The sequence below is a fragment of the Panthera leo genome, chromosome C1 (genome assembly GCF_018350215.1).
Source record: "Panthera leo isolate Ple1 chromosome C1, P.leo_Ple1_pat1.1, whole genome shotgun sequence".
Classification (NCBI taxonomy): domain Eukaryota; kingdom Metazoa; phylum Chordata; class Mammalia; order Carnivora; family Felidae; genus Panthera; species Panthera leo.
In genome coordinates, this window is record NC_056686.1 from 47,370,348 (window position 1) to 47,436,383 (window position 66,036).

General features: G+C 38.9%; 1 protein-coding gene across 2 annotated transcripts; it reads right to left on the reverse strand.

The window, feature by feature from the left end:
• Positions 1-16,525: 16,525 nt before the first annotated feature.
• MYSM1 (Myb like, SWIRM and MPN domains 1) lies at positions 16,526-51,022 on the reverse strand. Of its 2 annotated transcripts, XM_042951806.1 has the most exons (21): positions 50,918-51,022; positions 46,498-46,573; positions 44,710-44,780; positions 42,819-42,896; positions 42,703-42,726; positions 41,767-41,844; positions 41,521-41,599; positions 38,276-38,374; positions 35,717-36,489; positions 31,539-31,669; positions 30,331-30,434; positions 28,816-28,893; positions 27,043-27,128; positions 24,014-24,068; positions 23,620-23,670; positions 22,853-22,927; positions 22,036-22,224; positions 20,962-21,094; positions 19,189-19,294; positions 18,953-19,010; positions 16,526-17,686 (listed from the first exon to the last, which is right to left on the reverse strand). In XM_042951806.1, the coding sequence occupies exons 1-21, from the start codon at positions 50,998-51,000 to the stop codon at positions 17,519-17,521; spliced, it is 2,595 nt and encodes an 864-aa protein (XP_042807740.1). In that variant the 5' UTR covers positions 51,001-51,022; the 3' UTR covers positions 16,526-17,518. The 2 variants fall into 2 exon arrangements, with proteins under 2 accessions (XP_042807740.1, XP_042807742.1); XM_042951808.1 differs by lacking the exon at positions 41,767-41,844.
• Positions 51,023-66,036: the final 15,014 nt, after the last annotated feature.

Here is a 66,036-nt window from a genome sequence, read left to right on the forward strand (position 1 = left end):
GGGTGCAAATGTTTGAGCACCGCCCTCCCCCAGCGCGCACGGATAAAAACATTCAGGACGCAGAGCGGTAAAACCACAAAAGCCTTACGATGATCCAGCTCGCGTCGCACTTTTGATTGGAACGCGCAGTTATGTTATAGTGTTACCCTCTCGCCTGCTTTTGTGTTTTTGAGAAAACTGCAGGAGCACACCCCTTCTGGAGCAGGCTGCCCTCGCTCACCAGCTGATTCATATTCAGAAGATCTCGCTGCGCTTAGGCTAAGGAAGATCTGCTGCTTCTCAGAAACTCTCCTCTCTGGTCCTGACTCCGGGGCTTGTTTTTCAGAACAGAGAGTCCGGCTTCAGTTCTCTCCTCCTTTTGGTAGGAAACAAGAAAATCTGGCCTCTGAGTGTAATAGAATTGATTCCCCCCCACCCCCACAAAGGAACTGTTGTCTGTTCTTTTTGTTTTCTTTCTTACGTTCAATGGTTTCTTCATTCATCAAACCGGCATTAAATGCCTTCTTAATCTGTGCTAGGTATTATATTAGGCACTGGGGATATACCGTTTAAAAAGGCAGGATCCAAGCTATTCAGAAGCTCACAGTCCAGTGAAGGCAGCAGAAAAGGAGAGAGACCAGGAAAAGCCACTGTGACTGGGGCCATGACAGAAGGCTCAGCAGGAGGGATCTCACCCAGTCTGGAGTGAAAAATCAAGGCAGGCTTCTAGGTGGAAGGGATGTTTGAAGTTAGAAGGTCACACAGAAGTAAGACAAGGTTGGAACCTTGTTCCATGGGAAAGGGGAGATGTGTATAGGCCTGCTGGGCGGGGCTACACATGTTGGGATTCACCAAATAGTTCAGTGTGATTAGGGCAAAAAGTGCATGTGTGTGTGTGTGTGTGTGTGTGTGTGTGTGTGTGTGTGTGTGTCGGAAGGGGAGAAAAGAAGCCAAGATAAGAGAGTCTAGAAAGGGACAGGAGCACATCATAAGGGTCTTCTAAGCATCCATGCTGGACCTGGTGCAGAAAGCTTGGCGAGCCTTTGGAGAACTTTAAGCAGAGGACTTACATGCTAAGATTTGTGCTTCATAAAACAAATAAAACAAAACAAAACACACCCGTCTGGCTGCAGTATAGAGGATGGAGGGAGACCTACTGGAAGCAGAGAGACTACTTTTGAGAATGTAAGGTGTTCTTTTAGAATTCACTTTTCCCAGGCCTGGCCATGATGGAGAAGGCAGACAACCATCTTGAAGCAACATTTCTGTAAGGTCCATTTCTTCTGTCTGGATAACAAGATTAATAATCCCATAGCTTCATCTACGGGGTTACGTTGGGGTACAGTGTGGTGCAGAATCTATGAGCACAGGATTTCTTGGTTGCCCGGAGAAGGCAAGGATTCCCGTGAGCTGTGGTCCAGGAGCACTGGCAATGGGAAGATTGTGATCTCTCAATCTGGCCTTGACTGGGTCTGCAATGTGGACGCATCACTTCTCACCTCTGGGTATCGGTTCTCCCGGCCAAAAATGATGAAGTGATATTACATGGCTCCTTAGGTTCTTTCCAGCTCTGAACCCCCTAACATGGACAGCTTGGTGAGCTGATTTTAGAATCCTGTGGATCTCAGTCTGAATGCTACGTCTGTCACTTCTGGCTGCATGACCCTGGATAAGTTACTTCAACACTCTAAGCCTAAGGTTAAAATGGGGATAATAAGACTTCTTGCAGGGTCTTTGTGGGGATTAAATGTGGTACTAACATAAAGTATTTAGCACTGTATCTATCCAGACACGGAGGGATGCCGTTATTAGAAAATACCTTCACACAGAAAAAAATGGCTAACCCGGAGAGGCCATGAAACAAGGAAACTCAGCCCTAGATCACAAATTGTCAAGGAACTAGACAACTGAATGTTGCACAATGTTTACAAATTCAGCTCTCTCAGATGTTTTCTGACCGCGATGCCGGCAACGTTACAGGTCTGAGATCATCGTGCTCATCCACTGTGACAGAGCGCCATCTGGTGGTCTCAGAGTTAACATTTTCATTAAGATGATCGAAGAACAAATGTAGCTTTGTGGATTTATAAAGCAAACAGCAAGGGTTTGGGGGTTCGTTAATCTTAGATAAAGTTAATATAGCTAATCTTAGATAAAGCTAGTAAAGTACCATTAATTATATCCCTTCTACTGGCAATTCTTTAGTCAACTTTTCCATAAAAGTCATGTTCCAGGCATTTATTAGATCTTGCAGTTCGAAAAGACAAAATTACATTTTAAATTAAAACATAAATTATATTGGACATTTGAATTGCACATAAAATCTTCCCAGTAGTTCTTTATGCCATGAAATTGAAAATAATTTGGCATCACTCAAAAGGATGCCAACTCAAAACTGGGGTTTTCTAGGGGTGGCCTTGCTACAAAATTGGCTGGGAGACTTTGGGCAAGGTGCTTTATTTCTGTGGACCTGTTGCCTCGTATTAGAATATAAGACTCTATACCCGAACATTTCCAGGTCCTTTCCAGCTTGCAGATTCTTTGATTTGCGGGGGATACATTTTCCGTTTTCTTTTAATATTAGGGCTCTGGCTTCAAAGAAACTTGATGTCAACTTTTCTTTACGAATTGGAGGCCTCAGACAGTAGTTTAAGGCCCATCTTAAGATGCGTTTGTAACATTTTGTAAAATCAGCTCTAGCTATCTGTAGCAGAAATGGCTGGGCATTAATAAAGATTCATGTTCTCCTTCCGTAGGGTAGGATTTTGTGCAGAAGCCTATTTGGCAGTCCTTATTAAATTTTTTTTTTTTAATTTTAGAGAAAGAGGGAGCATGAGTGAGAAAGAGGGGCAGAGGGAGAGAGAAAGAGAGAGGAAATCTTCAGCAGATGGCATGGGGCTCGATCCCACAACCCTGGGGTCATGACCTGAGCTGAAATCAAGATCTGGATGCTCAACTGACTGAGGCACCCACGTGCCCCTAGCAGTCCCTCTTTGCATCCAGGTGGGACCGTATGACTAGTTTTTGATAAAGAAATAAGAGTGAAAAAGATGTGTGTCCTCCAAGCCAAGGTAGTTAAATACCAAGTGTGCGTTCCCCCATTCTTTCTCATTCCCCTTGTCCTCAAATAGATGACACTTGAGCCACGTGGAGTCATGAGAAACAGAGCCACCTGGGAAAGTACCTGGGTGCCTGAATTACCTGTTGGAGATGGGCTGCCCCAGAGAGCCACCCAATCAGAACACCTACAATGGACTTTGTGTGAGTGAGAAATAAACTTTTACTATGTTAAGACACTGAAAATTAGGGGTGGTTTGGTATAGCAGCTAGCGTTCATTATCTGAACTTACTCTCCAACTGCATGATGCTGAAATCTAATTGGGAGCATTGTATCAAAGCAAACTGGTTTCATCAAAGCAAGTTCTCTCTCTCTCTCTCTCTCTCTCTCTCTCTCTCTCTCGGGTGGAGGAGGGGTTAGGAGAGGGAGAGAGAATTAGTTTACTCAATGTTTGTTTCCTGATTGGGAAAATGGTTCTATTCTCAAAAAGGTCTTATCAAGATTTCCTTCGAACTTTGTTACACAAAATGAGTGCGAAGTAGACGATCTCTGGTTGTTCGGGTTGTGGATGGGTATAGACGCTACCATTACCTGCTGAGTCATACCTGTCAGGTGTTTTGGAACAAAACAAAGTTCACCAACTGCTGATCTGGATAAAATAAACTAAGCAGTTAAAGAGCCTTCTGAAACTTTCCAATTCGTCTGCATTTGGAAGTGACCTTGTTAACGGGGGAAGGTGGGAAAGGAATTATAGCCAGTAACGGGTATCAGAGTTATTAATCATAAGTCTCGTTTTGATAGTGAGAAAAACATGGACAAAAACAGGGTTTTTACTCAGCTGTATCTCTCTGCAAACACTGACAATATTTTATTTAAGCTAGCATCCTATGGGAAGATAATTGAGAATCAGTGATGTAGAAACACATCAGCAACAGTAGGAAAAACCATTACGGTACAAATAGGATTGTGGCACGACGCTGGTCTGGAACTATCCGCTGAGCGTGATGATGCTGGTCACAATCCGAAAATTACAGCAAATGTTTAATTAGCAAGCCTCCAGAACAGCTGTAGAGAGGAATGAACTTCCAGTGAAATAAATGTCTTGTGGAAGTAAAACTCTTAGGGTTTTATTGTACTTTGCCACCTAAATTATATCATTTAGGAGCCTGGAGTTTAAATTGGTTCTGTAAACAAGATGATAAATGTGGCTGTATTACTATGAGGAAAATTAGCTTATAGAAATTGAAGATTTTTCTTCAGATAGTAACAACATTGAAAGGGTACATAGATCTTGATCTGGCAGCTAAGCTTCTAGGAATCTAGTCAGAGAAATATTAAGTGTGCAAGAAAAATTATTTTTCGTAGGAAACTGGAAACCACCTAAAGTTCATCAATTAAAAACCTGATTGAATAAACTGTGGCAAATCTGTACCATAGAATGCTAGGTACCTCTTGCAAAGAATGAATAGGTATTTATATGCTGGTGGAGGAAGGAGTCCTCAGTGCAAGGATAGAAATTGAGGCTATATTATACGATCCTGTTGGTCCTTGTTGTTTTTCAAACTGATAGTGTAACTGAGGCCAAGGGTGCAAGATCATCTGGTTCCGGGGACCCCAAACAGACCAGGCTCGGCCACTCCCTGCTGACAAAATCCAAAGGCAGAGAGAGAGTGATGGCAAAACAAGAAAGGAATTTATTTCTCTGGGTCCAACACCGGGAAGACAGTGGACCGAAGTCACAGAGATCGTCTCCAAAGTGCTGAAAATACTTCCAGGTTTATATTAGGAAAATGTGGGACAATGGTGGGTGGGTGGGTGCACACAGGTGGGCAGTAAAGATCAAGCCAGTCACTGTCTCCGGGTAAGTCATGAGGGCTCTTGCTGGTGTCAGGACGGTATCTATTATTTGAGGTGGTAGGTTGCCTGCCGGGTCTTTTGCCTGAGTTAAGAGATAAGCTGCAAGAAGAACTTCATCAAGTAGAAAGCACAGACTGAGGTCAAAATGGAGAGAGTCGAAGTCCTCTTTCGAATCCCCACTGTCAAAACACTGTTTCATTTCTACGGAAGGGAAACGGACGATAGCCATGCCTTCTGTGAGCTACTTCCCGCTGCCCGGGATGATGTAGGGATTGTGGAACGGAAGACTTTGACAAGTAGGAGAACCTCATTTCTTGCGTCGCTCCTGAAATAGACACTAGGGCATCTCCAAGCTTTTGTGAATAGCGCAGGCTGTCATTTGACAAATGCAAAGACCAAAACAACAACCGAAAAGAAAAAGAGTAAGAAATATAGCGGGGTATATTTCCATCTGGAAAAAAAATCTAATGTCGCCAACTGCTACAAGGATCTAGGGCTAGGACGTTTGTAGCAGTGATGTGTTTGTTTAAATCTTTCATGGCTTTATTACATTTTTGGAGTAATTTTGAATATATACGCAACATTCTGTTTTAACGAGGGCACAGGCCCCTCTTTGGGCTACAGTCAAGACATCGAAGACCATTTGGTTTTGAAGGACTTGTTTTCAAATTTGTGTGGCTTCTTCATTTTGGAGGGTGAGTGTGTGCTGGGCAGCCGCTGTATGTGTGGCTAAAGCCTCTACTTGTAATGCTACATCAGTAGAGGGGGCTCCCTGGACAAACAGGGCTAAGGGAGAAGACCGTCAAGAAGGCTTCCTTGCCTGGTGTGTAGCTTTTAACAATATCGCAGTTATGAATCACTGGCAAGTGGGAGGTGACTCATCTCGGGAGATATGTGCCTCCCCAAGTACACCATCCAATCCAGTCATCCGTCCACTATTTTCACGAGTCCGCAGGTAACCCCATAAAGTGGGGATATGCTCTGGCTTTTAAGGAGTGAATCTGCCATCCCAGGCACATAGAATCTGTCAAGGTGACAGGTGAGTTACACAGTTGTTGGGAGAGTCCATCCCATTGTCCAGCTGTTGAAATAATCCTAAACCCATGGAGGCCTTTTATTATACCCACAGAGTAACAGGCATGGAGACTATCTACACATGGGCTTTTGTGGCAATTTCTCTGAAGAAATTACCCCAAGTTGTCTACCTTAGGCAAACAACAGTCAAAGACAATTAGAACTAGAATCTAATTCCACAAAGGTGTGTGTTATTGAAACATAATTTTTCTCTCTAAAATCACCCCCATTTCCCTCAAAGATAGCCAAATTATGACTGATTTGTTTGTAAAAACAAGTCCAGTTTTAACAAATGTGGCCTAATTATTTACTTAAGCTCAGCAAGAATTGTGATTGACCATGTATGTTCTTTTAAAATCTGCTTTGCTGGAACTTTTCATAAGGAATTTCTGATCGGACTTTTTTTTTTTAATTTTTTTTTTTAACATTTATTTATTTTTGAGACAGAGAGAGACAGAGCATGAGCAGGGGAGGGTCAGAGAGAGAGGGGGACACAGAATCTGAAACGGGCTCCAGGCTCTGGGCTGTCAGCACAGAGCCCGACGCGGGGCTTGAACCCACGGACCATGAGATCATGACCTGAGCCAAAGTCGGCCGCCCAACCGACTGAGCCACCCAGGCGCCCCATGATCGGACTTTTAATAGGCTCTCAAGGCCAGAAGCCACGCCAAATACTTGCCATCAGATTTGCCTGCAATGCCTGTAGATTTGCGTGAATTCCTCTCCTCGAAATATGCTGAGGTCCCCCAAATATCCTGCGGTCCCTGCACCTGCTGGGAAGTGACATTTTTATTCACCTGGTAACGCTGCTGGGAACTCTGTAAGCAAGGTATTAGGCTGACATTTCCAGAGGCTCTGTTGGCTCCATAAAGTCCACCTTAGTTCCTTAAAGCTGTCTGGTCATGGCTGTCTGTGCATGCCTCTCTCAAATATGCCTTTCCAGTCAAAGCCTTGGTAATATAACCAGTGGTTATATTTCCAATGATATCCTGTTACAAGATTCTTATTGAACTTATGGAAAGAATTATAACGGCCAGGAAAGAAAGAATACTCACTAAGAGTTTCTGAATTCTAGAGGACTCAGGTAGGGAGAAAAGTTAAGTATTTCATTTTGTTTACAAAGGGATATTTTATCATATTGATGTAAATCATAGATATCTTAAAATAATAATTTTCCCTAAAGCTGGACTCTGGGAGAGCAAAACTGGAGAACCAGCAATGTTTCAAACACAAGTCACAAAAACTACAATCATCTTTCTCAATCTATTCAGTCCCATGTTACTAATTCCTGTTCTGTTTGAATGCGGCTTTCCCGTTAGTTCTGGAAATTCTTACTCAGCTGAGTTTTACCATCTTAAAGATATCAGCAGCCTGTATTTGTCAAAAGCCCTTTTCGTGAATCTCCCTGAAGATGAAACATGTTTTGCAAGAGCCTCAGAACAAGAACTAGAAATGACAAGAGACTTAAAAACGGGCCCGGTTAAAGATGTGATGAGAGTTCACTGTAACACACTTGACAGGGAAATCCACTTATTTTTGTGACACACAACGTGTCAATAATTAGAGCGCCAAGTGACCTTAGATCTGGACATAGTGAAACCTTAGGGATTTCATATAATTTCTAGAACAGTTATAGCATTCGCCCATACAATATAACCCAGCTGGGTTTATCATCATTTAACAATGCTTCCATGTAACTTAACATACAAAATAAAGAAGCCTGATTTGTCAAAAAGACTCCATTTACAATTTGAATCTTGGGAACTTTGTTAAAAACCTCAGAAAGCTTTAAGCACATGCTTAAATAGGATTACAGATCATTACAAAACTCAATATTTAACTAAAGTGGCAATAAGAGATTCTTTTTTTTTGTTTAACATTTATTTATTTTTGAGACAGAGAGACAGAGCATGAACAGGGGAGGGGCAGAGAGAGAGGGAGACACAGAATGGGAAGCAGGCTCCAGGCTCTGAGCCATCAGCCCAGAGCCCGACGAGGGGCTCGAACTCACAGACCGCGAGATCGTGACCTGAGCTGAAGTTGGACGCTCAACGGACTGAGGCACCCAGGCACCCCAATAAGAGATTCTAAAGACAAATACAGAACATTACACAGTTGTTAGCAGAACTTTGCTCTTTTAATACGGAGAAGTTTTAACTTTTTAAAGTAATCAACAACATGATAAAGGCAACATAGAAACTTTGTTTTTTTGAGGGGGGCGCCTGGGTGGCTTAGTTGGTTAAGCGTCTGACTCTTGATTTTGGCTCAGGTCATGATCTCACGGTTCATGGGTTTGAGCTCCACATTGGGCTTGCACTAACAGTGTGGACCCTGCTTGGGATTCTCTCTTTCCCTCCCTCTCTCTCTCCTTCTCTCTCTCCCTCTCTTTCTGCCCCTTCCCCACTCTTGCATACACTCGCATTCTCTCTCTCTCTCAAAATTAAATAAAACATAAAAACTTAAAAAAAGAGAAAATTTGGTTTTCTGGGCAGATAAAGAAAAAAATTTTGTTTACAATTTCTTATCAAGAGTAGACCAATAATCTTTTTAACAAAGAGAAAAAGCAAATCCCAATCTTCAGTATATTTTAAAAAATCCATTCATATCAATCTTAGTCCTGACCATGTATAGAATTCTTTCCCAAAGATTCCCCTTACAGACCTTCTACAATTTCCTTTTTCATTCATATTTTCTCCTAAGCTTTCTCTCTTCAAATAAACCAGTCTCATTTTAGGACAAAATTACTTTCTTTTCCACAAAAATGTATTCCCATTCCTCACGCCTTTCTTATCAAGAACGTGTCTTACTTTTCTTGCATACAAAGTTGCTCTATCATTTTCTAGCAGTCTTAATTACATTTATCAAAATTCCCACTCTTAGAAACCTTAGTTTCCAATGAAAACTAAGTAGTAGCCAACTGTAAACTGTCCATTACACCAGAATTCTTTAGATCAGAAGCTTACAAATACATTTCATAATTTCTAGAAACATGTGCTTTTCCATAATAGAATCTTTCAATTAAAGCATAAAGCAGACCCCAGTATCTGTGGCTTCTCTATAGTAAGAAGCCAATAGTAGATAAGTCTATATTTAGTAATTAATGTTTCAGTATTTGATCTTATTTGGCAAAGATTTAGATATCCAATGAGTTCAAACCAATTTATTACTTAACCTGGCAAAACTTCAAAGATTTAGGTTACCAAAGAAGTCGAAAGCTATAAACCTTGTCATTCAACCTACTTGCTCTTAACAATTACCCATGAAAGCTTTATGAAACAGACAACATTAACTGTCCTTTTAAGTCCAACTGCAACAGATAACACATGAATTTAACTAATTCAGGTGGAAGTTGATTCTCTGAACTGTATTTGATGTTGCTAACTCCACAAGACATGCCCATCTTAATTAAACCACCAAATTAGCTTTAATACCGATAGGTTACACCTGTGTCCAAAGTCAATCAACCTGTTTCCCTACTGTCAATTTCACCTGGGCCTCCTGTGGGGAAATCTGAAATAGGCAGTCTGAGGCCCTGGGCCCCTTCACGATGACTTGGGAGGCACTCTAGTTTGAACCTCATAAGGAGGTGGCGACAGCTTGGGGTGCTCTCGCTCCTCAATAGCGAGGGCAGGAAGAGCAGGAGTGATGGCACGGGAGGCACGGAGGACGGTAAAGGAGCTGGCTGCGTGAGAGGCACAGGCAGTGGTGCAGACACAGGAGGAGGTGGATTCAAAGTGTGCACTAACACTCCTTGATCTCTGTCTCCTGTCTCTCCTCCTGCTTTTTCTCTGGTTGCTTTTCAGCCCTTTGCACCATTTATTCAACATACGTTCTAATCACCGTTTTGGGGGAGCAGAAGGCGTATTCCCCCATCTTCCTAGGTCAAAATTCAGAAAGGACACAAGATTCAGAAAAAAAAAAGCTGTGACTGAATGAAGCCCAGAGTGCCTACATTTGCATTCGTTCTTCCCCAAAAGTCAGCTTCGCCCACTGAACCAAATGGCTTCCCAGACAAACTAAGAGAGCCAAAAGGAACCCCGTATTTGGAGGCAACCAAATGAGAGGAAGGAATCCCAGAGAGCTATTCAGTGGCCATCTTTCCTCTGAGCTTAACATATATGGGCCACGCAGAATTAGAATAAAAAGCCATCCTCTTAGGGGTGCCTGGGTGGCTCAGCTGGTTGAGTGTTGGACTCCCGATTTCAGCCCAGGTCATGATCTCACAGTTCCTGAGTTTGAGCCCTTCGTCAGGCTCTTCACTGACATTGTAGCACCTGCTTGGGATTCTCTCTCTCCCCCTCTCTGCCCCTCTCCCGTCGTGCATGTGCCCTATCAAAACAAATAAACTTAAAACGAAACAAAAACAAGCATCTTCTTAGTTTTATAACTAAAAGTAGACCAGTCAGCTAGTACTCTGCCTGGGGGTGGGGGAGGTGGGGTGGGGGTTGGGAGGGGATAGTTAGCATTCCCTATCTTGAACACACACAATTTCCAACAGAGATCTTCCCAAATGCATACCCTGGATTCCCGTTTACCTCACGATACCTTCACAAATTACAACACCCCCTGCCACAACTCCAGCTATCTGAACAAATGGGTTATGAAACAAACCTGAACAAATGGGTTATGAAAACCTGAAACAAATGGTTCAAAAGAACCCAACAGCAGGGTAACAAGGAAGGATGGTTTCCAGGGCGCGCACCTATGGGGGCGAACTTACCAGGAGCCAAATTTCTAGCACCTGCTTACTCTGCAACTTGTCAGTTTCTCTGCTTCCCCAAATGCAGTTAAGGCAGTGGACTGATGCAGTTCAGGGCAAGTCCTCAAAACATCATAAGGTGTCAGCAGCTGCACAGGACTTCCTGGTTCTCCCCATCCATCCGGGGCAAACTAACCACGAGTTGCTGACCCTGACCTATCATAGCCACGGGCTCAGTAAAGGAATGGCTGAGCCCAGGTGCACTGCCAGGCCCAAATGCAACCATCAGGGGTCTCTAGAGTGGGGGCTGGACAAACTGAAAGTACAGCTTCTGGCTAGCTTGCCAAGAATTGCAACTGGGGCGCGGGGTGCAAGGGCACCTGGTTCTGGGGGTCCCCAACAGACCAGGCTTGGCCCCTCGCCACTGACAAAATCCAAAGGCAGAGAGACGAATGGTGGTAAAACAAGAAAATTTATTTCAGTGAGGCAACACCAGAACCCAGTGGACTGAAGTCACAAAGATGGTCTCCAAAGTGCTGAAAATACTTAAGGCTTATATTGGGAAAATGTGGGACAATGGTGGGTGGATACATTCAGGTGGGGAGTAAAGGTCAAGTCCATCATTTCCTCCTGTTAAGTCACGTAGGGTTTTGCTGCTGTCAGGGCAGTCCCTTTTATCTGAGGGGGTAGTTTCAACCCCCATCAGGGGATGCTTTGCCTGCAGGGTCTTTTGCCTGAGTTAACAGTTAAGCTGGAGAGAACTTCATCAAGGAGAAAGTAAATAAATGGAGAGAACTTCATCAAGGAGAATGTAAATAAACATTAAAAAAAAATCTTAAAAATGGAAGTCCTCTTTCAATAGTTTGTTTATGCTAGAAAAAAAGACTGGAAAGTTAAAGACCGTTCATGAATGAATTCTGGTTTCAAGATGAGATTTTTCTCACTTTATACCTTCTGTGTCCTTAGTTGTCTCCATGTGAATTACCTAACATCTTCACTTACCCTACCTTCTGGCCAAAGACTCACCATTCTCTAAATATTTCCCACTTCTTGTCTCCATACCTTTGCTAAGGTCACTTCTCTCTGGAACATCCTTCCCCAAACATCATTTAACCAAATCCTGCCAGGATGTTTAAAGGTGATTTCTTCCAAGAAATCAATGTCACCACTCACACTCTAGAGTATTATTTCTTATTGCCTAAACACCTATTACCCTTGAAGTCTTTTACAGGCATTTATAATCAATTCCAGTTTGTATCCTCGCTGTTCATGTTGGTTTTATGTGTTTCCCATGTACTAGGTAATAAATTGGCTTCTTATGGGGGAAAAAAAAATCAAAATTTACTCATCTTTGTGTCCCCTAGAATGTTCAACATAATAGAAAATCAATGTTTGAATTAATGGGGTATAGTTTGCAATTCAATGTATATGATGTTAAAAATTGAGAAATACCAAATGATTCACCAGGTTTTTTTTTCAAAATTTTATTTATATAGAATCTTCAGAAGGTTTCCCTTTAATTTTTACCAGAAGCTAAAATTTCAAAGCTTAAAATCAGATATTTTATAATATGTCATTGTTAAGTACAGGGAGAAGAGTTCAACCATTTCGAGGAAAAGCTTTCTTAACTGTATAAACGTTAATATTTACAATATTCTTTAATACAGATTTAGACAGCATGGCATATTTAAATGTACAAAATAGTTTAAGTCATTATCTTTCATTACAGAACATTCCAAAATTCAAAGTAATAAAAGAAATCCATAAACACTAATAACATTTGGGGAAAACAACAGCAACAGGTTTATCAATAGAGTAAACTTATACATAATACACAATTTGCACATCAAATCCGCAAATTTAAAGATCTCTGATCAGTCTATTTAAATCATGCTGGAATCTAAATACTATTATATAGTTCATAGCTTAAACAAATGTTCTGTGATAACCTATGAAACAGGAGTACAAACTATGAAATCACATTTAACGTTCTTCTTAAATCCTCAAAGACTACTCTAGAAAACCTCAAAGACAGCACACAAGGCATTTTTCCCTGAAATTAAAGTTCTTATGAATATATTCATAAATATAGTCGAAGGAAGGAAATACAAACAACCCAGATATCCTAGGTTAATTTTACCTTCTCAGATTTAGTTTGGTATAGAGCAACCATCTGGTATAATCATGGCTTCTCTGGGAAACTTTGACTTTCTCCTCATATTTAGGGAGCTAACATATTTATTCTCTGCCTTGTTCCAGAAGGAATTTAAGGCCGCTTAAAAGACTGAGCAAAGGCCAGAAAGCACAAATTACAGGGTAAATGGAAAAAACAAAACAAAACAGAGAAAATAGAGTTTGGGGGGAAAAGCACATATAAAACCATTTAAGGAAAGGTCAGGAATTAAAGTATATTATTCTCCACAGTGATTTTCTGGAAATATTGCAAAGTAGGGTATTAATTTGTAAGAAAACTAACTGCTGGTAAACTGGGGATATTGATCAAATTTATTAAATTTTGTATTAATCCTGATAGAGATGATGATAAAAATGTGCTTTTTCCTCTGTGCTTGGATAAAGTAAGTTTTCCTAAATGCCATCATGTAGGACTCTGGACTTAAGTATCTGGCTACTGGTAGAGGAGAATGTAGGTTAAAAGAGAAAAAAACAAAACAAAATTTAGTTGCCCTTCCTTAATTTCTACTGAAAAACCCAACAACTGGGGTGGAATGCCTGTTGATGACGTGGGGATAGGCAGCCATAGGTCAGGGGGTCAGGTGTCCATAGGTCTCTGTGTCCACAGGCAAAGCCTCAATCCTGGGGTGGCCTGCCCACATCACTTCCCGCAGGCCCAACAGCTCCCCTTGTCGGGACCCAGAGAGACCAACGGAAGCAGGCAAACTGCACGGCAGGAGGCCTGCTCAGGTGGGCTTGCTGAGCCTGCAGTCTCCCTGCTGCCCACACTGCTGCCGAAGCTCTGACCTGCTTCCAGTCTGCACATCGCAGACCTCACCCCACTCCCGTGGGGCAGCAAAGTTGTGGAGGGAAGGCGGGGGCAGCATGAGCTTCCACAAAACACGAACGGGTCTGTTTAGCTCTGCTCTTCAGGCCCGGTTTCAACAAATGCTAAACGAACCACCTTGTACCTATGAGCTGAGAGGTAAGAAGTAGAGGGGGTGGGGATGAAGAGAAGGGCTTGAGGGAAATGAAGAAATGAAAGGTGGTAGGATACGTGGCATGAGGTTCAAAACTATAGATTCAGGATCAGAACAAAAATATCTACGTGACAGCTAAAACTAATCACCGCCTCCTATCTTTTTTTTTTGAAAGGATGATTGTTCCTAATCAACATTCCTAAGTTTTGGTCAGGTGAGTGAAGAATGAAGTGCAAATCTACAGATCTAAAGCCCCAGGAACTGCAGTGTTCTTGGCTGGGGTGAAGAAGCTGCCCCAGGGTCGGTGAGACAGGCTTTCCAGGGAGAGGGCAATGACTACCGTCTTCCCAAGGATACTCTTCAGAATACAGGCAGGACCACCTTACTATCTATTAGGCACCATGCCTCCAGCCCACAATACCTTTAAGGCCCATAAAATGTTTTAATTTCTTTTCAATTTAGAAGGAAAAAAATCAATCCTTTAGATTGAGGACATGTTTATATACAATATCAGATTCATTTTATACAAATGCAATTATAATGAATTTATTTTTAATTTTTTATGGAAGAAGACATCCAAAGGCGGCAAAAGTGTCTAAGTCCTAATGTGGCTTTGAACATAGTTCAAGGATAAAATAATGGAGGAGGAAGGAGACTCTGATCTTGTCGATCTTATTCCACTGATTTTTCTTTTTTGAAAGCTACTTTGAGATTAGATTTTAAAGAGAACTAAGTCTAATACTGGCAAAGTACTACTGTCAATTTCCGCTAGCCAAGCAGGAAAAAGAAAAAAAAAAGTTCATTATTTTACTGTCATTGGGCAACTGTAAGAATCAAATCAGGATGAAGAGATCTGGATGTTTTCAGGTCCGGTCTCCACTCCTGTAAACATTACCAGAGGGAGGTTTTCCTTTGGGTCTCTGCCTCCTGAATTTCCTATATTACACTGCCCCTCAACAGACTTCCTCTGTGCTTCTCCAAGGCCCTGGCTCTGACTGCCCTCAGTAGCCCAAGTCGGCAGTGAATGTGGGCACCTGCAGTTGAAAAATGTTTTAAGAATATGATAAGAGCAAAAGGAAACAGGGAGAATGAACGAAGGAGGAGGGAGAGGAAAAAACTACAGATTTTAATGTTCCAAAATTACATGGTCCAAGAAAAAAAAGGGGGGGAAGAATATATACTAAAATGTTACCTGTGGTTTTCTAGATAACAGGATTTATGTATTTTTGTTTTATGCATTTTGTTTTTAAAAAATATTTTATGATAAAACACACTCTATCATCAGAAAAAAAACACTCAGTAAATATTATTTAAAAAATTGTGTTCTCCAACTCTAAACTCTGAAGATTACCATCTTTGACTTCCTCACAGTATGGCTTAGGTTGGTAAATATGGTTAACTTGACATGCAGAGGAACCGGATTTGAGAAAAGAATTGTTAACAATTTCGATTATTTTCCATCACCTGAATTCATCAATTTATACAGAAATATCAATCAAGAGCTAATTAATACCACTTTCTAGGATCTGTTCCCAATGTACAATGGGAAAAATATGTCAAAAGGAAGAGTACAAAGGAAGCAATTACTATGTTTTACAGAATCGTAGACTTTGTGTGCTTGGAAGGATAAACTAAGTCATAAAACTCAGACCCGTGGATTATAGGTGAAGGGCCTGAGGTCCAGACAGATTATGTGATTTTATCACTGTCACAGAGCAAAGCTGATAATAGAATTAGGATAAGTACTCAGGTTTCCTGATTTTTGGTCTATAGCTCTTATAAACCTCAGTCCCAAAAGTAATTGCCTTATACATTGTTTCATTGTTTATCCTAACTACCTATAGAGGAATACATTTAGACCTGCAGGGCTGTTAGGAAGGTCATTTAGACCTCAGTTACACAAGAATTCAGGCCCAGAGAAGGTCAACTGTATCCATCTCTCCACCCCCCACCTCCAAGTCACAAGGTTGAGCCAAGACCCAGGCCATCTAAAACTGGCTCGCTGTTCTCTCAAATACTGCCATATTCTTCTGTAGCTAATGATTACAACCAAAAGAGATAAAAATACAGAATCACATCCAGATAAGACGTAATAAAACTATAATTAATAAGGATGTTTGGAGAATGGGTGTAAATCAGTTCTATAGCTAATAGAAATAAACTCAAATCTATTTGAGTAAACAGGCAGCATGATTGCTAATTTTACTTGAAAATGTACTTAAATGTAAATCACAACTTTAAGTTTTGTTGGAAGAACAAAGATGATGGAAGATGATGTAAATAAGGGCTTTCAGGTTCTCAGATTCATGCATCTGAAAATAAATTACGAATGTTTTTAATTCTTTAGAGCAGGGGTTGGACGATAATGGCCAGCAACTCGTTTTCTGTGAGGCTCATGAGGTAATACGAATGGTTTTACATTTTTAAAGGATTGTAAAAAAATATAAAGAGGAACGTCTGATAGAGACAGTATGTGGCCTACAAACCTAAGTTATTGTCTAAATGCCCCTTTACATAAAAAGTTTGCTGACTTAAGGGGCACCTGGGTGACTTGGTTGGTCAAGCGTCCAACTTCAGCTCGGGTCATGATCTCACGGTTTGTGGGTTCCAGCCCCGCATCAGGCTCTGTGCTGACAACTCAAGGGCCTGGAGCCTGCTTTAGATTGTGTGTCTCCTCTCTCTGCCCCTCCCCAACTTGTGCTCTGTCTCTGTCTTTCAAAAATAAATAAATGTAAAAAAAAATAAAAAAATAAAAAAAAATTAAAAAAAGAAAGTTTACTAACTTATGTTCTACATTTAGAAAGTATATGAAACTGGGTTAGATATGTAATATACCCTGGAAGGCTTTTTTGTTTTTAAAATTAAATCTCTGATTTAATATTTAAGCAGTATTATAATTTGCCTCTTCTGAGAACAGGTAGTAGAAAAAAATCTAGTTTGAGGGTGAAGATTACTCATCTTCCAATTAAATGAGGTTTTATCACACACACTAATAGAAGTGGACATACAGTTGAAGCTAATTATTTCATGTATCTGAAATCCATACAAAATGTTTCAGATAGCTGAGAAAATGCCATATCCTGTAGTATTACTGCTATAAAATAAAACGGAAACAAATACCTATAATGGGAAAACTGGCAAGCTGATTCTCTCCTTTGGGTCTCTTATGCCTGCCCTGGCCTCCTATAGCATGTTGCTAGATTCATTAGACCACTAGTTGTCAACCATGTTATTAACTACCTCAGTGACCATCCATCCATGTCTCGTTTGCAACCATAAGCAAATCTCACCAAAACACATGGAAAAAATGGAAGTGCTCCTAAGGAGACACAGACATGAAGTACCAAAAATGGAATGACTAGTTGGGGAAGAAATAAATATGACAGGTACGTGCCATTTATCGACCTGAATACAACAGTACAGCAGACAGCCCTTCAGAGTCTACTGCACTGCTTACTGGCCATGGTCGGACTGGAGCACCGCAGCAGACCCTGGTTCACACAACACTCTGATAATCACTGCAGGAAAACAAGTCCATATCTCTTTGTCACATGATTTATGTGACCGACTTGGATTCTGTGAACTAGAGACAAAATATTAAAGGTGTGCCACTATTAGCTAAATTAGAACAATTTCGAGGTTATTACTTTGAGAGTAGGATCTATTGTGTCCAGATTAGAATGCCTTACTTTAAAATAATTACATTAACAATTCCTTTGGACCCACAGCACAGTTCTCTTCAGCCACTCCATTCTCTGGCTTGCTTTTGTAATTGGAAAGGAATAAATTTTCTATTTGAGTCAAGAATTCTTCGGCAATGAAGCAATTAGTCACGTTGCTCAGAGTTTTCCTCAGACATTCCAAGAGCTATTGGAGAGAAAAGTTTTATATTTAAAAAGGGTAAGAAGAGGGTTTGCAGTTTTAAATATTTAAAAAGGGTAAGAAGAGGGTTTGCACTACTATCGTTATTGTATCCCTTTCCAAATCTTTTTCTAATAAGCAAAAGAGAAACAGTCTCCTTAAATGTGGCTGAAGACAGTTTTGTGATCAATAATCACGTACCTAGAGTGTAGGAAGTCACTGTTGAGAAAGGCTTGGGCTTATTCCTTTATGACTTTATATGAGGAGACACACGAGATTTTAACTGTGATTTTTTTACTTTGGACAAATTTGTGACTTTGCTTCTTTTTTTAGTAGTTACATTTACAAAGCAAAATAATCCTGTAGAACGAAAATCTATGTACATACAAGGACGCTACATCAGGGTGGTAGATAGAGCTGTTTCCTGAGAAACACGCACATTAATCTTCCAACAGAACAAAAAGAAAGTTTTTTTTTTTTTTTTTTTTATTTTTGGGACAGAGAGAGACAGAGCATGAACGGGGGAGGGGCAGAGAGAGAGGGAGACACAGAATCGGAAACAGGCTCCAGGCTCCGAGCCATCAGCCCAGAGCCTGACGCGGGGCTCGAACTCACGGACCGCGAGATCGTGACCTGGCTGAAGTCGGACGCTTAACCGACCACGCCACCCAGGCGCCCCGAGAAAGTTTTAATACAAGGGGGTAAAAATATTAAAAAGAAACTCAGTATGTTTCAGTTTTCTCTTCTTAAATTGCTACCAAAAAAAAAAAAAAAAAAAGACAGATGTTACCAGCCTATGGGTCTTTAACTCTTTATACTCATAGAAGCAAAACAAGAAGTAAAATAAAAATATTCAGGACTCTTTATTTCCGACCAGAAAGTTAAATAAAATGACACTTAAACTTATTTATTAGATTTATACTACCAATCTTAAAAACAAACAATTATTAAGGCTAAATGGAAACATGAGACTTTTGAATTTAATAAAATGAGAAAAATGTTCTCCATTGTATATAATAATAATCTGCTAGGAAATTTATCAGCCAACACTGACAAATTTATTCTAAACTAGTATTACTTCTATATGCAAGTGTGGGCAACAAAATACGTTACTAATTTTCTCCTAGAAATTAATTTTAGATAGCAAACGGCAATAACAAAAATACACAGAAAATGTATCCACAAAGCATTAGGCATCATGGGAAACCACATCGAGATGAATAGCTTTAGAATCTGTGAACAATAGAACCAATTAAAATCAAGGCAGCTTACTTTCTGCAAACAAGTCAGGTCAGAATCCCGGCGGAAGATTTTATCCATAGGGACACTGCTGTTGGAAGAAATATGAAGACAAACTGATGAAACAAATACCACAAACGAATCTGTTTTCTAATAAACTGTCACTGACGCCATACATCATAATTTTATATTTAACTTGGGTTTTCTCTAAAACATCATTTAATGAGACGCGCTGCAGATGTGCGGCCACCTCAAACCACAGCACATACCTATGGGACAGTCGGTATTTTTCTATTATCCATCTTGCCTTTTCAAACACTAATCCCCACTGAGGTTCTTCTAGCATCTGCTGTACTTCAAATTTGTAAGGTAAACCTAGAAAAGCATAATGAAGCAGACTGTCATCAACTATCGCTTCAATCCCCAATCTCCTTTTAATTACCAAGAATCCTCACAACCACAACCTGGCAGACCAGCTGAACAGCACTTTAAACATAGTGGGCATTCATTAAATATTTACTGCCTGGCTGAACCTGGCCCATCGAGCATATTAATGCTCAGCAATTAATAACAATAAAGAAGAGTACATGTACCATTTGCATGACAATTCTGTGTAAGGAACGGAGAAGCAGGATGATCACATAACTTATATCCAAATCAAGAGACTTTTTGAGTGAAAGGGGGCACTGTTAAAAACGGTGCCAGAACTACGGCTTAAACAGACACCGAGGTAGGCAAACGAAGACAATTCCATCCTAGTGATTTTTATTTTCACACGGGTCATTGAGCTTACAGCAATGCTATAAGGCAGGTGCATTATTCCTACGTTAAAGATAAGGAAACGAAGGCCGAGACACGTGGAACAACCTGCTTAGACTGGTGAAGTGGAAGAGCCTGGATTTTAAGCCCCAGCAGGTCTGCCTGGCTTCTGGGCCCACACTCACTTGACCTGCCTACAGGTGCTAACCTAACCAGTCAGGGAATAGGATGAACTCTGGAAGGGCAGCAACTGCACTCCTGTCAAAATGGTCATGCTCAGTTCCAGAGACAGGAGCCCAAGGGGTGGATGCCATGTACATAGCCAGAAAGGCAAAAGACCAAAGGATGAGCCTACTTAGAAATTTTTCACATGGCCTTCAAGATCCCCCTGTAATTATATTTGCAGTGTATTAAAAGAAAAGCTGAGTTGATTTGTTAGCAGAGGGCAACACCGTAAAATTAACTGTAGAACTTATACAATGCTTACTACATGGAATGCCACTTAAATGCACTAGCTGCCAGTACTGTCCTTTATTTATTTATTTTTGGATGAGGACACAGAGCCACAGAGAGGTTAAATAACCTGTTCATCAGCATACACATAATTACTAAGTAGAGCCAGGATCTGAACCCAGGCAGTCTGGCTCCAGTTTATGTTATTAACTTTACATTATACTGCCTCTCAACTGTGTTTTTGCCAATATTAAGACTTTTCAGGTAAATAAAATGCCAGCAAATCGAAAGGCATGAAAAAAAATGAAGGAAAACATTATGATTGTCCTTCCTTACAATATAAGCATACTTTGTCAATATGCTCTAAAATGGTCTTTTTTCCCCATTTTTTCCCAGGTGGATTTTTTTTTTTTTTTTTCATTTCTTAGTTCTCCTCTATTTCATTTCTTCCCTCCAAAAACTTAAGAATAAAGCATTTGACTAGTTTTATTGCGATATTTGCTTTATTGTGGTGGTCTGGAACCAAACCTGCAGTATCTCCATGGTACGCCTGCCTGGAACTAACATGCACGCTGCCTGGCTCTAACTTTTCTGCACAATATAACCCTTGTGCCCAGAGGCCATGGTAACACAGTGGGGACTTGAATCTAGAAGGATATCACTAAAGGAAAGAGGGAGGCCGCACTACATGGTATGTAGACAGCAATTCTCTAGTTGAGGGTGCAAAGCTTTCCATCACATAGTTTCACATAGTTGTAAATTCGTTGCTATGAAAGATTCAAAGAAATGTGGGCAGAAATAGGATGAGGTTGTTTTTGTTGAAAACTTACGGTAAGAGCCATCTGAGCTAATTTCATCACTTATAACTAGGCAGGTAATCTGGGAATAAGGTAAAGGATTGTTCTGATTATAAGGACTAACAATCATTCCAATGAACTTGGCACCGCCTCTGGAGAAGTAACTCTACAATTCAAAGAAAAGTAAAATTAGTCTTGACTACATAAATTTAAAAATCAGTATTTACCCATAGCAACATCTTAAATAACGAATGGAGAAAAAGGAACACCAAAGTGTGTTAAAAACTTCACATCCAAACAGCAACTAAATGAAATACACTATATATCATTCCACACTCTAAATTTTTCAGGTCAAAATGTACCCAACCCAACCAGAAATGATCCTTAAAAATATGACCTGGCCTGAAAATCTGTATTTACCATGAATATGTCTACAAATTATTTTCACTACCCTTCAGCTATAATCTTTATCAATATGGTAATAATAGCTGCCTATAGCAAAAACATACACCTATCAAACATAAAATGTTGGAACAAAACAAAAGTTTGTTTTTTCCAGAGATGCAAAACAGACTGCTTCTGGTTATTTCACTTGTACCCAGTCCCTGTACTAGTTGTTCCCATCAATTTTTAGAGGCTCTGGGAGTAATTATCACTGTCACTTAGATGGCTTGTCTGTACTAAACAAAATAGCTGATTTTCCATATGTTTAAATAAACATATATTACCCCTGTAGTCAGAAAAAATGCAAAGTTATTTCAAAACTCCAGATGTAAATAATATTAGAAATTCAATACTTTGCTAGAAATGTTAGAAGTATATTTATAGAGGGTGCTTGGGTGGCCCAGTCGGTTAAGCGTCAGACTTCAGCTCAGGTCATGATCTCACAGTCTGTGAGTTCAAGCCCCGCGTTGGGCTCTGTGCTGACAGCTCGGAGCCTGGAGCCTGCTTTGAATTCTGTGTCTCCCTCTCTCTCTGGCCCTCCCCTGCTCATGCTCTGCCTCTCAAAAATGAATAAACATTAAAAAAAAAAGTATATTTATATAATAGAATAGAAAGCAACGAGAGGAGAGAAAACGTGCATACATGCAAGACCTAGAGGCACACCTGGTATTTGGCTTGAGTGTCAATATCTCGTAAAGAAGGATTTGGATCAAAGGCAGGATGAGAATGATACCATCCAATTACACGATAGCCTCTCACAGCCAAGGTTTCTGAGGCCTGTGTTTGTGACACAGGATCCATCTCACACTGCAGTCCTGTACTCAGACTGTTACATGGTTCTGCTGCACAGACCTATAAAAGATTAATCCTTACATGGTTACACTGAATCCTGTTAATTCTATCACTTTAATGTTTTAGTTCTTTCATACATAGATACAGAGGCTTTTTTTAGGCCACGTCTTTTATCCGACAGTATCACAGGCAGCCTTTAGCCTGCAAATGAATTACACTTCAAAAGTGTGATTCGATGTAGGAACTCAGAATCCACTTTTCCACTCAGACAAGGCCATAATAATTGTTAGTTTTCCAGACCAGCCCATATAATACCTGCACATACAAAGTCTTTCAATGAGTCCTATTATTTATGATAATAATTTCAACAAAGTGATGCATGCCGAGTTTCAACTATAAGATTGCTGCATGGTTCCTGGCCTCTTAAGAGTAGTTGTAGCATTTTACTGGTGAAGGCAATGAGGAGGCGAGGCCTGGCTGTGCTCCCTCTTTCTTGATGGTAAAAGGAAACAGGTACTCAATATATGGGATGTTAATTTACTCCTGGGAATATCCAGCCCACACTGGCATATTCTCATGTATATCACAGGTAATTCTATTTTAATTATATCCACTGAAATCTATAAAAATATTTGGTATGGCAGCAGGACTAAATGATTTTAAAAAATATTTAAGAGCAAGAACTTACTTCAACTATCTTATCAACTTCTGAGTATCTTCCTCCTAATAGACCAATCACTTCTGCCATAGAAACATGAGCATGCTAAAAAGAAATACAAAATAGACTTAGCCCAAACATACAAATCCATCTGACAAAAAATCAGAATAAAGCTCACTTATACATAGGAGAATCATTTGTAAGTATGGTAACCGGGCATAGCAGAGGAATCAGACACTAGGCTCACTACACAAAGACTTGGGATTTCAATCTATCTGCGCTGCCAGCTAAGAAGCTTTGAACCAAACACTCAAAGATGTCATTATTTAATTTACAAAATGAAGACACCATTTGCTTTCCTCACTCAGGACCCTAAAGATAAAAAGTAAAAGTCACTCCTGGTAGTCCTACAAAAAACATCCTCTAGAAAAACATCCAAAACCAACACAGCTACTGGAGGTCTCAGGAACTTAGTGCAAACAAGGAACCTCCAAGTGGTAGGAGTTGTGCTTTGCTGCAGTTATCTAGAAGGCAGCAGACAAAGGATGCCAGGAAATTAAAACAGGGTTAATGATGATAAACAGTCTGCAAAAACTCACATTAATTTATTTTCTCTAAAATATGGAAACATGCAATTGTTTGGCTTTTCTCCAAAAGAAAAGACTTATTTTTAGACTCCTTGTAAAAGAGGATAGTTAAGATCCAAAATACACGTCTTCCATACTCTCTCTTAAGCCTGCAATAAAAATACACAAGAATAGAAATCAGAGTAAGTAAACACAATAGATTATCCTTACCAAATCCATTATTAAAAGTGCTTCTGAAGCCACTTTCACCTGAAATGGCTCCTGAAATATAAAAAAAAAAAAAAAATGGGGGAGCATAAAAATAGAGATTTTATTCCTCCTCACTGGAATGTCCACCCTTTTCTTCTTTACCTATCACACCAAGTTCTCATCACCAACCAAGGCTCAGCACAAATCAGAGATTTTTACAAATATTATCATTCAAAATCCTAGCATGGAGAAATTCTCTTTCATTTCCCATCTGCATCACTCATCTGACCCATAGTGTACCTTGCCTCGTCCAATCTTTCACATACATATACGCCTTGCACACAAAGGAAAAGAAATACTTCCTGTCTGACAGAAGGTCATGGTTTATGGCCATTTAGTGATGCATAAATAGTACCTGCTTTTCTTCATTGAAAGAATGACAAGGTATCAGTTGGAAGGGATCAAATGAGCTGAAAAAGAAAAAAAAAATCATTTCTAATATAATCTCAATGACAAGATCAGGAAAACAACATTCACTTAAATTTGAAAATGTGTATCAATAATCTAAATCTAGATTCTCAGAAAAATACTAAGCGAGGGGAATTTCTTAGGACATCCCATATAACTCTGCTGAGTTTTGGACTTGATAAAAAAAATGGGAAATCACAAGGCCTTTGGGAGAAAAGTAGTTGTTGCCTTAGTTTCTTTTAACACCCAAAGAGAAGAACGTTGTACCCACACATGTGTCCTAAACTGAAAGGTTTCAAAAAGTTTGAAGAAAATGTAAACAACTCCCTGACATGACATGGTAAAAAAAGTTTCAAGAAGAAAGTTCTCAAAAACACTTGTCAGTACGGTATCAGCACAGGGTAGGGACTCAAATATTTATTGAATGAATGGCAATGGTTCTACTAAAGAAATTAATGTATATGAAAAGTTCAATGATAAACTTGTATTTTAAAATAAAAAAGTTAGGGGCAGGTGACTGTCTCAGTAGGTTAAGTGTCTGACTTTGGCTCAGGTCATAATCTCATGGCTCGTGGTCTGGGCCCTGTATCAGGCTCTGTGCTGACAGTTCAGAGCCTGGAGCCTGGTTCAGATTCTGTGTCTCCCTCTCTCTCTGCACCTCCCTCATTTGCACTGTCTCTCTCTCTCAAAAAGAAACATTAAAAAAAAATGAAAAAAAAAATGAGAAAGTTAAAAAAAAAAGACAAAAAAAAAGAGGGGCACGTAAGCAAGGGTAGATAAAAAAGCATGTATTAATCTGAGAGCAATATTAGAAAGGCTTTAAGCAGTAAAGAACTGAAGTCTGAGGAAGATATCAAGAATAAGGTTTCTTTAGGCTATGGTCAGAGAAAGAAAAAAACAAGGAATATATGTTCATGTTAACACAACCAGAAAAGAGCAGGACTATTTAGCTCCTATTCTACCAGAGACTGTTAGTGTCAGCAATTCAGACACTTTGTACTCCAAGTGCCTAGCACAGTGCCTGACACACAGTAAGCATTTTTTCAGAAATATAAGATGAATGAAGAGGAAAGATCTTCAAGTAAAAAAGTGCTTCATCAACACGAAAAAAAAGAACACAAAGACAGCATATGCATCCCAGAGCAATGAAGAACCATGATGTGAAACCCGCTGACCTTTTTGGAGGAACTGTTCAGAATGGAAAAATTATTGGAGGGCTACAAATAGGCAATTTTGGGCTTTATTTTCTTAAAAAAAGCAGACTTTGGGAGCAGAGGAATTAAATGTGAATATTGAGAAAATTCTGGAAAAGATTATTCAACAGCTGATTTTGAGCCTTTAGCAAGTGAAGAGAGGACTACTAAGGGTGATAATGGATTCATGAAAATATATGTCATGATAAGTAAATCTAAATTTCATTTTTGATAGAACTGATCTGCTAGAAACTAGCAGACTCATAAAGATTCAAATATATTTTGTCTGAATGTAAGCAAGACATCTACTATGATTTTTCTTCTGCACAAGATGAAAAATCATGAGTCAACTGTGGCAATGTACGGCTGATGGAACAATGATGTCTGAGGCTTTCCCTTATTCCAGTTAAACATTTTAAGCAGTGATCAATGGCAGAAGAGGTAAGCTTACTGAAATGTTGACTCAAATCTATGAAGGCTAGTATAAGAAAAGTGGAGCTGGATTCAGATTGTGACAAACTGGAACAATGACTTGGAAATCACAATAAATATGTCTCATGCTGAGATTCAGAAAAGCAAATGTCTGGATACTAGATAAGGAGTCCTAGCTTATGGATGACGATATTTTTTTTACATAGTTTATCTTATTTTACTCTCACAACAACTGTAGGTTTTAATTTTTCTTTTAGAGAGGGGATATATAATGTAATGTTAGCAGTATGGATTCTTAAGTCTAACTGCCTGGATTAAATCACAGCTCCATCACTAACAAGCATGAGCAAGTTTGTTTCCTCATGAATGATATTAACTACTGCACAGGGTGGTTATGGGGATTAAATGAGTTAATATATACAAAGTGCTTAAAGCATAGTCAACAGTCTTAGCTATTATAGTTATTATTTTATGAATGAGCACTGAAGGCTTAAGGCTTTACATAACTTACCCAGGGACTTACACTTGGTTAAACATCAGGGCTCTTTCACTGAAAATGACCTGGGGACATTCCTAGATATCTTATTTTAAAAGGGACACTGGTGAAACCATAATCTATTTCTGCATCTACAGAAAGTGAGGGTCCAGAAAACCAAGACATTTAACTTATTTGGTGACTCTTAAGTGTTATGTTACAAATAACAGATTATTAAAAAAAAACAACAACAAAACCACACACACACACACACACACACACACACACACACACACAGAAAAATCCCCAAAAACCTTGCTAACAATCAGCACCAACCAAAGAAAGCACTAGTCATTTCATGAGGTTACCTATTTATAATGTCTAAGGAGTTGAATGACCACCTGTTATAATCAAGGCCCCTTTACAACATATGTTGGATCCTATAGTCACTAAACCTATAAATTCAAAACTTTTGCTCAAGCTCTTCCAAACTGGTAATCAGTGAAATAAAAAATCTCAAAAATTCTAGTAGTATTTAAAAAAAAATTTTTTTTTAATGTTTTTATTTATTTTTTTGAGACAGAGAGAGACAGAGCATGAACGGGGGAGGGTCAGAGAGAGGGAGACACAGCATCTGAAACAGGCTCCAGGCTCTGAGCTGTCAGCACAGAGCCCGACGTGGGGCTCGAACTCATGGACTGTGAGATCATGACCTGAGCTGAAGTCAGACACTTAACAGACTGAGCCACCCAGGCGCCCCATCTAGTAGTATTTTTAAACTTAATATGAATAATATGTTGCTAATCAGGTATTTTTTCCATACATTCCTAATCATTGGTCATAAGTTAAAAAAATTACATGTGTAAAACACTATACCTTTTTGTTGGTCTTGGTACTTTTGAGGATTTAACAGATTTACATTTTTCCTCTTTTCTTCTCGCCAATTCCTCGGCAGAGAGATGCTAAAACAGAAAACAACCACTTGATCAACCAGTCCATCAGCCACTGACAGGCAGAATCAATAGTAATAAAGAATACTCTTTAACACCATAATTAAAGGCAGGTGAGAACAGGATAGACTATGTTGATGGAGATGTACCTCCTTCTTTCTACTAACAAATTGCAATGCTAGATAATATATTAAAAAATTGTTCCAAAATCTACAGCCACACCAAACTTAAAAACCTCAGAATCACCTGAGTCCCTCCTTTTACTTATTTCCCATTTCTAGTCATCAAATCCTATTGTGTTTTCTTTCCCAACAGGGAGACAGCGCAGCATAATGATAAAGAGTACAGATTCTGGAGACAGAATGCCTCGCTCTGCTACTTACTGGATGACCCTGGCCAAATTACTGAAGCTTTCTGTGCTTTAGTTTCCTTATCTTTAAAATGGGAACAAAAATAGTAATAATAACAGTGTCATGATGTTATCGTAATGATGCATTAATGTTTATAAAACACTAGAATAGGGTTGGACACATACTTAATAAGTCCTACATAAGTACAAAATTAATCTTCTCATTCCATTTCTACTATCATTCTTACACTTTAGCCCAAATAACTAGGCACCTTTTCCAGAGTATGTCTGGTATTTTCCCACATCTCTACCTTTGTTTATGCTGCTCCCTTAGCCTGGAATGCCCTCACCTACTTTTCTACATTTTGAGACTGTCCTGCTAATCCCTCAAGTCACATCTTCTGTGAAACCTTCTCTCATCACACACACCCCTTGGGGAAGACCTGACATTTCTTAAGATCAACCTTATGGAACTTAACACAGGTTTCATCTTTCCTACTAGAAACTATAGAAGTTCTTTCTAGGCAGGAATCATGCGTTACTAATGTTGTGCCTAGATTAGAGATTAAGTGAGGCTAGGGACAGGGAATGGGGAAGAGAAAAAGAGGAGAACGTTTTCTTTTTGTTTTGTTTTTGTACTGAAACTCAAGAGGAAAACTATAATTTACTGAGTAATTGGTATATGCAAGGCTTATTAAGTAACCTAGTACTAGAATCTTCATACATTTTATTCCATTTACTTCACTTAATTCTCATAACAATTCTTGGACAGAGGTATTATTCACACTCCATAGACAAAAACCTGAATTTCAGTGAGGTTAAGAAACTGCTCAAGGTAATAAAGCCAGTAAGTACACATTCACACATTCTTTCCATTCTACTGCACTGGGTGTTCACAAATAAATTCTATAGATACAGAACTTATACACACACACACATTCGTCACCCATGTTTCTTTTCAGAACCACAGTTTTTATTGGTAGAAATGACACTTCAATTTATGTCTAATGCTTGGGACAATATTTTAATTGGTATATCAGAACATCATTCTATAAATAAATGTTTACTGAAATGAATTAGGCATACCAACTTCCTGGCACCTTGGCAGATATTCTTGAGCTAGAGACCAGAATACAGAGATTAGACAAAATTTGGAAAACGAATCCAACTCCTAGTTAATTGCACCAATGCCTTCTATTTTTTTGTTTATTGGTGACTTCTAGACAAATTAACATGGGACGGATACACACACGCACACACAACAAGTGTAATATATGTGACATTAAGACATACATATACAGATGATGGAACAACTTTTAGTGATGACCTATCTGCTACGGTCAAAGTTACCTCAAAGGTTTGTCCTTCTAAGTCTTTTGCATCACACCAATTTCCCCATGGGTCTCGGACCCTACGTCTCCTTGTGCGCTGTGGTAAGATTAAAATGAAGCAAAAGGTAACAAGATTAACCTGGGGAAATCACAGCACAATACACAAAGCCAAAATGATTATTTAAAAAAAATCAGTTAATTTCTCCATTAAAATATTGTAATCCCTGATCAGCATTGCCTGACTAAATTTTATTTTATTAATTTATGTTTAATAGTTTACACTCTGCTCAGAAATAAATCAGTAATGATTTTCTAAATTTTACCTGGATTTCTTATTGAATTTTCATTTCTTTTCGCCACTTAGAAACTAAAATACTAGGACAAAAAATATTTTTAAGATTAAAAAGAACCACCAAGAAAATGACTTCCCTTTCAACCACTTGTGGTAGAAAACTTGCAAGAACGCGTAGCAAGAGGTAGAATATTAAAACTAGAAGCAAAATTACATCTCAGCCTCAGAAAGGGAAAGACTGCCTAGTGGATGCAATAAAAACAATAAAACATTATGAAATTAGTTGACAAGATTACTAATATCTAGTTTTATAAACCCCAATACTGAAGCCTTTAAAACAGACTGCTCAAGGGCGCCTGGGTGGCTCAGTCAGTTAAGTGTCCAACTCTTGATTTCGGCTCAAGTCATGATCTCATAGTTGTGAGACTGAGCCCCATGTCAGGCTCTGTGCTGGGCGTGGTGGAGGCTCCTTAAGATTCTCTCTCTCCCTCCCTCAGTTCTTCCCAGCTTGCACTCTCTCCCTCTCAAAACAAAAAAACAAACAAACAAACAAACAAAAAAGACTGGCTCAGAGGCCAGTGTTTGAGTGGCACCTTTTCCAGCAACTGTATCTAAATACATCCTTTCTTATAAAAGTAAATCTAGGTAGGCAGAAATGGTTAACAGCCTAAATACGCTAAGAAAAATGTCCACCCTATTATCTATACGTTTCTTCATTTACCTCACCTATTACCAATCTACTTTATTAGTAAAACCAACGAGATCACACTATGACTCTGCCTTTTAAGAGACTTGTAGATCACTCACCTTTAAAATAAGATTCACAAATTGTAAGATACTGTAAAACTCCCTAACTTCAAGAATTAAAAAAGAAAGGCTACAATAGTTTAGATAGCTATTCCAAGAAGCTGAATCTTCACCTAAGACTTTTTAGCTAAACAAAGTAACTGAAAGAAAAAGGAGCTTAGCTGTATGGCTGTAAAAGACACACTAGACTTAGAAACCGGAACCAAGAATTCTAAGGCCACGCGAGCAAAGTACGACGCTTCCGTGTCAAGTCTGCCAGCGAATTACGAGGTGTTTTTGGTTTTTGCCTTATAAACTAACATGACACTGAATAGAAACCAGAAAAGTAAATGGCTAAGGTGACATACAAGAGAAAACACGTTCTTCCACTCACTGTCCATGTGTTTAACAGGTGGCTAGAAGGGGGCACACCTTAGATGACAGGTGAACACTTACCATAGACTGCAGACGCTGTGCAAGCTGGTATGCTTCCGCCGCATCTTTTCGGTCCCTGGCTCGTGCTTTGTCAACTGGTTGTGGCCTGTTGTACACAGCCTGTTCTATTGGAATTCGGGAAAAATAAAACAGTCTATTATTTTCTGAAACTCATTCGTTCAATAGGAAGGCACACCTATACTGACTGGAAGTTGTAAGCCAATTTCTAAGTTTTGTTATACCTAAGCTTCTATCTTAATTCTGCAATTACTTGGCAGTCTCACGTAAAACTAATAACACTCTTAAGGAAATCTCAGTAAAATGGGATATTCAGGAGATGGGTAATTTAATTTCTAATTAAACGACTGCTAAGCTCACTTTGCTGAATTCAGAGGTCTAACACAGAAAACGTGATTTCATTTTTTTTTAGTGGCTGTGGAAGCTGCGAACCCTTAGTTTTCCTGAGCAGCCAGTCCCAAGATACAGTGCCTGGGGAAACACAGACACTGAAATGAAAAACAGACCACAGGGCAGACTGTAAATTCTCTCTACAAGATAAATAAATAATCTCTGATAGGAGATTTTCTGGTTAGCTGTCTTCTCAAAGACAGAACATATTCTTCTGAAACCATGGGTTACAAAGTTCTAATTACCTATCTAATTACCTTATCACAACTATGGTTATTAACTTTCTTCAAAATGTTTGTGTCAAGTTAATTCAATAAAAGTGAAAAATACATTCAAAATCATGCATATTTGAGAAAAACTAGGGTGAAAGAAACTTTGTTCCGTGAAAAATATTTTGGCACCTTTATTACATTTAAGTGTAGAGGCTCATAAATTATTTCCTTTACTTAAACACTGCTAGACAGTATTTCTAGCATTAATACAGATTTTGCATATTGAATGGGCTACTATCAGACTTTTCTTAAAATGACGTTACTTGTACTTGACAAAGAGCTTCATTGTTAAATTATTTCTCCCACTTAGAGAATATTTTTCCTTTTCATACCACCAATTTTCACTGTAGGTTACAGGAAAATGTAGCTTAATCAACAGAAATCTGTTTTACAAAAAAACTTAGTAATACAGTTATTCCATATTATAGCATCTTTCTGAACTCTGCATCTATACTAAATCTGCTTGAATTCTAACCATCAAGGAAGTTAACGGGTGCTCTAAGGATAAAAAATGTTGAGTAAAAGATGTTGTTGGGTTTTTATTTTTACCACATCCAAAATTGATTGCTCCTATCAACTCGAGGTATGTATGAATCCGTCCAATACAATTAACATCCCCACAGTTCTTCAGGCCAGGACGTACTGAGGTCTTATTTAAGTATTTCGGTTTGCATATCTCCCTAATTAAGAGATGGAAGTACAGTTATTTTGGATAAATAAAAACATGAAAAAAGATTTCTGGGGAAAACTTTTAATATTTGAAATATCTTAAAAATTTACCCCCTCTCCATCTGTAAATGTGTAGTAAAAACAATGCTAATACATAATACCCAACTGTACTTTTTCCTGAAATTACCTTTAAATGATACAATAACTTACAAGTATAATGTGATTTTTATTAACTATTATTTTTTTCCCATATGAAATGCCATAGATTCCAGTTATTCCAGGATTTTAAAGTTAGAGGTTTTGTCAACAGATCCAAATTCAAGCTTCAAGAATAAAAAGGGCACTCTGACAACATATCTAAAGTATTTGGTATTAGACTTTTCTAATTTTTAATATATTACTAAGGTTCGTCCACTTGCACTTTGCTGGGCAGTATCTTTTAATTATAAGCTACCTTATAAATGCTTGAAAGTTTTATACCGGTTTTTAATCATTAGGCCAATAAATAAGAGTAAGCACTCTCAGTGGAAAACAGAAATATTAATATTATAGAGGATTTCCAAGAAATCAAGAAATGCCCAAAGACTATGAAAAAAATACAAGGTTTACATAATACAGTTCATATTTACCGAATGTACTTATTGTACCATGGCAGATAGAGTTTAAGAGTAGTGGAGAACTTAATAATAGCAGCAAACAGTTCCCGAGTGCTTATGCCAGTACTAACAGTTACACAACCTTAATCCTCACAACAGTTCTACAAAGTAGATTTTATTATTCTTATTTTAGAGATAAGGAAGCAAAAAGTCAAAGGAATTAAAGTACTTATTTGAGGAAGTTAAAGTCAAGATCTACATACAGACATTATAGACCAAGTATTCAGACATATCATGTAACAGGATTTCTTATTGAATCTTTATTTTATTCCACAAATATTTACTTTGCATCCTACATACCGGGCACTGTCTAGGCACTAAGGATACAGACATGAATATAAAGCTCCCGACCTTACATGCTAATGGGAGGATATATAGGGGCGCCTGGGTGGCTCAGTCAGTGAGGTATCTGACTTTGGCTCAGCTTGTGACCTCATGGGTCATGAGGTCAAGCCCCATGTAGGGCTCTGCTGACAGCTCAGAGCCTGGAGCCTGCTTCAGATTCTGTGTCTTCCTCTCTCTCTCTGTCCCTCCTCTGCTCTCTTCCTCTCTCTCAAAAATAAAATTTAAAAAAAATTTAATGGGAGAATATATATGCTAATATATATTACATATTAATATATTGCTTGTAATCTTATATTAATATATAATTAATTATATATATAGCAGTAAGTGCTAGGAAGAAACAGTAAGAAGGATAAAGGGATAGAGAGACAAACAGGCACAGACTACTTCAGAGAGGGTGTTTAGGGAAGGCCTGCCTAAGCAGAAACCAAATTTAAAATCATACATTCTACAGACATTCAGTGAGGGCAAGAAGTAATTTGTGATACGGCAGGGTATCAGAAATGCCATTGAAAAGATGAGATTGCAGTGTTTTCACTTCAGTGTGAAAGCAAAGGAAACAAATTGCACAAATGAAGGCAAGAAAACAGGAATGAGCACGGTGTAACAAGCTACCAAAAATCTGTAGCAATCTAAAAACAGTATTGATTTAATTAAAGACTGCCCAAATCGAAAGACTTTAAACAAAGCTCAGCACTAGTTTGGTGCTGAACAAACGGTAAGGCCTCTAAAGATCCCTGTTAGTGATTCATCATGCCAACTTTTCCCCTTAACAAAGAGTGCCTTTTATATTTGCTTAGAACAAGCACTGCCCTAAGCACTAGAGGTGTAACAATGAACACAACAGACAAAAATCTGTCCATATGAAGTCTGTATTATCATGGGGAGGGAGAGGGAAGGAAGAGAAGACAATACAGAAATAAAAACGTCGTATCTTCAGTAGTAGTAAGTTCTATGAAGATAAATAGAATACAAACTAAGAGAGTGAGAGGCAGATGTGAGCTATTTTAGATAGGGTGGTCAGTGAAGTCCTCTAATTTCCCTGGAGCAGACCTGAGGGGACAACGATGCATGGTTCACCAAGATCTAGAAAGGCAGCATGGGGGAAGCATTCAGGGCAGACTGAAAAAGTCTGAGTCAAGGACCTGAGATGAAGTGTGAAAATTACAAGTCAAGACTGCAGACCCTGAAGTCACCTTCACCTAATGTGACCTGGAACAAGTTCTTTTTCCTCTCTGAGACTCATTTTTCTCATCTGTAGAATGAGGACAAGTTTGTCAGAACTGGAGATGACTTAAATACATTTAAATGCATTCGGGAGGCATTCAATAACAGTGTTAACTATCTTAAAACATTCCCATAAACAGGGGGTCAGTTGCATGTGTTTTTATGGAAAAGATCCTTTAGCTACAAACAAATCAGGTCTTTTCTTTTAAAACTTTAACTCTTCTACTTTTTTTTTTTTTTAACACCACCTCCAGTCCCCTCTTCTATTTCCGAAGAGAATAGTTTGGAGTTCCTGTTCAAAACACTTCTTTCTCCTTTCACACTGTTCTGTTAAATCCAATACTCAAACAACATTTAACTGGTGTTATGACTAAGGCAAATGTCATTAGGAAACTACTGCCATATAATTTATACTATCTACATAAGTTATTCTGCCTTATTGAGAATTCAAAATTCCAACAAATGAAATTTGATTAAAGTACCATTAAGTCACTCACTGGATGATTCACACAGGTAAAAAAATTTTTTGAGTTATTATTTTGAAGTCCTTCCATTTTGGCCATTCATCCTCTTATTTCCCAAAACAAAATTAGATCTAATCTGACTGGTCTTTTTCAATAGTGTCAATCAGGCAATGTGAAATAATGGAGGAAATGACTGACAGAGTTAGGACCTACTCACAGGTCCTCTTTCTGTCAGTGGCTGGTTATATAATTAAAGGCAGGCCCCTAGACCTCTCCTGACCTTAGAATCTCCCAAACACAGAAAATACCACCTGCCTATTTTACAGGACTGTTGTGAGGAATCAAACAACATAGAAAAGCTTTCTGTAAACCATTAAGTACTATGCGAATAGCAGCTGTTCCTTATATTTATTCTGTCCTTTGAGACCACCTTGCCCAGAAATTTTACTTTTAGCCATCTCAACCACCAGCAAGACAACCACGAGTCAAGAACAAAAATCTTTCTTTTCTGACAAAGCTATTTTAAAAATTAGTCAAATTAATATTGTGTGAGTACTGAAGGTTACAGACAGAATACACATGATTATTTGTTTTCCTTTGGTAATCTTCTGAGGTTATGGCAGAAGTCCTCTGTAAAGATGGCTCTATGCAATTCAGTGTCTCCAGAAGCAGTAACAACAATTATAAATGTCTGGTAATGTCTTAATTAAACTATCACGAAAAATTCAATTTGCAGAGCACTCAGGCTAATAAGGTGGGAAGTTTTTTGGTTTGCGCCCCACCCAACACTAAATAATTCAAATAAAAGGTATTGACAATTCAAAAGATGAACTTTATCTATCAGAAAATTCCTGTATCCTAATGAAGCTAGATGAAGGGATTACTTTCACATTATGTTACAAGTTCAAAGCTGAAAGAATTTATAGCAATTTAGGAAAAGGTTTCTGTAATCTAGCCACATTTAATGACACTATCCTTTTGTTACCAAAATTTTCTCTTTGTACTTACAAGTACATGATAAACTAGGAAAGACATTCTCCTTTTCAAGTTTTTTTCTTTCTGTATCTTTCTAACACTGTCCTAAGAAACTGCTTCTTAAAGCAAATTATCCCTTTTTTCCAGGACCAAATACCCTTAATGAACAGACAGATGGGATGAAATAGCTATAGATGACAATATGTACCAAAGCTTTCAAAGAAAACTTCCTTATGAGAAATTTGAAGTCTTGCCTATTAAAATATATTCATATGTTCAAGCTCTCTGCATCACTCGCAATGTAAATGACTAAAACCTCGATAGGCCTCATTAAAATACCCTAGAGTATCAGAAGTTTTAAAACGGTATCTAAAATAGAATTCTTCCTTACCACTGATCCAAAATGTAATTCCTAATTTTCAAATAGCGTTCTGGTGTTTTAGCTTGGCGCCCCTCAAAAAACTCAGGAATTGCTTGTTTTTCTTCTTCTTGAATGGTATTTCTATCTATTTCCACTTCTTGTTCTGGTGGCTTAAGCTCTTCTTCCTCGTGGCTCTCCCCCTCCATTTGGCAGGAAGAATGAAAAAGCATTTCTTCATCACTCAGATCTTCCCGAACTTCACACAGCTCTGGAGAAGGCAGCTGCCTGGCATCGTCTATTACTCCATTTCCATCATGTTTTTCACAGCTTTTCACCAGTTTATTACATTTCTGATCATTTAATTCAACTGATTTTTTGTAACTAGTGCTCTGTTTTTCAGTCCAAAATGTAATTCCTGAGCTTGAAAGTACTTCCATTTCACCCTGCTTTGTATTCTCAAAATATTCCTTGGAAGATTTAGATATGGAATCTTCCTGGTTGTAAGAAGCAATAAATTCTCCTTGACTGGTTTCATGACTTTTACTATTAGGAATGTTTAATAAGACATCACTGCCAGGAATTTTGGGAGGAGCTTGAGAAGTCACCTCATCTGCCTCATCTGTAATGTCTACTTCTTCATCATCAGATAACTTTTCAATTTTTATAGCATTCAAGTTGGGATCAGCATGTCCCCTTAAACCTGATGGCGTCCAGGCCTTTGTGCCTTCATCTTCATTTTTAATCTGAAGACCACTGCTGCTCTTCTGATGTGGTGTTCCCTTCTCTGGACCATCTAATTTTACCTTATTAAAAATCAAGATAAAACCCCCATATTAACATTTAAAAATTTAGCCACTGGTACATATATGATAAATACAATTATTAAACCGAGTACATGTCAATGGCATACCTTTATTGTGCTTTCCTTCTAAGGACTGATTCACAACTGCACTTTAAATGTAAAATATCATCATTTCAAATTTCCATAAATATATTTGACTCATTTATGGTCTGGTGATTTTATTAATCAAATAATCATGACCTATGTATAACTACACTTGTTTTTCCATTTTAAGTTTAAAACAGGAATCTGGTGTAGATCAACCAGAGAATGAACAAAAACAAAAAACAAAAAAAAACTGTCATACAAAGGGATTCTTTAAGATATTAAAATATTTTTAATGGCTTAATTCTTAGAATGTCAGATACTTCCACTGATCATTTTTTATAAAGCTAAACAGCTCATTATTTAAAGGAATCTATGTCACATATCTTTATTTAGTAAATTGAAGGTAAATACAGCGATAATAGAAACAACTATTTTTCAAAGGTTCATTTAATAAAGTTCCAGCATTATACAGCTTATAATTTAAAGCATGAAATTATCTTCCATATCTGCTATTATAGACATAAATATCTAGTCAAGGAAAAGAAAACAACTGTCAATGAGTATAAAGGATTTAAAATAAAATCTTTACATAAATGGTTTTTGAAAAATCTTGTACATGACTGACATTCCCAAGGATGACAGCTCCTAAAAAAGAGCTTATTGTGATTCTGTATCACAATAGAACCCCAGGATCCAGTACTTGAGGTTAACTGGCTTACTGTGTAAAGAACAAAAGGGTAGGAGGAGAGAAAAACAGATGTGGACATATAACCTGGAATAGCTTTTAACAATCTTGCTATTTACTCGAAGTCTCCTGTTTTTACCCTAAAAATTCAGATAAAATTTTATATTTCATAACATATTAATGTCTCTTTTAACATCACAGTGTATCCTTTCACCCCAAATCTTTGAGAAAGATTAACACTGCAAGATGTTGTGCATGTTTGAGTCTGAGAAGCATGGAAGTACGAATAACCAAGTTAATCTTTATTCTCTTCCATAATACCTTGGCCATGGTGGGCTGCCCTGTAAATGTTTTTGTTTGGTTAAAGACGGAGCACATGACTGATGTATAATGAATCCATTCCATTACCTACTTCCTATGCTCAAATGACACTAAGAGAAATCTTGTATACAGGGTAAAACCTATTATTTGCATTAAAAGAAAACAGCCAAGTATCACTTAAGACCCTTTCAAATTCTGTATAATTGTGTTCCCAGAACTCAAGCAGAAAACATATTACAATTTTCTAAACATCAAAACTACATGGTTAAATATAGCATAGATTACTTGAAAGGATAAAGCACTAGACCATAACACTGCAACTTACTGAAGTTCTCAGATAATTTTACATAAAAATTATAAAAGTTTCACTGCTATTAAACAGATTTTAGCATCATGTTAACATTTATGGCCCCTAAGCTCTAATCATTCTTAAAAGCTACAATGCAGCCAATCTTTAAGAAGAAAAGGTATTTTCCAGGAAACAATGACTTCCAATAGCAATACTCAAAAAACTAAAGATATGCTTCAGATTTTAGAAGATAAACATGTGTTACGTACTTTATGAATAAAAAATACTTTTATTACAAAAACTTCTTCAGACATTGACTTTAATGCCTCAATTAAAAAGTTACTTTTGCTTACTAATTTTTATTGCAATTATTATTACTGACTAGGATATTTATATCCTGCTTACCTTATTTTTAAAGTACTGCCTGGCATAACTCTTAACTTGTAAAACAGTGCGACTTCCAATTAGCTTTGCAATTTTGGTCCACCTTCGGCCAAATTTAGCCTATATTATCAAAATGGAAAAGAAATTGATTTTGATTAACTTAATATTCCAAGCAACTGTCACATTAAGAAAAACCTAAAAGAACAACCCATCTTTATTTTCTAAAGCACACAATGAAGTCTCATATATAGCTAAGATTCTTAAACTCATTAGAATCTAGACTTCTGAAAACTGACCAAAATGATTTAAAATTAGTTTTTACAGCTTTCGAAAGGAAGATGCACCACTTATATATTCTTAACACTATGTATTCATATTGCACATTATGAGGTTCCCAATCTAAAAAACAAATGCCTCAAAAAAGGGAGGTTACATTTCCCATTTATAGAATCAACTGATTATATTCTGACACTGATTTCAAAATATCTTTTTTTTTTTTAAACCCAGATCTATGGGTTACAATACCCATTACCTATCCCATAGTACTTTTACTCTACATGGCATGGCAGTAAACTGACTTACAAGACTGAATCACAAATGATAGGACCTGCAACCAACAGCTTCCTGTAGCCCTGTACTGTTTAAGGCTGTGTGCCTGGGAACAATGAAGCTGTGACGGGAAAAAAAATGAGACCCAGGGGGGAGATCTGGAGGTTTCTGAAGTACAGAAAGGAATGCAATAAATTTTTTTTAAACTAGATTTGGTGTTCTAACTTTTAAGTTTATTTTGAGAGAGGCAGAGACAGTGCAAGTGGGGGTAGGGGCAGAGAGAGAGGGAGAATCCCAAGCAGGCTCTGTGCTAATAGCCTGTGGGGCTTGAACTCATGAACTGTGTGAGATCATGACCTGAGCCAAAACCAAAAGTCAGATGCTTAACCGACTGAGCCACCCAGATGCCCCTGGGAATGCAGTACAATTTTAAAGCTAAAAGGAATTTTTACGTGTCAACTCTATTACTTGACGTATAAATCTTCACAGTAGTTCTACAACTCAGGTAAGCTGATCTCAGGGCCAGATTTATAGGTCACGTTATGACATTTACAGGTCATGACTTACAGTGGCAAATCATCTTCAAGACCTGACCCAAATAATAAATTAATTATATACTTATTTCTGATATTCATGAGAAAATCTGACACATGAACATTTCTTAAAACTGAAAGTACTTTGGGGTGCCTGGTGGCCTGGTCAGTTACGATTCTGACTCTTGATTTCAGTTCAGGTCATGATCTCAGGTTCATGAGTTCGAGTCCCACATTGGGCTCCGTGCTGACAGTGCAAAGCCTGCTTAAGATTCTCTCTCCCTCTCTCTGCCCCGTCCTCCCTAAAATAAATAAATAAACTTAAGAAAAAACCAAACTCAACGTACTTCTAGGATAATTCTTAGTAAGTATAAATTAAATAATTAACAACTATCTTAAATAATTTTTCTCTTAACACCTAGCTGAGGGCAACTTACTGCAAAATTAGTTATATTTATTGTGGGATGAAGGCAAATGAATAACTTCGTAGCATGGAACACTTCTAGAGGCAGCAAAGATCTGGACAATTGGGGCTGTAGGAGCTTAGGCATTATGAAAACTGGAGATGGTACACTAACAAGGGGAACAAAGAAAAAACTCACCAATTTCAAAATAGAGAAGAAAGAGAGCTCTATGCCCAAAAAAGGGAAAGAAAAATCTTCCTTCATCATTCAGTACCACACAATTCCTTTCCCTAAAGCCTGAGAGAATTCAGTGTATAAACAAACTATATCAACAGGTTAAAAAGGCTGGGAATACAACCAATAGTTCCATGTAGTTTTGTGGGAAAACATTCTAAGTTTAAAATATGTTTATGTATACAAGTAGATATCTATCTATCTATATATATAAATAAATATATATTTGCTTATATAGGGACAAAATATCTCTGGAAGCATACACAAAGAACAGATGACAATGGTTGCCTCCGGCAATGAGAACTAAAGGCAGAGACAGGAGTGATAGGGGGACTTAACACCCTGTAACTTTAGATACCCTTTGAATTTTGAGCCATGCAGATGAAGCCACTATCATTACCACCAGTGTCAACAATAATCTAAAAATTTACAACCCATTATTGGGTGTGTATATGTGTGCATGCATACACACACACACACACACACACACACACACACACAGTCTTCAGTAAGGGGCAAAACACCAAAGCAATCAGCAATCTTAAATAAGTGACTAGTCAATTAAAGTTCAGTTATAAAAATGATAATCATGCAACAGAATGAAATACCAATATAAAAAACATCAACAGTACAGGATAAAAACCTCAGGAGGAGATAAAACCTTCAAGATAGTTTATTTATTTATACAAAGACATCACAGAATATATAGATGTCATGGTGATAACTGTAAAAATATAAATACATTTTATTTCCCTCATCTGCAGAAATGTTAACAATGACATTTCAATTTGCATTCATAAGTCCCACATAAATATTACATAAATATCCTATATATAAGTATATATCATTTCAAAATTAGCATCATATGGGGTAACATGTACCTTAAAGAAAAAGATACAACCTACACTTAATAGAAAAAAATTTCCAAATATTTTCTTAAAAGTTTCTTCATGTTAGTAGGAGAATTTTCAGAATTAGAAACTGGCGTACTTTTTTTTTTCTATTATGTAACCTGTGGACATTTAAATCTCAGTGAAACATTCATGCAAAAGAAGTATTTCTGGTCTTCCACTACATCCACTAAAAAAATATTCGGACTGTGTGCACAATGCCAAATATCTGAATAAAAAAGAACTCAGCTCATTATGCAGACCGTTCCAAATATACAAGTTTTTTTGTTTTTCTGGGTTTTTTTTTCCCCCCAAGAGAAAACATCAGATAAGTATTTTCTTCCTTTTAATCTAGGTAGTTGGTGTTATGTATACAGACAGAGCTCAGTTTCCTGGGTTTTACTAATACCAAAAAAGAGTGGGGGGAGGATGAAAACTATCTAAAATATTGATCCAAATCTATTTTAATATTTTAGTAATCTAGACACGAGTTAAAAGGAATTCTCTCATGCTATACTATCAACATCGCCACTACAGAAAGACTCAAGATGTGATCATTAAAAAGAAATCTCTGGTCTCTACAAATTAACCTTATAATTCTATTAATATTGGCTTCTAGAATTATTTTACTATAAATTAAAAATTGCACTATTTACCAGCCCTTGTTCAAACAGCTCTTTTTCTTCTATCGTCCACTTTACTGAGTAACTGGCTGGTTTTGTAGGAGAGTGTGCCCTGAAGGGAAAAAAAGGAATTGCAAAAAAAAAGTCTGAAATGGAACATTCCATATTTATGCAGCTAAAGGTTACACAGATAGCCATAGGCTAAATTCAATACTGTGTCTAAGAGTTAAAAAGAAGAAGAAAAAGAAGGCTGCAGCCTCTACCTGGGGGCAGATTTACCCTGTCTTGTATACTTCTCTAGCCCAGGATGATAGGAGCCTCAAAAGACATAATCCTTGGGTCTGAGTGAAGATAACACTAAAAGACATCAAAGGAAGTCAATGTGGTAGCCAGCAGGCTTCCTTACACTGGACACAAAGCAGCAGACGTTAATAAATTTCCAAATCCCAAAAGGTATATGAGTGTTTAAATTGGCTCCAGAAATATTATCTCTTTGATTCTTTCATGTAAATCTATGTAAATATCAAGCAAGAAAAGAAGAAACTGTGGCATTACATTTATTACTTCTGAAACACAGTCCCTTAAGAAATTAAAAATAAAATAGTGATGAAGCTCATTAATTTAATTCAAGCAAACCATTAATCTTTATTATTTTTCTTTGTTATTTATTCAGCGAAATACAAAAGCCAAAGTCTGTTCAGTGCTCAAACCTTTGGCAATTGTAAATCTACCCTTTGTAAGTCTACCCTTTGTGGGACCACAAACGTGAAAGGTTATAAACAATAAATAACATCAAATTTCCTTCAATTATAGGGAAAGAATATTTATAAAATATTAATACTTAATTTCTCTAGATAATTTTTGAAGGCCACAAATTCAAATTAAATTTTTGTTTGAAATGAGTGAAAATTAACTGACAGGACAATAGAAATCAAGCCAATTCCTAACACATTAGCAGCTTTAAAACATTTACCCACATATCCCTAGGAAAACATCTTTTCCATAACCTAATGGAATTGCTTATGCAGGACCATAATAGAAATTCTGACATATAAATAATATCATAAAACTATCTTGTGGCATTCCAACATCTGTATAAGAAATTTTGATTTTATATTTTTGTACAACCCAAGGTTAAGAGTTTTTCCACAGGCCAACTATAATTTTTATTTAATTCTCCTATAATTTTAGAATATAAGACATATAAGTACATACATGATTTTTGCTGTTTTCTGTAGACTGCACCACATGAAAAAGAAAATAAGGGAGCTTAGGAACACATTTTTAAAAATACAGTTCATACTGTTAAGAGTATTAAAAATTAATTTTACCTCTTCATGTATTTTTTATCACTTTCCTTTTGATCAAGCCAGAAATTTTCTGGAAGTGACTTTTTAGATAAGTAATACCTGTGTAATTATTAAAGAAACTTTTTAAACAATAATAAAATCATGTAATTTTTAGGTGACTTATATTAAGTAGGCACTCATTATCATGAAAATCACACTTGAACCTTAGCTAAACTAGTTCTTCTTAAAACCCTTCCAGGTCTGCAAAAATTATTCTGAAAATATACCTCACAAGGCTGTTATATGGATTAAATATTACATGTGAAATCAAACATAGCACCTGCACAAAATGTGTGCTACAAAAATATTAGCTTCTCCTATATTCCCTATTAGATAGAAGTGGCTAAGAGAAGAATGTAGCCTTAAATGTTTCATTTAAATAATTTTTTCTTAAAACATATGGGAAATGTAATAGATGAATTTGATTGGTTGTCCAGGATTAACTGGGGAGTATGATTTCATAGTTCTAAAGGGAACAGAATTCAGGGTTGTTCTCTACCTTAATTAACTTAGGTCAAATCTGCTACGGACCCTCCCTCTCAAACTTCTTAAAACTGGCCCATTGTAATACTCTTAGATTAGTCTGAGATGTTCTTCCCTTAACAAATATGGACTATGTATCTTGTATGTCAGGAACTACGCTAGGTACTAGGAGCTGAGGACCAAGATACAAGAAAACAAACATCCCTGTCCTCTGAAAGTTCACACAGCTTTCACTCTCATTATTTGTTTCCGTACCTGGAAGTGAGCCAATGACCACTTAAATATTCATTGAGAATTGCAAGGTTCAATGCATTAGCCGATAGCCACATATAAACAAAGATTGTAAAATATCTCAGTAATGTTTTTCTATTGATTAAATGCTGAAATGTTATCTTAAATATAGTGGGTTAAATCAAATATCTTAATAAAATTAATTTTACCTGATTTAAATGTGGCTACTAGAAAATTTAAAATGATATATGTGCCTTGCACTATTTTTCTATTGAAAAGCAATGATCTAGGCTGTAGCTATGATGTTGGGGAAAGTAAGAGAATAAGAAAGCCTAAAAGGAGTTAACCTAGGATAACTAAAGGTACACAGACACTCTGAAATCAACATAGCAATAACTGAATAAAGGGAACAGAGAAATTCTGGCTTAACAAGGAGGTAGATATCCATAAAATACAGATGAGAGAGTTAAAAATAAACCCGTTTATCAGACTATTATTAATAATCTTTAAAAATCATAAAACCAGAAATCATTTTGTTCAATCCTTTCATTTTACATACAAGAAAGCAGAGTCCCAAAGAAGTTAAATTGCCATCATCAAATTTAACCACGGACAAGAAGCTAGTGGCTAAACTGTGGATAAAGATCTACGACTTCTGAGGGAAAAAAAATCTTCAACCTGCAGTTTTTTGTTTTTTTGCTTTTTACTTAGATTCCTACCATGTAACATCTGTAAAGTGGTGGAGTAAGAAGTGAGAACTTTTACATATTCTAATTCTGTGTCCCTGGGTAAGTTCACATCTCTGGGTTTTAGCTTCTATAACTGAAGATAAAGGCCTGGACTCAATGATCTTGGACATGGATTAAAGGTTCCAGCTGACGTAAAACATCCTATAATTTCTATTCAACATTCAGATAGTATAAAGAGTTGGCTGACAAAAGAAACTCAAACATACTGAGTCAGATCTCAAACTCTGCAGTAAAACAGAACCAAAGGAATAAAATGAGGCTTTCTGCATAGGTAGATAACACATTATGTAACTGCAGTCTGGGGCCAAACAAGATCCATCTAGTAATAACAGTGGTCTCTTTTGTAAGTCTTGCATTTACAGGTTTTTAACCCTGAAAGTTTTACTTTCCTCATGATCATTAAAGGATACTCTTCTTCCAACAACATCTTCTGAATGACAGCTCTGTTCTCTTCACTGATGGTGCTATCCAGAGTCCAAGGCTATTAAAAAATAAATATTTTTCTTTTTATTTACGCTTTTTGAAATTATCTTCTATGTCTTGTTAAATGAAATACATGATACAAGGATTACAAATAATAAAAGCTACCATTTACTAAGCACAGACATATCTCTGATTCCCACGATAACACTGTGAGATAGGTGTTATTACTTCACTGATGCATCCATGGCCCCGCTAATGTTTCAAGTGGACGAGTAGAGAGTTGGTACACAAGACTGCTGGATTCCAAGGCTCAGGCTCCTTGCCCATGATAAAGTCATAATGGCTGTCATGTACGAAAAGTTATCAGGTAGCAAGCATGTTGCTAGATATTTCACCTATTTCCAAAACTCACCACACTTTTTTCCCTTACGCCACAATCTCTCCTTAAAGGATCATACTCATTTTCAACTCTCAAAACTTAAAAAATTTCAGCTCAGGTCTCTTCTCCAGGCTCCATCTAGACTGTTATATCCAACTGTCTACTCAAAATGTCCACGTGGATATCTAGCAGGCTTCTCAAAATTAACATATTCAAAACTCACTAACATATACCTTCACCTGCTTCTCCCGTGTTCCCAGCTTTGTACCCAGCATTATTAGTCACCTACTTATTCAACCTAGGAATCATCCTGGATTCCTCCCTTTTTTCTCAATCCCATATCCGATCTACCCAGCAGTTCTATGTCCAAAACATAATTAAAATCTGACACCTCTGCCACAACCTCAGGCCATACCACCATCTACTCTTGCTTAGGTTGCCACCAATGTTTCCCAACTGGTCTCTCTGGTGCTACTCTTGCTTCATACAAACATGACAGAGCTCTGGTCTGCCTCTCCAACCCTGCCATTCCCCGCTTTCCCACTACATTCTAGATACTGGCTTTCAAACAGAGCCTCTGTACTGCTATTCCTTCCGCCTAGAATGTTTTTCCTCAACTCCTCATGTATCTACTCCTCTTTGTTACTTGTCAACTTAACTGTCACCTTCTCAGTTTCCTTCAAAGACACCTTCATCTAAAATAGGCTCACCCCATTACTCTCAGCCATCATCTTATGTTCTTCACAGTCTATAATTAATTAGCCTACTTATTTATCACCTGACTCCCTTTTAGAATACAAGCTTCTTGTGAGCAAGACTATGTCTCAATTACGTTTCCCCTGAACCTGGCCTAGTGTGTGGCACACAGTAAGTACTCAATAAATAACTGCTAAATGAAAAAAATGAACCCTGCAACGATCCCCATATTTTAAAAGAAACTGAGGTTCAAAAATCTGGTAAGTGGTAGGGCAAGGATATATACCTAAATCTAGCTGGCTCCAAAGTTGTTTCTCAACAGGCCGTTTTTCAAAGTCAAAAGAAGTTAAGACTAAGTTTCTTTTCTCTTTTTTAATGTTTATTTATTTTTTGAGAGAGAGAGAGAGTGCAAGTGGGGGAGGAGCAGAGAGAGGGAGACACAGAATCCAAAGCAGGCTCCTGGCTTTGAGCTGTCAGCACAGAGCCCGAGCAGGGCTTGAACCCCTCAGCTGTGAGATCATGACCTGAGCCAAAGTTGGACACTTAACAGACTGAGCCACCCAGGTGCCCCTATTTTTAAAGCAAGAAAAATGTTTCAGTATATTACCTCTGCAACTGCTGAGAACCACCAAGCAAGAAAAGAGGTACCCGGGCAATAAGTAGTAGCTTAATGCACCTGATATTTTCATAAAATACTTACAATAAGACCATTCTCAGCTCTCCATGATGAATCAAGATAGTGATCTTGTAAAACAGACGCTGTATTTTCATTGTTTCTGTAATAATTAAGAAAATGGGTAAAAAAAAAAAAAAAAAGGGATATTATGCCAGTTAATGAAAGTAATTTACACAGCACAGTGACTGGCAGGGTATAGATGTTACGCAAATATTTTGTTCCCTTCTTCCCTTAACAAACAGACTTACCAGTGCAGAAATGCCTGCTCTATTTCTTTAACCTGTGTTATATACAGTGGCGTTAAGCCACCCTATTTCAACCGCTAAGCAGCTAGTCTGTTCACTTCTGTTTGCCAAGAGTAAACAACTTCAAGAGAAAACAAATACCCCGCAGCAGCAACCACAACATGCTCTATGGCTATGAACTAACACTTCAGAGTTCTTTTGATGTGCATGCATATGAATACAGGAATTCAACCTTACAATTAATTCTTTTAGTTATATCTAAAGCATAAAGGCCATCAACAGCAGCACCATCCTCAAAATGAAACAACAAAACAGTGGATCAAAGAACCAAAATAGAAAATACTCACAGTAAAGAGAACAGAAAACTTGATGTTTTAATAACAACTTATATAATAAAAAAAAAATTAACTTGGGTTATCTGGGGGTTTTTCTACATCCACGGGGACTAAACTGTTAATTCTCACTCCTTTCACCAAACTATTAAAAACTCTCTGAAGTCACATTGTTCACTTCTTATGCAAAAAAGCCAAACAGTTAAATTTTAGAAGGCCCAATCTAGGATATAATTAAATTTAATATTTGCTTTTTTATGCCTTGAAGTTATAGTTTCCTAGAAAATTACTGACTTTTCCCAGACCTACTCTAGAGGTAAGAATTTTGTACCTTAGGCTGCAAAAACCTATCTACAGGTTTATACTTTTGAATCCTCAATTAGTTCTACAGTAGTTATAAATTGTGGGACTAATGGATTACGTACAATGAACTAAAAGCAATTAATTTCTCTCTGCTGTTGATGGCAAAAAGGTTTTAACTCAGGTGTTAACTGTGATTTGGTAGCATTCCAAAGGATTCTGAGACTTGTATCAGCAGAAGGAAACCTTTGAGTAAGGAAGTCTGCCAAGGGTGCAGGAGGTGGGACTAGTATCACTTCAGGTTCAATGCAGGTATCTTTTTACAGTGTTCCTCCATAAGGATTACCAACTTCCACACCTCTGGTGTATACATCTGGACACCTACCTGAATCTCCACAGGTAGGCATAAATTAACATGTTTAAATCTTAGTTGAGAAATTCCACCCAAATCTGCTACTCTTCCATTATTCCCTATCTCAAAACATATTAATTCCCCTAGTTGCCCAAGCCAGAAATCTGAGCCTGCCCTTATTTCCTCACAATGGACATTCAATTCGTTGCCAACCCTGTGGCTTCCTCCCTTTTCAAATCCAGTCCTTCCACTATATCCACGCTGACCTCTTAAGGTCCTGTAGTTTCAGACCCACTTTTCCTGGGTAAGTGCATAAGATAAAGCTGACATGTCATCCACTTCCCCTTATCTTTTTCCATGTATCCCCATCTGGCCCATATGTAAGTTTTACTGTCTCTCACCCAATAAGAATGTTAGTTCTAGGAGAGCAAGGAGTTACTTTGATAACTGCTATATATGTAGGCCTTGCCATATAAAAGGTGCTCAATCAACATTTGTTGAATGAATGAACAAGATAGGTGGAACATGGGTCACCCAGGTCTATAGAGTTACGGAATGAGAATTTTATCATAAACCAAATTAGGGACTGAGGGAACAGCATGATCAGATTTGGATGTAAGAAAGACTGATCTAACTTCAGTAAGGAATAGAAGGGGGACAAAGAGACAAGTTGAGAGTGAGTGATTAAATATTAAGAGAGGTGACAGTAATTTAGACCTAGGGAACAAGCAGTATGAACAGGAAGAAGTGAATAAACTTGAGAGGATACTTAGAATCAACAGACCTTTAGCAACCAACAGGACAGAAGGAGTGAAAGAAGAGAGGTAAGGAAAAGGGATAAAGTCTAGGTCTGTGCCTTGAATTACTGAGTGGATGGTGCCATTTATTGAACTAGGGAACTTGGAGAGGCAGATGGCAGGTGTGCTGGGAAAAGTTTGTAAGCTGAGATTGAGGTGCTTATGAAACATCCAAAAACAGATTCAGAGAACTAGATAAATGGATCTCAAGCTCAGGAGAGATGTGAGTTGGTGACGGATTTGGGAAACATCAGCATGTTTTAAGGTGTAACTTGAAATAACTGTCATTTTTTTTTTTTATGGTAAAAAATGGTTGAACATTGGCAATATTTTACACGTTCCAATCTACCAGAGAGCAATTTTAAATCTTGAGAGATGGCATAACCAGGGGCTGCGTGGCTAGTGTTAGTTTTTGTTAGTTTTGTCTGATGACAAAACCCCATGGAACACTTTAAGGACAAGCAGAAGAAGAAGAAAAGGAAGATGAAAACGAAAGGTAGAAGTAAAAGGGAAGCCAGAGTTTCAATGCCACCTTCTAACTTTGGTAGCTAGAGTTTAGCAAGTACTTAGAAGTGTGTTTTCAATTAATCCTCAACGGTTCCACAGACGTTGTCATTAGCTGTAACAACATACTTCAAGGGGCACCATTCACACTACATTCCATACGCCTGGAGCTCCAACATCAGGGAACACCACTCAGCAGAATATAATGTTAATGATGCTCCTTGGAGTTGGGTAAGGCAATGGCTCTGACCATCAGGAACCAGTAACTTTTGTAGTCCTGCTTGCATGAATCTAAGATGATCATAGATGTCACTAGCAGACCCAAGGCTCAAGCACATTAGCAAGAGAAAGGAAAAAGGCAGAAAAATTAAACACAATCAGAAAAATAAACAACCTATGGTAAAGGGGTAGAGCCAATGCTCTCAGATATTTTGAGTTTCCGAGGCCAACTCACTTCTCTCTGGACTGCAGATAAGTATCCCTTGCTCATCACATGGACTTATTGGGACAAGTAAATTAAGTCATCCATGCAAGAGCACTTGGTCAAAATTAACTTGATCTACCCAAATACGAACAATGATTGTTATTAAAGGCTCCTTACTCATCTGTACAGTTTTGCCTAATAGTTTGGGAAAGAATGACTATATGAATTTAATTACTCCTCACATTTTTATACTGCTTTAGTGTTCAGTAGAATTTTAGACGCACTATCTTAATCCCTCACTGGCAAGGTTGGTACTGTTCTCCAAAATTTACAGAGGCCCTAATATTACTTTGGACCATATGAAATTGCCATTTTTTAAGTCAAGAAATGGTCTAAGACTAGCAAATCCACATGGTTCACTCAACCTAACAGACTTCTAAGGAGGCTGTTGGCATTTATAAGCAACATAACTGGCTGAGTTTAGAACTGAGGTCTTCCTATTCCTGACCTGATTCCCGACCCGTCTATGCCTCTTCCACTTCCAAAAGGTGACTGGGGAAGCACATTTTAAAAATAGTACGTATCAATTTCTTACTTGGAAAGCAAGCAGCCAAAAGGCTAGATCTCTCAAGCTGGAGATTGTTGCTTAAAACCACATTGGCCTGTTCTCCAAGAATCTGCAAGTATTAATGACCCCTCACTAGGTCCACATAGTACCTTCCACGGGGGTAAGGAGACAGTGAAGAATAAAACATTTACATAGCTTGTACTGTATGCTACAGCACATCCCATGATTACTTCATCTGATGTTCAGAACAACCACATGAGGCACACACCATGACTGTCAGTTTACACATGAGCTGTCTGAAGCTCAGGCAAGTTAGATGTCTGGCCCAAGGTCAGTCACACTGCTAGCAACTGGCAAGTCCGGCCGATGCAGGAGAACCCAGAGCTGTCCTAAAGTCCTATCCCTTCAAGTCAAGCTGCCTTTCAGGAAGTTTTTCACAACTAACCCCAAGTGAAACCTATGGTCAGTAGGGATGAAACGACACGCCCAAGGTCACACGGCTTACAAGCGACAGAATTAAGGATTCTAGAGCTCAGGTCCCACCCAGAGTTCGCCCTTGTCTTAGTTATTGTCCGGAGGGGGCAAGTGGGCGGATTCTGGCGAGATTCTGCGGTGGAGCTAAAGGAAGAAGGAATCTAATTGTTGCAGAGAGTGCAATGTGCTAGGCAAAGTCGGCGCCCTCGCAACATCCCGGTAAAAGGTTAAACAGCCGTCCGACACTGGCCTCAGGTCCCCGCCCGCGGAACTCAGGTGTATCTTACAGGCGGGATGGGCGCGGCGCCTCCCTGGCCACCAGGAGACCCTGGCCCAGCGGATGGTCTTCCGCTTCCCTGTTCCTTGACGGACCCGCAGCCTTTCCAGGTTACTCTCCTCGCACCCGCGCTCCTCCCCATCCCAGCGACACTCGGTCTCCACGCCTCACCCTGGCTGTGCCGTGGATGGTACCACGTCCCCTTCAACATCCACATCCGCCTCTTCAGCCGCCATGATGGGACCTAAACCCATCCGTCCTCCCGAGAGATCCCGCGAGAGGTGGAAGGATTGGGGTGGGGTCTCAGGCGTCACGGGGCGGAGTTGAAGCCTCGTCCAGCCCCTTCCGTGCAGTGGAGGCGGGGCCTCCAGAGAAAAAAAAGACCACAGTAATGTGCACCTTGGTTCGTTGGTCCCAGTGTGTAAAGTCCTTTGGAAGCAGTTTAGGCTTTCTTTGAAGAGATTGTGCCCTCGGACAAATTCTTGGCTCCTCACTTGTCTCATTGGTAAAATGGGAATAATGGTAAGTATCTGGAGTGCTGAAAAGTTCAAACCAGACCTGCTTTGAACAATGAAAGGTGACAACAATGAAAGACCCTTACCTGCTGCTGGTTTTCTTTTTTTCCTTTCCTTTCCTTTTCTTTTTTCTTTAAGGAAAAGGCTCATTCAGCGATTATATGAAGTACTAAACAGTTTCTATTTTAAAATTCAAAAAATATTTAAGAATGTAACTGATTTTACAGAGATCTTTATAATTAAATAAAAATTCACATTCATAACCATTGATCTTTACAATAACCCAGTAAGGACTGGTGTCATCAGTCACATTTTACAGATGAAGGAACAGGCTCAGAAAATTGAAATGACTGGGGCGCCTGGGTGGCTCAGTCGGTTAAGTGTCCGACTTCAGCTCAGGTCATGATCTCACGGTTCCTGAGTTCGAGCCCTGCGTTGGGCTCTGTGCTGACAGCTCAGAGCCTGGAGCCTGATTCGGATTCTGCGTCTCCCTCTCTCTCTCTGCCCCTCCCCCACTCAGGCTCTGTCTCTCTCTCTCTCTCTCTCTCTCTCTCTCTCTCTCAAAAATGAATAAACATTAAAAAATTAAAAAAAAAAGATTGAAATGACTATCAAAGGATATATAGCTAGTCAAAGACAGAGCTAGGACCAGAATCTGGGTCTTTTGACCCTTTACTGAGTGCTCACCCTCTACAAATCATGTTAGGAACTGTGAAAGATAAACACCATTTCTCTCAAAGAAATTTTGACTTCTCAAGAAATTAGATATTGGCCTTAAGTATTCATCTACCTTAGGGGCACCTGGGTGGCCCAGTGGGTTAAGTGCTGACTCTTGATTTTGGCTCAGGTCATGATCTCACCATGGTTGGTGGGTTACAGCTCTGCATCAGGCTCCACGCTGAGCGTGCAACCTGCTTGAACTCTGTCTCTCTCCCTCTGCCCCTCCCCCTGCTCATGCTCTCTCTCTCTCAAAATAAATTAAAAAAATTTTTTTTAAAGTATTCATGTACCTTAGCATTTATCAACTCACATTACTATAACTGTTTATTCACTTGTCTGCTTCTAGCTCTGAACTATGAATTCTTTAAGGACAAAGGCTATATCTGCTAGTCTGCATACTAGTCCCTATACCACCAACATTCAGCATGGTGTCTGACACGTCATAGATGCTCAATAAATATTGAAGTGATGAATGAATGAATGAATGAAACAATTTAAGTGTGCTCAAGACAGCCTTCTAACTGACCCAGGCATCCTCTCCACTGTCATACCTCCTCCTATCACTTTTTGCTAAGTTGGTACAAAGAACAGAGGACAAAATAACAAAATTTAACTGCCATATCTCTACAATTTCCTAGTATATTAAAAGAAAGTTTTTGAATTATCCTATGTTTAGATTTTTCGCATCAAAATGAACTTTTGTAATTATTCCAATCCCTGTAAATTTAGTTATTTGTAATAGCTAACACAAACATGAGAAGAACATTTTAGTTCATTATGATGCTCTGCTTTCCATAAACTGAAATCGAATGAATGTCAGAATAACTTTAGAGTAGAAAGGGAAGAGGATGACTTACAAACAGAGAGGATGGGTCATGGCTAGTATGATCACCTCCCATATCCCAGATATTGTGTAGGATAGAATCACTTTTGGGCTTCCCAGGAAATCTGCAAAGTAAATATTATCACCCCTTACCCCCCGCCCCCACCTCATTTTAGAGGCAAGGAAAACAAAATTCATAGAGTTACAGTTATACAGCTGAGTACTAGAGGTGAGATTTCAATCCAAGTCTTTATCCCTCTATACCTCACTCTATTATATTCTAATTCACAACAAAAAGAATAGGGTCTTTTGGAATACTATGTGAACTGGTATCTTCTCATTTGGTTTAAGAGTAAATTATAACCAGATACTTTTTCTGATCTCTTTGAGGTGCTTAAGTCTAGAAGTGAGTAGAAAGTATATTTTGAAGGTTGGAAACTTATCTTGGGTTAACAAATTCTTTTTCTGTCCCCCATTAATACACTCTATTTCCTTCGTTGGTACTAAAACAGAATTAGTAAGAGGTGCCATATCTGCAAATCCTCACAAATGTTGTTAGAGGAACGTTCAGTCAGTAAAGTGTCTCACATTTTAACTACATTGTGTTTGAATCCATTGGAGAGGCAGTTTATGGTTTCGTTTCTCCCCATTTCTGGTGAAAAAAGATCACTGCATTTTTATTGAAAAAGCAAAGTATAATTGCAATATTAATCCGTAAAAAGCTAGCATGTTAGCATTCATGCTAATTAGCTCAGATTTGTAAAGTGCTTTAAAAGCAGTCACACAACTGCTCACTAATGTTATTGTTATGTTATGATCCGAGCTGTCAGCTAAATGACTGCCAGGGATTCAAAAGAGTTCCCATTTGAAAAATAAAATGGCCAGTGATGAGATAGGAAAACCACTTTATCTATACAGAGGTGAGATAATAGATGAATGCAGACGTAGACTTACTTATGGGCTACACTTGGCAGGCAGTGGATATGGCTTGAATTGTTCCAGGAAAACAAGCTGCATTTTATTTTATTTTCCCTCCCCAGTTCCCTGAAATCACATAAGGTAGCTACTGAAAAAGCTGTTCTCAATATGCTGTAAGGAACGTCTGCCAATGCACTTCTTACATTTTAATTACAGTAATGTTACATCCATCTGACATTATTTGGAAGGGAAAGAAAAGATGCCAATATTAATGAGCTCCTACTGTGTGCCAGCCATTTTACATACATTATTTCCTTATAGCTCTTTGAGGTAAGGAATTATTATTTCCACTTACAGATGTAGTAACTGAGGTTCAGAATAGTTGAGCAATTTACCCAAGGAACGGTAGCTTATCGTTTTTTCCTGACATCGTGCTATCTTAGGTTAGGTTCTAATAGCATCATTTAGAATTGCATTTTTTCTTCTCAGCAACCCCCACTGAAAGGATTATGCCTCTTTCTTAACAGCTCCGGGAGGATGGGTATAGCTGGCCAGGCTTGGGTCACGTGCCATCCAAGAAGCCAGGTGGACTCAATTCCACCAGCATCACGTGGAATAAGGAGGAGCGGTGGCTCCCCAAGCAAAATAAGGGTACTGTTTCCAGAGAGAGGAAGAATGGAGGCTGGGTAAGTAAAACAACAGATGCCCACTATACTGCTCTGTGTTTCAAGTCCCCTCTGTTTCCTCAGGCCCTTAGTACAATCTGTTAACAGCTACAGGCTCATGTCAGCCCTACATCGGGCAAATTACTCAACCTCTCTAGACTGTTGCTTCTTCATTTATAAAACGACCTATGAAATAATCTCCTCCAGAGGTAAAATTCTTTCATCACATTCTTATTCATTTCATGGACATTTAGGAACATTGTTGTGGACAAAACGGGGTTGGAATTGTGGAAGTTTGCATGGGGTTGTGTATGGTTGGCTGCTTAGTTAAGGACGGGCCATAAACAAAATATTCCCTCTGCCTGGAATCGGCAACCCTTCCCCCACTCCCAGCCCATCCACATTCTGGGGCGCTCTGCCGCTCTCTCACCCCCCCCTCTCTCTTTCCCTCTGAAAGAGCCGGTTCTGACTCAGCTTTAGTCGACTGTTGCCATTTTGGCAACAGAGTTACCAGATCTTCTGATTTTTCTTTTAAGACAAGCCAGAAATCAAGATTAATTTGTGAAAAACAATTCAAATTAAAAAAAAAAACAAAACACTATTGAGCCAAACAAACACTTATGTGGGCTGCATCTGACCTGCAGCTTGTGACTGTTGCCCTAAATCTTTCTTTTGCACTACATGTAACATTTCAGTGTTCTTATTTTTCACAGGTCTGAGTATGGCACTAGACTAAAGTCTTCTTAAGGGCAGGGAACATGTTTCTTTTTTTCTTTTTTAAAGACAGAGCATGTGCACATGCAAGTGGGAGAAGGGCAGAGAGAGAAAGAGAGAGAGAGAATCCTGAGCAGGCTCCGAGCTCAGCAGGGAGCCTGATGCAGGGCTCAATCCCATGACCCTGGAATCATGACCTGAGCTGAAATCATGAATCAGATGCTCAACCAGCTGAGCCACCCAGGTGCCCCATGTTTCTGTTCCTCTTTGCATCCCTCGCACGTAGCACAATGCCTGGCACATAATAATCACTTAACAATTTTTTGTTGAATGAGTAAACCAACTACAAAGAATAAAGTCAGAGATTTTTCTTTTAATTGAATACAGAAAACTTACTTTATAAACATGTAATCAATGGATATTTTAAATGAGAACTATATAAATAAATATACATATATATATATGCACACACACACATATATAACAGTTGCATTATGATCCTGACAAAAAGTACACATCCCAACAGAGATAGGAAAAATTATAAACTTAAATAGATTCCCAAAGTCCTTTCTCATTACTGAAAGAGATATATGAAAATGTATGAAGTTCTATTGCCTGCCTATTTATTTTGTGCACTGCCTATACTTTTGGAGGGAATTGAGGCTAGGAAGAAGGCAAATAACCAAGTTGAAAGAAAAAGTTCATTCTGTGTTTATTCTGAAGGGCTGTTTAAGATGAAGTGTAAACCTCTCAGTTCTATAGCTCACACATGATTGAGTGTGTGTACATAAAATCCAGTCCAATGTCCTTATTGTCTAGGTAGCTCACTTTCATTCTTTTTTTAAGAGAGGGAAACAAATCATAAGAGAATCTTTAAGGTTTATTTATTATTCACACACACACACACACACACACACACACACAAACAGAGCGCAAGTGGGTTAGGGGCAGAGAGAGACACACACACAGAATCTGAAGCAGGCTCCAGGCTCTGAGCTGTCAGCACAGCAGCTTGAACTTACCAGCCATGAGATCATGACCTGAGCCGAAGTTGGACACTTATCTGACTCAGTCACCCAGGCGCCCCTAGGTAGCTCCCTTTCTATATGAAAAGCCAGCTTCAGTGTTGTGTCCTTTGTTATATCTTCCTGACTATCCACATAAACCCCCTCCTCTGTGACCCTATAGCCACAAGTGTATGCTTGTGTCAGAGTGCTCATAACTCTGGCCAGTAATTGTCTGTGGGCCTGCCTGTGTCCACACTAGCCTGGGACCTCCTTGAGGACAGGGATCATGTCCATGCTATCCACACCTATCACATAGTAGGTGCTCTATCAATGTTTGGATGAACGACATGTCCTCTATATTATGAAGCATCTTGTTATGTCAAAACTTCAAGATATTTCGTTCAATTCAGTAAATGTTTATTGAACACCTACTATGTGCCAGACACTATTCTGCATGCTTGGGATACTCCAATAAATAAAAAAGCCTAAGTTCCTACCCTGATAGAACTTATATATTAGCAGAGGGGGAAAGAAAATACACAATAGACATAATAAATTAATTATATATTTGTTAGAGATGATTGAGTGCTATGGAACAAGAAAAAAAAAGTAGAGCAGGATATGGATCCCAAGTGCTCAGAGTGGTGGAGTGGCGCAGGTTTTAAATAGGAGTTTCAGTGTAGAGCTGTTGGGAAGGTAGCATTTGAGCAGAGTCTTGCCAAGCTGAGGGAGGTGCCAAACTGATGTCAGGAGAAAGTGTTCAGGTGGAAGCAATGGCCAGCACAAAGATTCTGGGCAGGAATGTGCCTGGTGGAGGCCAGCCGGGTGGAGAAAATGAACGAAGGGAGAGTAGGAGGAGAGGAGGCCAGACAGGTAACAGGACCACATGCTATAGAGCTTTAGGTGTCATTGTAAGGATGTTACTTTTCATTCCGAGCAAATCAAGAAGTCATTGTAGCAACCAGTGAGATTGAAGATAGATATTAGCCATGGCAACCAGTGTCATACAGATATAACCTGAGAGCACCGTGCGTCTCTCACTCTCTGCACCAGAAAGTGCACACATGCACAGTCTAGGAAAGCAAGGGTATTAACACCCCTTGAGACAAGGAGACAACAGATCACCAATGGGGAGCAAATCCCTGTGGGATGGAGCCCCAGTTGGCCACAGAGTGGAACAGAGCAATAACTTACCCTTGCCATGACTTTCCCTCCTTTACTATTACGCTCTTTCCAGTCCTTCTTCATAATCCTTGGGACTACTTCCCAAATACATGAGTGTCTGAAGCCCTGATCTCAGGGCTTTTTTCCTCAGGAAGCCCAAGATAAGACACTGTTGTTAGACCTGGGCTTTGAAAGTTGAGCAAGAGCTTTCCAAGTGTAGAGAGAGTGAAAGTGCACTCCAGGCAAAAGAAAACAAAATGCAGAAGAGAAGACAAGGAGGCACGGATGGTACAAGAAGACAGGGTGAGGGAGTTGCAGCAAGCTGCTGTGGCCAAAGCATGGGGTGTATAGAGGACATGAGCAGAAGAAAGCCAGTGGCAAGATTTGTTCGTTGAGAGATACCTGTCGGATACACTAGACTGAAAATATTGAAAAAATGGTACCCCAATGTTGTGTTTGTTGTTTGTCCCATAAGCATTCACGTGGTTCTAGGGGTGACTGGCTGGTTCAGCCAGTAGAGTGTGCAACTCTTGATCAGGGTCGTGAGTTTGAGCCCCACATTGGGCATGGAGCCTACTTAAAAAATAAAATAAAATGCTATTAAAAAAAAGCATTAATAGTATTCATCTCTAGGAAATCAGTGGCCCATGGACTGAGTAATAACTGTGAGCCATGCACTCAAGACAAAATTGAATATTTGGGTGAAAGACCAAATTCTGGAAACTAACACTGCTCTCAATGTGCATATTATCAGCAGGTACATAAAACAAATTTACAGCCATTTTATTGTGACCAAAGGAGAGGGGATCCTGAAAAATTTCAAGGAAGTGAAGTAAATAGAAATGAATTATGTAATACCCATTATTATTAATTAAAGTTACATAAAATAGCAGTGCATTTTTATTGTTTTGTTATTATGAACAAAACAATTTATAAGTACGTCTATCTTATTTACCCTTAATTACCCACTTGGACATAAGTTCTTCAACCACAGCTACTCTTCCAGGGACGGGATGGTACATTTCGGCTTGAAAGGAAATTTTGGACCTCTTTGTTTCAGCACTATGTTCTGTCTTGTGCAATAATTATCATATTTCATCGAATCTAAACTTCATTATCATGGATAGTAGCTATTCCCTTATTTTATGCGCCATTGAGAAAGAATAAGTGGTGTCAATTATATTTTGACATATTGTGGATTGTAATTGCATCCTGATTCCAGAGATTTGAGAAAATGTATCACTTAAAATTGATGCCTGCAATTTTATTCCACCCCCACCCCCGATTGTGAATCGCAGGGTGGTGAACAGTGATTTGACTTGTTCAACCTTGATTCTTTCTAATACTTGATACAGTTCCTGATACGTGTATGGTTGATATGTGTTCAGCAAATGTTTGTTGGATGAAACAGAACAGATTTCTATGTATCCTTACCCTCCTTGGCATAGGAGAGTTCATGGGATTAAAATTTCATCATCCAGGGCGCTTGTCTGGCTCAGTCAGTGGAACGTGTGACTCTTGATCTTGGGGTTGTGAGTTCAATCTCTGTATTGGGGGTAGATATTACTTAAAAATAAAATCTTTAAAAAGAAATTCCATCATCCACCTCAGAAACCTGCAAAGTATCATGAAATAGACCCACTACGATTCAGCATCAAAAAAATATCATATTACCATCTTTTTGTTCATACTGACTCAAGATTTAACATGTGTGATTATCCACAATGTGTTTTATGTATGTTTGTTTCAATGCCATGGATTATATTCCATCATAAGAAAACCAAGGACTTCTTTTAAAAAAAATGGTTTAGGTAAATGTGGTAGTAAAAATAATTTTGAAAGTAGAGATATTGTGTTAATTATTTACATGTGAGGGTGTATTTGCACGGCCACATGCTATCCCTAACTCTTCCAACCCTTTGAAAGGATTTACTTGGATAGAAAAAAACTGGACATCAAGGAATTATTCACATACATTTTCTGTGGTTTTCATTTAAGACAGGAAGGGGTTTTTCAAGGTTTTCCACGCTTTTATTTGATTTAATTTCATGCTCACTGGAGCCCATTTCCATCACAGTCACCGACACCTTGAACTTGCTGTGATTTTCCTCTGTTAAGCAGCCCAGATGATATTCAGTAAGATTCTTGGACTCTAAGCCCCATGTCTTGGAAACAGACCTCACAGAATTAGTGAAGATTCTAGGGCATTCATCTTACTGAGCTGGCTAAGCCTTTGAAAATATACTATGGCCACTCGGATTTGCAGCTTTAGTGGACCTGCCGTGAGGTTCCAGAGACCTTGGAGGGCTCGGTGCCTGGGGTGCAGTGGTTACACCTCATTAGCCGCAGAGCAGGGGCTGCCTTCCTCCCTTTCCCCTGTGGTCTACATCTTCCCATTCTGGCTGCGGGGTCTTGGGAAGGCAGCACAGAGTCACTGAACTGCTTCCCAGGGGAGTCCAGACAGGCACACACCCACACTATGCTTCCCAGGCTGCAGAGATTTCATCTTTATTTCTCCTTCGTCTGCTCCCATAGGAGTTTAGGTGGATCCTCAGAATGGCAAAGGTGATGCTTGCTGGGGTAGACAACGAACGGTGGAGTGCAAAGTGAACAGGAGGGAATTCTGGCTTTGCATTTATTAGCAGGGTGCATTTGAAAGGTACTTGTTCCTGAGACCCAGTTTCACCATCTGTAATGGTGGGTCAGCATCCCTACCTCAGAGGGCTGTTGGAAGGATGAAATGATATGAAACAAAATGACCTAAAGATAATGGAAATGGAACAGCCCAGCCCAGGGTCTGGTGCGTGGTAGGTACTTAACAAACATGGCTGCCTTGGGCTACAGTCCGTCTAGGTTATTGCTGCGCTCCATACCCCCTGGGTTGGTTTTGACCCTAACGCCTGCTATAGGTCTGTGCTCAAAATAGCTCCTCCTTCAAATGGGCACTAGCCTGCCTGCAAGGTGTGGCTAAGACCACCAGCTACCGGCCTTTGCCACCTGCCCAGGGAGGAGAGCTCTGTGATTTCTGGTCATCATGGCTCCGTGCTGTCAGTTGTGGCCTGAGATGAATATCATGGCCTTGTTGCTTACTTTATATCATGCAACCCTGCCCACATTCTCCCCACTAAATGAATAAGGCAGCCAAACTTTAAAGCTGCAGAATGATTAAAAAAAAAAAAAAATCTGGGTCTCATAATTCCCTTTCAGGTTGTGCAAGCAGGAAGGTTTAAAGTCACATGAGAACGATTTAAAGGAAAAGACACACTTGTTTCTGTTCCCGGCAAACACAAGCAGCTTGTGCTTTACTGGTCTGGTTTTCTTAAATGATCTTTCTTACAGAAGGATCCATTACCCAGAGAGAGTATCTGTGTCGGGAATCTGCCAGCGGGAAAGTGACTCAGAGCAGCTCTGGAGTTCAGACAGCTGAGAGCGCCAAGCGGGCTCTGAGGCGTGCTTCCCTCCCGAGAGAGGCTGGCTTTTGATGTGCCTTTACCATGTCGTCATGCTCTACCCCGGGACTCCAAGTGAGGAAATCCCTACTGCATTTGTTTTCTTCCCTTCAGGCAATATGACCCAGTCAACCGGTAAGGTCCCTGCTTATTCCCCGTCTTCTCTCTTCCTTTATCTTCCCTCAGCTCTTGCTCCCCCTTTCCCCATGTTTCTCCTGCCTGCTCTCTTCTTTGGGTAAAATCCAAAGCAAAGTGTCAACTCAGAGAGCCTAGCTTTCCGACTTGATCTCTTACAAACTGTGTGACCCGGAGCAAGTCACTTACCATCTTGGTATTTTTTTGAATATCTTGAAAATGGGGGAACCATATTTTTCACGCATCCAAGCATTTGCAAACCCACTTATGAATCAGGTATCTAGTAAACACATTTGGATGCTAGACCCTGGACTGAAGGTACAAGGGATGTGGTTATAAAGATGATTAAAATACAGTCCCTATCCACCGGGTGATCACAACAGAGTGGAGAATAACACTCTGCTCACAGTGTTGCTTCAAGAATTAAAGGAAATAATGTAGTTAAAAGTATTTTGTGAATGTATAGAATTGTCAAACCACTATGTTGTGAACCTAAAATTAATATATATCATTGTATGTCAACTATAATTCAATTAAAAAAATATTTTGTGAATGAAATAGTTCATTATGGGAAGTAAAGCTTCCTTTTAGTAACTTCTAAAACTTCTAAAATTTCTGCCATCAAAACATTTCCCTTGGGTTGACCCTAGACTTTCACATTCACTATAAAGTCCTGTTGGCACATGGGAGATGAAGCTCACATGGCCATTGTCTTACATATGATAGGCATTTTCCCTCTTGTGCAGAGATTTAAAGTAAAAGGGCTCATATACATGGAGATGTCTTCCTTTCTCATCGCCAGGCATTGGCAGATCAGGGCTGCTGTGACAGCTCCTCCCTGGGTCACTCTGTGGCTCCCCTGGAGGGATCCAAGATGGCGACATACAAGACAGCTACCCGTGTTACAGCTGAAAGTCAGCCAGCAAGGCAGAGGTAAGAGGCAAAGTGGAGGGCATGCCTCTTCCCTTTGAGAAGTTGCCCACCTCCTTCTGCTTATGTCCCATGAGCCAAAACTTAGAATTTGGTGACTCCACCTACCTTCAGAGAGGCTGGAAAATGAAGCCTTTATCCTGGGTTTCTGGCACACCCCACATCCAATCTGTCAAATGTGTCCAGTGTCCAGCCCCTTCTCACCATTTCACTGCTTTCACTATGGTCCAAAGTCCCCATTACTCTCCTTTGGAAGACTGTGATAGGGGCCTAACTGGTACCCCTGCTTCTACTCTTGCCTTCCCCTGAAATCTTCACTCAACACAGAATGATTCATTCAGAAGTCAGATTTTTAACTCTTCTACTCAAAAACCTTCCAATGGCTCATGAGGCTCTCTCGGATGGGACTCCTGCTACCTATGACCTCCTGTTCTCTTCCCTCACCTATTCCTTTTTTTGTCACTTTTGCTCCCTTGCTGGTGGTGGTCCTGAGGATGGCAGACACACTCTTGTGTGGGCATTTTCACTGGCCATTCCCTCAGCCTGGAAAGCCTACCAGCTCAGATACTTACAGGACTTGCTTCCTCACCTCCAAATCTTTGCTCGAATGTCGCCTTATCATAGAAGTCTACTATGACTACCCTATTTAAAATTGCAAGCCCCGTTCCCTCTCTCTGCACTACCAATCTACTTTATCTTGTTCTACATTTTCTAATATGCAGTATACTCTCCTCGTTTACTATCTTTACTATTCTTTGTGCATCTTTTTTTGTTAGCATAACAGCTCCATGAAGGTAATTTTCTTAACTGATACATCCTAACACCTAGAACTGTGCCTGGTATCTACTAGATACTCAATAAATATTCTTTAATATAAGATTGAATGAAAAGATGGAGTCAAACACAGTTCTGATGACATCATTTGAATGTTGGATCTACTGTGTCTGAAGCAAGATCATTTCTAGACTTCTCAGCTCCATGGGTCAAATGTTAATTTATCCAAGAAAAACTGTTTATTTAATTAAATCATTTAGAGTTAAGTTTTTGTTATTTGCAAGGCAAGAGACCTGACCTCCACAGGGAGCTAATATAGATTGGGAAATCATGGAAGACCTCTCTGAGGAAGTGACATTTAAGCTGACATTTGAAGAATGAATAGGAACCAGCCAAACAAAGGTCAGGGAAGGAGATGGGCAGTGCAGGGGAAACATTCCAGGATGGTAGGAGGTGAGAGCCCTGAGGCAGGCAGGAATTGAAAGCTGTCTGTTGAGATGAAGCCAAGAGGTGGCTGAGGCCATTATAGGGGCTTTGGAAGTATCAGGAAGTGTTTTTAATGGTATTATGAGGGCAATGGAAAGCCATTTTTGGATTTTAAGGAGAAAAGTGATATGACCTAGCATATTTTTCTAAAAGATCACTTTGGGTATTGGACAGTTAATGGATTATGGTGTGTGTGTGTGTGTGTGTGTGTGTGTGTGTGTGTTTTGGGGGGGGAGTATTGCCAAAGTGGGGGAGCCCAGGGGTCCAGATGGGAAATGTTAGTTGTTTGGACATGAGTTGATGAGAGAAGTAGATGAAATTGAGTTATATTTTAGAGGTATAATCAACAGGATTTGGTGACAGATTGTCTGTGGGGGTGAGGAAGAAGGAGGCAACAAGAATAACTCCTAGGTTTTTGGCTTGAGCGATGCTAGGATGTAGGTGTCGTTTACTGAGATGTGGAAGACTGGAGCAGGAGCAGCCTGAAGAAGAAGCCTTGGTCAGAGGCAGCCTGGCCTGATGCAAGATGCCTCTTGGCTGAGTATAGACAACAATTTCTTCCATAGTCAGGCACTAATGTCTTGAATATGCTGGACAAGCAATTTACTGCAGCACATTAAAATTCCTTTTCCATGAGGGAAAAGCAAGGACAGCACTGTATTTGCTTCATTTGTCTCTGCAGATAATGTGGTTGTTATAAATTCCCTGAAAGCCAGAACATGGTCCCAGTTAAGAGCTGGGTGATGCTGGGATCATGGTGTTAAAGGCGGCAATTGCCCTGGAGGTGTCTTCAAGATATATTCAAGATGGACTCATACAGACCTGTATTCAAGGTATAGTTAGAGGACCCTTGCTGGGAAGGTTAAAGAAGGCCTCCAGCATCACCTGGGCAATCTGACTAGATGGTCTCTGTGGTCCTTCCAACCTTAGGGTCCTGTGATTCAATAGGTCAGCCAATGAGAAGGGTAACAGAAAGGAAAAGCTGGAAAGGATGAAGGAGGCCCCCTGAGATTAAACAAATTACTAAGTGGTCTTTAAGAATTAATTCATGTCCTCACACTAAGGAATTTACTCCCTCAGGGTAGTCTGTACTTTTGAGCCACCTCTGCAGGCTTATTGTCTTCCCAGTGTCAAAATATAAATGTACAAATGAAGGTTAAAATTTTGTAGTAACATAACAGTTTTGGAGTCTAAATTTAGGATGAAGCCAAGGAAGAGCATAGAGTTTATTGTTTTTGGAATAAGCAGGTTAGTTGTAGAGCCATACAGAGTGAAGTTTGAATACCTACTCTGTCATTTCCCAGATGTGTGATCTTTAACAAATGACTTAACTTCTCTTGGCCTCACTTTTTCCTCATGTAAAATAGAGGAATCTGTAGTTCTTGCCCCATATGATTGTTGTGAGGACCAACTGAAATTATGGATCCTGGCATGGAGTTAAATGCTCAATAAACATTAGCCTTTGAGCAGTTGGAGCTCATATGAGCTGTTTTATAAACATTTTAGAAAATATAGAAGAGTTTGAAAAAAGTATTTTTTATCACTTAGAACAGAGTTAACATTTTAAGGCTTTTTTTCTATTTTGTTTTGTTTTGCTCTGTTTTGTACACTTTGTGTTACGTTGTTATGCTTGTACTGAATTTTGTATTCTGCTGTCATGGTCTTCTTGGGCTGTTATAACAAAATACCATAGATTGAGTGGCCTGAACAACAGACATTTATTCCTCACAGTTTTAGAAGCTGGGAAGTCCAAGATCAAGGTGCTGGCAGATTTGGTGACTGGGAGAGACACTTCCTGGCTTGCAGAAGGCCACCTTATCCATGTGTCCTCATATGGCTTTTCCTTGGTTCATATTCCTGGAGATAAAGAGATGGATCATCTCTCTCTCTTCCTCTTTTCATAAAGGCACTAATCCCATCATACAGGTCCCACCCTCCTGACTTCATATAAAACTAATAACCCTCTAAAGGCTCCACCTCAAATACCATCCATCATATTGGGGACTAGGACTTCAATCTAAGACTTTTTGGGGGGGGACACAAACATTAAGCCCATAACATTTGCATTTTTTTTTGTATCTTAACATTATTAGACCATTACCATTCTTCCTATTTGTCTTTTATTGTTGTTTCCCCAATAAGGGTTTTATTATTTTTAAATTATTTTATTATTTAAAATAATATGGAGTTGCTCTTTCTGTAGACATTTTCCTGTTGTGCAGTACGATAGAGAGAGGATGGAATTGGACTCATACAGACCTGTTTTCATACCTTGTTTCTGCCATTCCCTGCCTGTGTGATCTTAGGCAAGTAACTTAACCTATAGAGGCTTCTATATAGTAGGCTGCTTCACAGGGCTGTGGTGCGGCTTAACTAAGCTAATGTATATTGCAATCACCATGTTAATGCATTTTATTAGAGACTGATTTTCCACCTCCAGCAATTGTGTTGCTTAAGATTTTGTAAATCTTAAGGTGCATGAAGGATGCAAAATGCAATGGTGAAATTTGCCCGTGAGCTGAGTCACAAAAAATGTTCAAATTTTGTGCTTAAACTTGAATACTCAGAGGAGATGGCTATCAGAGGATGGTGTCCTCAGTGCCTCTGCTTTCCTCCCTCAGAAGAATGTGTATGTGTATATGTATTTCCTTGTTGGAACACGCATTACACAGCATTGCCACTCTCTGCTCAGGTGCTCCATCACTAGATGTACTCCCTTTGAGGAAAGGGCTTACAAGGATCTCACTTACAGTTATATGTCCAGGGCTCAGCACCTGACTCGGTTCAGAGAAGCCTCCCAATAAAGACATGCTGAATGAATGACTGGATGGATGGATGGACGAATATGACTTACCATTGTCGTGGAGAGAAGGCAGAAAACCACCATATTTGCAACCTTAACAGAATTTCCATTCTCCTTCTGTGTCCTGAGCAACAAGAATGATTGGAAGCAATACGACAATCACTAAAAATAGATAAATAAATATTGA

Bases quoted from the DNA above. Each gene is read 5' to 3' on its own strand.
- MYSM1 (XM_042951806.1), bottom strand. From the start codon at position 51,000: ATGGGTTTAGGTCCCATCATGGCGGCTGAAGAGGCGGATGTGGATGTT. The intron at 44,781-46,497 runs GTAAGTATTTTA...ATTTTTTAATAG, and splicing joins GAGCTGAGAATGGTCTTATT to CCTTGGACTCTGGATAGCAC. The intron at 31,670-35,716 runs GTAAGGAAGAAT...TCTCTTAATTAG, and splicing joins AATTACATTTTGGATCAGTG to GGAGATATGCAAACCGAAAT.